The 56,684-nt window shown below is 37.8% G+C and overlaps 5 protein-coding genes and 1 long non-coding RNA gene across 9 annotated transcripts; 3 read left to right on the forward strand and 3 right to left on the reverse strand.

Annotated features, from left to right (window-relative positions):
• Positions 1 to 286: 286 nt before the first annotated feature.
• Positions 287 to 2,178, reverse strand: LOC118751690. The gene is made up of 3 exons (XM_036486503.1): positions 1,925 to 2,178; positions 1,677 to 1,863; positions 287 to 1,616 (listed from the first exon to the last, which is right to left on the reverse strand). The coding sequence occupies exons 1-3, from the start codon at positions 1,944 to 1,946 to the stop codon at positions 1,433 to 1,435; spliced, it is 393 nt and encodes a 130-aa protein (XP_036342396.1). The 5' UTR covers positions 1,947 to 2,178; the 3' UTR covers positions 287 to 1,432.
• Positions 2,179 to 4,518: 2,340 nt separating this feature from the next.
• On the reverse strand, positions 4,519 to 9,559 carry LOC118751694. 3 transcript variants are annotated; one of them, XM_036486508.1, is made up of 7 exons: positions 8,974 to 9,559; positions 7,847 to 7,987; positions 7,652 to 7,749; positions 7,473 to 7,598; positions 7,242 to 7,404; positions 5,328 to 5,393; positions 4,519 to 5,273 (listed from the first exon to the last, which is right to left on the reverse strand). In XM_036486508.1, exons 3-7 carry the CDS (start codon positions 7,741 to 7,743, stop codon positions 5,010 to 5,012), a joined length of 711 nt encoding a protein of 236 aa, XP_036342401.1. In that variant the 5' UTR covers positions 7,744 to 7,749; positions 7,847 to 7,987; positions 8,974 to 9,559; the 3' UTR covers positions 4,519 to 5,009. The 3 variants fall into 3 exon arrangements, with proteins under 3 accessions (XP_036342401.1, XP_036342399.1, XP_036342400.1); XM_036486506.1 differs by having other exon boundaries at positions 7,815 to 7,987; XM_036486507.1 differs by lacking the exon at positions 8,974 to 9,559 and having other exon boundaries at positions 7,815 to 8,598.
• Positions 9,560 to 18,566: 9,007 nt separating this feature from the next.
• LOC118751691 lies at positions 18,567 to 19,151 on the forward strand. The gene is made up of 4 exons (XR_004994579.1): positions 18,567 to 18,610; positions 18,671 to 18,732; positions 18,825 to 18,952; positions 19,009 to 19,151. It is a non-coding gene; the product is annotated as an uncharacterized LOC118751691 (long non-coding RNA).
• Positions 19,152 to 34,715: 15,564 nt separating this feature from the next.
• Positions 34,716 to 35,878, forward strand: LOC118751696 (protein ALP1-like). The gene is made up of 2 exons (XM_036486511.1): positions 34,716 to 34,810; positions 34,865 to 35,878. The coding sequence occupies exons 1-2, from the start codon at positions 34,766 to 34,768 to the stop codon at positions 35,876 to 35,878; spliced, it is 1,059 nt and encodes a 352-aa protein (XP_036342404.1). The 5' UTR covers positions 34,716 to 34,765.
• Positions 35,879 to 37,101: 1,223 nt separating this feature from the next.
• LOC118751692 lies at positions 37,102 to 38,485 on the forward strand. 2 transcript variants are annotated; one of them, XM_036486504.1, is made up of 2 exons: positions 37,102 to 38,086; positions 38,163 to 38,485. In XM_036486504.1, the coding sequence occupies exons 1-2, from the start codon at positions 37,450 to 37,452 to the stop codon at positions 38,174 to 38,176; spliced, it is 651 nt and encodes a 216-aa protein (XP_036342397.1). In that variant the 5' UTR covers positions 37,102 to 37,449; the 3' UTR covers positions 38,177 to 38,485. The 2 variants fall into 2 exon arrangements, with proteins under 2 accessions (XP_036342397.1, XP_036342398.1); XM_036486505.1 differs by having other exon boundaries at positions 37,102 to 38,082.
• An 8,676-nt stretch (positions 38,486 to 47,161) lies between these two features.
• Positions 47,162 to 49,639, reverse strand: LOC118751695 (suppressor of fused homolog). Its single transcript, XM_036486510.1, has one exon. The coding sequence runs from the start codon at positions 49,572 to 49,574 to the stop codon at positions 48,183 to 48,185; it is 1,392 nt and encodes a 463-aa protein (XP_036342403.1). The 5' UTR covers positions 49,575 to 49,639; the 3' UTR covers positions 47,162 to 48,182.
• Between the last annotated feature and the right edge of the window lie 7,045 nt (positions 49,640 to 56,684).

Raw genomic sequence — 56,684 nt, forward strand, 5'->3', positions numbered from 1 at the left:
CCCTTTTTGATGACGCCGTATAGAAATCCATCAGATGTGGTACAAAGGCGATACAATGATAAACACTGTAAGGCTCGAAACATCATTGAGCGCTGCTTTGGAGTTTTGAAGAATAGATTCCGAAGTATAATTGGCTCAAGAGGGCTTCATTATTCCGCAGAGAAGACAACGCAAATTGTGAATGCATGTTGTGCAATTCACAACATCTGTATATTTTACAAAAATTATTTGTCCCTCACCCCATTCGAAGCTGAAGACGCTATTGAGCCAAATGATGAAGACCTAGTACTTGAGGATCTTTCTACAGTAGCAGCTAATATAAGAACACAAATAGCAAACAATTTATAATAAAATTTCTCCAAATACACTTTTATTCACAGAATTGATAACATTTTGTGTTCATTAATATTAATCTATACTACTATTATTATAAACATAAAAAAACTTTGGTTAAATTCAGTCAAATTAATTAATTCTATTCAGTTCAATACTATTGCTAAAAAATTATAAACAGCCAATTCATTTTAGGTACAGTGAGTGTTCTTGCCATTTGTTCAGCAAAGATAAATTTTTTTAATCAAGATGTCAAAAAAGAATAGACTCGAGAGTTTAACAAAACCGGTGCCCATTTGTTCAACCGTAATTTTTAATTCGCTAATTGATTATAAAAAATATGACTCACACTACAACAATAACTTCAGAAATCAGAGCTTCAAATTTTTTGCTAACTTTAGGAAAACTGCAAATTGCTATCAAAATTGTGCTCTTTTTAATCGAAGTTTTCCAATAAAAATGTGATTGAATAGTGGACAGTTTTGAGGAAAATTTTCGGAACGTTCCTAAATTTTGCAAAAAGTTTGAAGCTCTGATTTCTGAAATTATTGTTGTAGTATGAATCATATTTTTATACAAACTTAGCAAATTAAAAATTTTCGTTGAACAAATGGCCACAGTTTTTTTTTAACTCCGAGTCTATCCTTTTATGAATTACTGTACACTTTGATTTAACAAAATTATCCGCCGTCAAGTGGCTTAAATAAAAAAATATATATAAAAAGGGAACTAAACAAATTTGTCTTGCAAACTTTCAATGGCCTGTGCTTGCCTGATTGTGATCTCGAGCAACTCTTTAAGCGTTTCTGCTATGGATCTGGTGGATTCAGCCTGAATCATAGCCGCTTCTGCCATTTTTTGCGCAGCTTCAGCTTGAATTTTCGCTGCAGAGGCTTGCTCCTTCGCTGACTCGGCTATAAGCTCCTGGAAAGTTCTCTTCCGGCTGCTTTGTGGCGCTGATGCTGCGGCTATATGCCTTTTTGGTGTAGTGGACTGCTGTCTGGTAGGTGTCACAACCCCAATTAGTGCAGCTGTGCGGACCGGAGTAGTGACAACTATTGGGATCAGCTCCTCAGGTGATGGTGGTTGAGGTGATTGGTCAAGCTCTGGTTCTGAGCGTACAACCACTTGCCTTACACCGAGAACTGTACCACTTGGTGTGGCCGCTTTTGACACCAGCAAGATCCGGTCGAAAGCCGGAATGGTCCACCACCTGTGGCATGCATGCTGGACGCATTTTCCGCAATTTTCTTCTTTGTGCGGCTTTTAAGATCAGCCCAAATCTGGAAAAACATTACAAGCTCAATGTTTGATACAATTTACTATTTATAAAAAGGAGTTACCTTTTCCATTCGGTAGCTGTTCTTTGTGGAGGTCCATGTGCGTTTAATTTATTGGCTAATTCATTCCACTGCAGTTCTACCAGGCTCTTACTCGCACCAAACATTGGAGCGCCTTTTGCCAAGTCTGGATTTTTCTCCAGCTCTTTTACCAGCACATCGAACTGAGCACTGGAAGTTTTTTTAAACACTGTAAAGTATACCAAAAAATGAATTATAATAATACGAATCTTTTTTCGATTATTTCCTGCCTTTTTTGCTTGAATTATCCATTTTAGCGGCTCACACGATAGCAAAAACTCTTTCGTTTGAATTTGACTCTTTTTTTCTTTATTTGAAGTCGTATTCGTGTTAGAGAATTCACATTTGTTACGTTTTCGTCACATAACAATCAGCTGTTATCGACTAGTTATCGCCAGGGTAGCGAATTCGTGTTAGGTAGTACAAATACACGAACAAACGGCTGTTTGGATGAGACGAACGCTCGTTTCGAGATAGAGAATCAGGCTGTAAGTCTAGCGCCTTATATAACCAGCATCGAATAAATCCATGATTCAATAATAGAAAGGTTTTGTAATAAAACAGTCTTCTCGCTCCCACACATAAAATCGGCTCCTTTACTTGTGCAGAATGTTGCTTACTCTACAGTTTCTAGTGATATTAGTAGTAAAACCAAAAATTCGTCATACTAAATGTAATTTTCTAGAACAAGTGTAGAATAGTGACCGTTTAGCTATAAAATAACCAAAAATGCCGATAGATAGAACTTTTTACGCTGATTACAACGATACCTAATTTGGCGCAGGCAAAAAATAACGAAGAGGTTTATTTGCTTTGTTTATTTGTATTTTTTATTATCACTGAATTGTTTATTCTGCGCTGGGAATAAAAAGTTTGTAACCGGTAAATAAAGTTCCTGTCAATTTTAAAACCTTTTTCGCATTCTTTATACTCTTGTAACCGGTAAATTTTGTTACCATCTCATAAGCTGGTAACAAATTATTGCCCCGTGAAATATTCAATGCCAGGATTTGCACAATTCTTCATAGCTGAATTGCTGAATATTTTAATTGCATTACCAATGTACCTAGAATCGCGGTGACAAGAACTGGTAACATTTTTTGGTAATACAATTTTTCGGTTACAAAATCTTTGGTAACGTGCAGAATAGACCTCTTAGTGGTTTTGGTTTAAAAAACAAGAAGCTATAAATTATGTACACCAGCTGAAAGACAAATTAGTTATCTTTATGGTGGCGTCATTCGTTTTTTATCGGTTATACTTACAGTTCGTAAGATATTAATATTTAAAAAATTTAAAAACTGAACTTTAACCTTCTAGAACGTCTTAATTTTTTTTTTGCGCCAAATAATTTTGGCATGTTTGAAATGAGCATAAAAACTTCTATTGATCTGCAGTTTTCCTTTTTGCATAGCTGAACGGTCGGTTCCAGGAAATGATGAACATATTTATGTATTGTTTAGTATTTCCATTAAAACACCAAATATATTGCAAATTTGCATAGAATAAATAATACACATTTTACTTCTAATTGTATACTTTGCGTAATTTTTGTAGTACCTTTCTACGACCGTTTTCGCAAAAGCGATCACATTCTTCCCCTTTCTCCTACTTCCAAAGTACAAATCTGGATAAAGGAGTGTCAAATTTTAGCTGTCACAAATTACGCAACCTTGTATTATTGAATCATGGTATAAATCCACATTTCATACTTTGTACAAAAATTAAAAAAACCAAAGAGATTTACCAATTTCCCAAAATATTTAAAACTTTGCCTTGATGTTAAATATTTTTTTGTTGACGGTGCCAGGTATTTTCTTCCATATAATAGTCGTTTCGAACATACTTTACGTGGAAGAAATTACATAGCACCGTCAGCAAAAATAAAAATATTAAAAATTCTAGCGTTTTGAAACTTGCTATTTGTCCTACTAAATTCAATGGTCTAAAACAATTTAATTTGAATTCAATTTTTACAAATTTTGTACAAAGTGTGAAATGTGGGTTTATACTTTTATAAAAAAATAAACATTATAAACAATATAAAAACAGGCAAAACTGGTCAAAATGCAACTAACCTAATTAGCTGACCACTAGGGTACATCCTTTAATTTAAGCATTTATTACTATTATTATTTTTTAAATAATTCAATTAACGCTTACTCAAATTTAAAAAACAATTGCGTGTTCGTTTATTTTCTTTATATTAAGTATTTTCTATATATGCATATTTCAGTCCAAAATTCATTAAATTCAATAAAATTAAGACGCTGTTCTACAGCTTGAAATACATAACCTACAACTTAAATACCTAATTTATTTACATTAATAATAAATGAAAAATTAAAACGCTGTTCTACAACATGTACACTTACGCTACAGCTTAAATACCTAATTTATTACCATTAGCAATAAGTAAAACAATAAAACGCTGTTCTACAGCTTGAAAACTTAACCTACAGCTTAAATATCTAATTAATTTAAATTAATCATAAATAAAAACAATAAAATTCTGTTCCACAGCTTGAAAACTTAACCTAAAGCTTAAATACCAAATTTATTTACATAAGTAAAAAACAACGCGCTGTTCTACAGCTTGGAAAACTAAACCTATAGTATATGACCATTGAATTACAATGTACCGTTTGTTTACATTTTTACGTTTAACTGATTTTTTGAACTTTCATATTTTTTTTAATAAAAATATAGTAAATTCAATAACATAGACCACATATATCGTTGCTTCAAACTTTGTGGAAAATTCGCGAAAAATCGGCTAATTACGAAAAACTCATCAAAATTTAAAACTTATCAGAATTTTTAAAAAACTTTTTACTACGCATTTATATAGCCTTAAATTTTAGTACCATAAAATGCAAGTTTGAAGTCGGTAAAAATTCGCGGTTAATTTTTCGCGGTAAAGTATGTCGGCATTTTTTTATGTTGAAGAAAGTACATTACACCTTAAACCAAAGATATATTCGAAAAATCAAACGCGGATTTCGACCGACTTCAAACTTGCATTTTATGGAACTGAAATTGAAGGCTATATATCTGCGTACGTAAATATTTTCTAATAATTCTGATAAAAGCTTTTAAATTTTGATCACAGCCTTTCGTAATTTGTTGATTTTTCGCGACTTTCGCACAAAGTTTAAAGCAACGATAGATGTGGTATATTTTTATAAAAGAAATATGGAAGTTCAAAAAATCAGTTAAACGTCAAAATATAAACGTCTGAGTACCGTTCATAATTCATTGGCAACATACCGTAAAGCTCAAATATCTATATTTCTACGATCACTCCGAGAACAATCACCTTTGTAGAAGTAAATCCAATTTATTTAAGATATTGGACAATACGTCGGCCTTTCTCTTTTCTATAGAGTTTCTTTTCTCCAGCGCCGCAATTTTTCTTTCCGCCAAGACGACTCTGCGTTCTTCTAATTGTATCATTTTGGCGTTGCTCTCTTCTAAAGAGTAATTTTTGCGTTTGGGAGCCCGACGTTGTGGTGGAAGTGGATCCTGAGGAACCACATCCGGTGCCATTTGCGGTTCCTCATCGCCTCCTTCAAGAAACTGTAATAAAAAGTTAAATAAAAACAGAGACAATCATAAGGCGTATGTACATACCTCTATCTCAAAGTGGTCCACAGAGGCGTCAAATAATTCCACGCTAGTTACTGCGCCGGAACTTCTCTGTAATTAAAAATTACGAGTATCGCCCAGTTGTCGAAATTCGACATCTTTTTTCATACACTTTTGAATTTTACCTGTCACCAATACTAACTCCTTTATGCGAATTACTGAAGTCCACCAGTATAATTTATAGCAAATTTACAGGAAGACTTAAAATCAAATTATGAAAGCTAACACCGGATTGATTAATGCTAAGTCTACGGAGTCTCCTCCAAATTTCTTCAGCAGTTTTTGAAAATAGACCGAGAAAGAAACTTCGATTTTCATTTATAAAAGATATGCATATGTATTGTATGTATAGATGAGATGTTCATCACTGACTAATATGTCAAACATATACCAATTCAGACTGTATATAAGCTCTTTCCATTATATTTGTCTGAGAGCCTCTTGCAGGTTAAAAACTAAATTGCGCACATCTACATAAACTCTCTCTTTTTTCATCAGAATCGTTAACGGTAGAGAAAGTATCTTGAAGGTTTACAACAAAAGATAATATTTCCTTCTCTAACGGCGATTTCACACTGGTTTTCATCAAGACTGGGCCAGAGCCCAATATTTTTCATCACACGATTGGGCTACCGAGTTATGTTACTAATATGTGTTCTAAAAGTGAAACAAATCTGATCATATATATGATTTTTTTGGATAGCTCTCAATCCCTGCGCCACCTATCGGAAGACAAACACACAGATCCTTCTAAAAACTTTTGCACAAAACAGCAATCATTTAATGCGATTATAAAATCTGGGAGAAAATGGTTCCCAATTGAATGATTCTTGCGATTCTATATGTGTATAAATGTAGGTCTGTAAAATTCCATTACCTTATGATAAGTGGATCCAGAGATAACCAATATGAGAATTTCAGTTTGTATGGGCGGTGCCACGCCCCTTTTCCAAAACCTACCACTCTTCGCCATAAGTACGGCAATGGCAACATATGTTGCTGTGTCAATTTTCGGGACGTTAGCATAAGTGGTTTCAGAGATAAGCCATATTTCACTTTGTATTGGCGGTGCCACACCTCTTTCCCATTATCTACCACTTTTCGCCATAAGTATTTTATTGTTATCATAAATAGCTGTGTCAAATTTCAGGACGTTAGCATAAGCGGTTCCTGAGATAGGCGATATGAGAATTTCAGTTTGTATGGGCGGTGCCACTCCCCCTTTTCCAAAATCTACCACTTTTTGCCGTAAGTACGGTATTGACAACATATGTTGCTGTCTCCAATTTCAGGACGTAAGCATAAGTGGTCCCAGAGATAAGCGATATAAGAATTTGAGTTTGTATGAGCGGCGCCACGCCTCCTTTTCCAAAATCTACCACTTTTTGCCGTAAGTACGGTATTGACAACATATGTTGCTGTGTGAAATTTTAGGACGTTAGCATAGGCGGTTCCAGAGATAAGCGATATGAGAATTTCAGTTTGTATGGGAAGTGCCACACCCACATCCCCAATACCTACAATTTTTCACCGTAAGTAGGGTATTTACAATCTATGCGTCTGTGCTAAGTTTCAGTTCTCCAGCATAATTGGTTTTAGAGATATAGTGGTTTTCACATTTTAGTCTATATGTCAGATGCCACGCCCCCTATGTATCGCGACTAACATTTGTGGATTAGAGCAAGTTATATCCTTTAATTCGGTGTATGTTTCATTGAAATCGAGCGAACGGTGCCTTCAGAAAAGGGATTGCAAAATTTTCTTGTGGCGTATTTATATATAGATTATATAAATTATAGATATATACATATGTAGGTATGTTCAAACTACAAAAACATTTTGATCGAATTCGAATCTATGGATAGAAATAATTTATAAATGGAAATGTTCTTAACTCACCAGTGGCTCGCTAACTTCTCTTTGACCGACCACTGCCACTGTGGTCATCACGCCAATGATGTTCTCGTCGAGGTTACTGAGATGCTTTTCGGTAATTGATGAATTTACCCCGCTTCGCTCCATAGCATTTCTCAAATCTTGGGATTTTTGTTTGGCCTTGCTCCTATCATTAATCGAAAACAATTTTAAGAATCTTAGTGCTACTTATGTACATTTTCAAAACATATTTACCTCATATTTACCCGCGCTCTCTTCCATCCTTCACCATCTTTCATGGATCCTCCGTAAGCATTTAATTTTTCGGCGAGGTGGTTCCACTGCTCAGCTAAACTTTTGCTCCCGGTGCCATTGACGAATCTTAAAAAATAAAAACTTAAACAAAATCATTTACGGGAAAATGTTTTGCATACCGGTCGTGAGCAAATTCTCTATGATCCTCCAAATATTGAACGAGCATATATTTTTGATCCTTCGTCACTCTTTTGCTATTGCGGTTTTCCATATTTTGCTATTAATTAAACAATTTCTTTAATATAAAAGAGTATTTTTAACAAAAAACAATATAAGCATTACCTTTTTTGTCGCGTTATTTTTTTAGCACAAACTTTTTCTAGTCGCCAAATTCGCAGAATTTTAAGCCAACAATGGAGATTTGTAGCAATGGAAAAGACGCTGGAGTCGCCATTTTAGCTGATGAGCTGTCAAAATCTGTTCACTCACTTTATCCGGGTTCATTTTGTTCATCGCTAAAACCCACCAAAAAAATGAACCAAAAATTAAACTTTTTAGAGATGATTTTTTAAGCGCGAACCGCAAAAATCTCCCAAAATTGCAAAAATCCATTTAGTATTTTTTTGCGATGGAGTTTTAGCGATAGCGAAAGCTGGAATCCGGTTGCTGCTAGGATTATCATATGTGTATGTATTTATCAACACATGTTTACGTTTGTCTCGTTGTGTTTTTACTTAAGTAATAATGTTAGTTTTTAGTCTTAGAATTAGTTGTATTTTTCTTTTTCTTTTATTTTTTTTACTTATTGTTTTCCTTTTGTTGCTTTATGTTTGTGCTTTATAATTACTGTTGTACTATAAAAGAGCTTTAATATCTTATTTTACTAATGAATTTGTTTAATAAATGAAATTAAATGAAATGGAAACAGTGCCGGCATTCATATGGCTAGCTTACAGCCCTATTCGCGTGCAATGACAAAACTCGCCGCTATAACTATTGGCATGTTTACAAACAATTGTCACGTTTAGGTATGCAGAGGGCAATTTGAAAGCTCCAGCGGTGACAATTGCTATTATTTTTGTGATGACCTATTGAGTACGTGACAACGCTAAAACATATGTTAATATTGTCAATTTTATTAATTTTGCAGAAAAAAATTGCAAAAATTTTACTAAATGAAAACTGTGAAACCACTTTATTTGCCTAAATAGGTGTGTTAAACAGTTATTATTTGCGTATGCATATCATAATATTATTCATGGAGGAAATAATTATTATGTACGCGGCTATTGTGGAGCAGGCAAAAATTACACAGAGAAGAAGACTTCTGATGGAACTCCGAGACAACAGTTTTTTTGGACAGTTTTTACATGTTTGCTGTTAGGGGTGGTCTTCGCAAAACTGCAGCTGCTCTTGTGTGGTGCATTCATATTTTCCACGCGTGTTACTACACGAATTCATAACAAAATTTAATAAATTTTCCTATTATAAAATTACTCACTTTTCCGGTGTTCCGTAATCCACTGCTGTGGTGTATTTTATTTAAAAGAAATCCCTTTTGTTGCAGTGGCGGTCAAAAAGAACAAATTAAAATATAAACAAAGAACAGCTGTTTCACCATAGAGAAACTTTCGCCGGAATTGGCAAATAAAATGAGCTTTTCGCTTGTCATTATTGACTGTGTATACCTATGACAACAGCTGATGACACGATAATGACAATTGAACTGTGACAATAGACGACTGTGACAACACGTGGATATGGCTGTTAGAGTGAAAAGTTGCTAAATCCATTTATAAAAATTTTCCGTTCCGTTGCAAATTAAAATATTTAGATTTTTTGTGAGCTTATCGAATTTTATGTGTTTCTTTTGGACTTAGTAGATTTGCCTTAAATTGAATACAAACGGAAAGAAATAAAACAAGCACGTTAGGTAATCCTTTTGGAGAAGTTGCGTTTAAAATGGACTTAGATTAGATGGAAGTGGGTCTTTCTTTGGAGGACCTTCTTTTCGTTGGCAACTCAACTGCCAAAAATTTTTAACTATTCATGAGTTTGTTGAATTAAAAAATAATAGTCCGGGAATAAAATTGTCACTGAATCGAGTTTCGATACAAGTACTTTCTTCCGATACCTACTCAGTATTTGGTTCAAAAGTATCGATACGAAAATTGCTTGGTATCGGACGAAAAGTATCGAGTATGTACTTGTATTTACTAGTATCGTTTTGACCCTGTTGGGAATAACAATCCACAAATGATTTTTCTTACAACGCAAAGAATACTTTTTATTATTTGTTTACACACTTAGAATTAGTCGCAATTAGTTTTTGCGGATCAGATATAAGTGGCACGTAAAAAAGTCTAGAAAATTCTAACCACCACCGTGGGAAATTTATAAGTTTAAAACTTGCAACCGAAAAGAGGAAAAACTTATGAATAAGTGCATAAAGAGAATAGTAAAAGTCCCATCCAAAAGGTAAGTGTTGCCAGATGCTTCGACTGTGTTCCCACAACCCTAACTGGGCAGCAGTGTTGCCATGTCACAGAAGTGAGAAATCGTCAGATTGGTTATAATAAATCGTCATTTGCATGTAAAAATCGTCAACATATAAAAAATTCAAATAAACAGAACAGGAAGCTCTTTTGAGCTTTTTCCGATTTTTGATATACTGAGCCCTGACGGCCAACATAACGTAAGCGACATTTTTTTCAAATTTTCTTTTTGATGCAGAAATGCATCTCTAGGAATATTTCTGCATCAAAAAGGAAATTTAAAAAAAATATCGCTTACGTTATTTTGGCGGTTAGGGCTCGATACGTAAAAAATAAAAAGTTAAACGTTTTTACGAATTCTTAAAATTCACATTACTTTTAAAAAAAAATTTTCAATTGCAATAAAATCGCATTTTCTTCTTCATTTTTAGATCATTAATGCCCAGCTGCACCAATCAATTTTAAATTTATCAGCCAATTTCGTTCGGAAAATTAAACATTTTAAATTTTAAGTCTGATAAATTTAGAATTGATTAGTGAAACTTTGGATAAGACGTATAACATTTTTTTTCACAAAGTTTTTCTCTAGTATATATTATGTTTAACAGCTTTCTAGAAAAATCACAAGAATTTGTTTCATTCTTTTTGTTGCTTGAAAAAGAACTTTGCCGTTGGTGTAAATTTTCTTGAAGAACTAAATATGCGAAAGTTTTTTTCTGGAGATCTTCAGACTGATTTAAAAAAGTTGTATAGAAGAAAATTCCTTTTTATTTCTTGAGTGTGATTTTAGGTACAATATTTAATGCTACATTTCATTTTTGAAACTTTTAAGTATATCGGTGTTTGGATAAAACTCAAAACAATAACAACCATTACCTCTTTTAATAAGTCCCGCGTGAACAAAATTCCCTGAAGAGTTGAGTTTTCTTGCAAAGAGCATCTTCTGACTCGACAGCTGAGGTAAAGAGAACATCAAATATTTGCAGACTGCAACTTTACCATGTGCATTATAAACTGTTCATACCTACAAGTCTTACTTAATAATTTATTCATAATTTCCTTCGCTCAATAAATAGAAACAGATATCCCATTGAAAATTATGTCAAAAAGCTGCAACTAACTTTAAAGTCGACTTTATTTTGACTATGACTACGGGCCAATGTCTATGGACTAGTGATGTGCTGAGTCAATACTTTAAAGTATTGATCGATATTCGGTACCGATTTAAAAAGTATCCAATACTCTCGATACTCGGTACCGAAACATTTAGGTTTCGAATAAAAGCGCACATAGGCCAAAAATATGGAAAAAACGGTTCAGGGGAGACTCGCCTATAAAAACCCGAATGTAGGAGCCAATAGAGCTTTTAATACGGATTCAAATGAAAGATGTTTGAAACATTTTTGTTCCAGCTGAATCGGACGATATCATTTTTGTAGGCCTGGGCGCAGATTCTGTAACCAGTTAGCGACAATTTTCGAATCGGCATCGGTTTTGTTGACGTATGATATGAAATATTTTTACGTCAACAAGTGCGATATCGATCCGAAACTTGTCGCTAACTGGTTACAGAATCTCCCCCCTGAAAGGCTTCTTCATCCGTAAAAGCAGTAAAAGCATTTTTCTTGAACCTTAGATCAACTAAGATTAAAACTGATAAAATAATATTTCTCTGTTCCGATAAGTTCAAGTGTTTTAGCCGATATCATATAAATTAGTAATTAAAGTTTTTTCTAAACTTGAAATGCATATAATGGCGAAGGTTTAATGTAAAGAATCGGTATCGGGTACCGAAAAGGAAGTATTGGGTACCGAAATCTTTTTTAAGTATTGGGTACCGAGTATTGGGTACCGAAAATTCGGTACATCACTACTATGGACACGTGTCAGTCACCATCAATCCGCGATTTTCACGGACTGAAAAGAACGAGGTCATGGATAACTAGATATGAAACTCTTTTTCTCGTGAGAGCGCTGTCAAAGTGTATTTTTTATAACATTATCCAGTAGAGCCACTGTGACGAAAACATGTATGAGCATTTGTAGAGAAATTTATGGAGAAACTTTTGATTAAACACAACGAACAAAAGTTACAATATTCTTCAAACCTATTTTATATTTCACTGTTTATATTGCCAGGAAAATTGCGTTTAGTTACAAATACTGTTTTATAGTAATATTAAAAAATGCGGGAAGAAGAAATCCACTGAATTCAATGTGATGCATTTTCCACACATTTAGTGGTAGCTCGCCACTTCGCGTGCCAGCTGTTTATCTGCCCAGGGATTGGCAGTGCTGCCAAGTACGAAAACGAGTTCCTGGGCGCGCTCTCAGAAAAAATGAGAGAGTTTCATATCTAGTTATCCATGACCACGATTGAGAGAATACAAAGGTTGCGCCGATCTCGGACCGCTATTCCTCTCTTAACTAATTTGACAGAATCGTTGTTTGCATGACGTCACACTTGTGCAACTTATTTACGTTTTCCTTGCAACATTTTTTCTTCTTCTTCCATTCTTGCTCACGTTTTGGCATTTCTCTCTCGCAATTGCACCAGTGTGACGTCACACAAAAGTTATTCTCTAAAATCCTCTCTGATCGGCGCAATCTTGTATTCTATCATTCTTGTCCATGACGAGGTAAACTCCAACTCTCTTCCCCTCTTATACACACAAAATCAGTTTTAGGCGGATTGAGCAGTCCAGTGTGTAGAAGCCCAATGTGAAATTAGCAATTTCATTTGTGGAAATAACTGATCTCGTCTTATAATAGCTTTTAATTCATTTTTAAGGGAAAACTTCGCGAGAGCGTTATTATCTAGGTGGGCTTTCAACCCCCAAAATTGGTCAAAATTTTGGAGGGTACCATTAGACGCCTCTGGACTCCAATAACAAGGATCCGAAAGCGGAAATTAACTTTTTTCACCCGATCAAAAGTTATTAACAAAAAACTTTTCCACAATAGCACCTTTTTTATTCACTTAATACACACACACAAGCGCACAAATCGCCCATATTTCACCATACATACAACAACAGTACTTCATTTTAGCCACATATATCAAAATAGCGGTAAATATATCACTAAAAACTTATATATTTTATTTATTATAATGCAAACAATTTTGGCGTGCTTAATGCAAAATCCACCTGCTGATGTGCGGTATTGCCACTCAATCTGAATGGAATAAATATTGAATATGTTTACATGGAGTTCAGACTGTTATGTGGGATAATTAATTGTGGAAATAACTAAACAGTTAAAAATTGTCATTATATATGGAAGTATCGATAGGATATCGCGCGATTTTTTATTACAAATTTTTATTATATATGGAAGTATTGATTTTTATAGGAAAAAGCGCCGCAGGCGAAAATTTGTAACGGTATAATCTTTTTCGGGGGGAAATACTATTTACTGGTGTTATTGTAGTTCAAAAAATTAGTAGTTCCATAAAAATTAATACTTTGATAAATAATGAAAATTTTTAATAAAAAATCGTGCGAACCCATTGACAATATGCTTATTTGAAAATTAATACACGAAATATTGTGCATGTATAGGATTATTTTGTCATTAACCCATAGGCAATGACTGGTGCAAAAGTACCCCCAAATGTTTGTTGATATATTTGAAATGTAAATTTTAACAGCGAAATTCGTAAAAAAATAATAAAACCAAAATATTGTTGATTACTACATGGGAGGTGGTCATGGATTTCACCAAAATGTAATACTAACCTAAATTATACCAAAGGCAACTTCGACACCGACTTTCGTTAAAATATCTAAATTTTGTTCGAGTTAGCGTGTTTACAAGCAGACACGACTGAACCAATTCATTTCGTCATTCTGAATATTTTGATAAATATGTATGTAAGAATATGTGTATATACATTTTATACCGTTAAAAAACGTCCTTGCTTATCTGCATAAACCTTTCCTGCATTTGTTCGAGCGTCGATATACAACTTTGGGTACATATTTCATAAAAACTTTGTAGGTCTCCACTATTAGAGTGGTATATTTGATATGACTTATGTAGGAACTGCATCCAGAATTTTGTTTTTCTCATTGTTTTATTTTATGTGACTTGAAAACATTTTCCATTATAAGAAAATATTGAAATTGGATTTCATTTGGGTTAAAGAAAACGACAACTCTGAAAAAATATTAACCAATACATTGAAATAAATTGTCAAATAAGCATATTTTTAATTTTTTGTTTTGCCTATCTGGATTACTGAATACCAGACATGGACACTTTTTTGCCCGCGCAGTAGCGAAAGTGCGAACGCGGGCTGGGGAAAGGGAAAAACAGTTTACGGGAGGAAGGGTATGAAAAGTTGCGAAAAAATTATTTGTATCCCACCGACATCATGTTCATCGCAGTACATCTGCGGTAATACTGACTTTGTGTACCAAACAAAGAGCATACATTTTCCTCATATACACAATAAGCCATCGTTCGGACTTCGCTCCGATAGGAGTAGATTTGTTCCGTTTTGTCGAAAAAATTTGAAACCTAGTCCTCTACTTCGCTCAGCTGAAAATCTGCTCCGTTTTGTTGCATCAACAAATTTACTCTTCAAATAGAAAGGAGGTGTGGTTTTTAATAGTAAACTAAAAGTTATATTTTACCTTTATATCGACACGATTGTTACATTGGTGAGCTACAGCAACTTTGCAAATACACTTGAATTCGTGAATAGGCCCTCACAATCGGCCTATCTGAACCCGATCGAAAAAGATTGCTCTGTCTAAAGTTCTGTAATTGCGTCGTTGCCCACCGATGAAACAATTGTCGCGGTAAAGAATGAAATAACTTCTTATTAATTTTAACCAAGGCATTTTAACTTTAATGAATGGATTAAGGCGCCTTTATACGGGTCGATTTTCTATTAGATTTTTGTCGTTCAACCAAAATCGAGCCGTGCAAATGACATCTCATCCACTAGCTGGTCGATTTTCCAGTCTACGGATATCGACCCTTATAAGGCCGCTTTAGCTCCTTATTTGTACAAGGATACGAAGAGAAATTAATTGTTTTTTGTAAAGATAAGAAATGCACATCTACTACGAATACTTGATATTTACTTCCATTTTTGTCGTCCGAACCCAGCAAAGAGCGCTCGGCGAAGGTCAGCTAGTGATCAAATTTGCCAACAGGGCTGCCAAACATACATAGCTATGAAGTGCCATATTGAGGATAAAAAAGTGCTAAAACGTGCCAAATAGAAAATTAAAAGTGCCAAAAAAGGTGTCATTCTCTTTAGTTCTTCCCATTAGCATTAAAGTTAGACAAATTAAAACAAAAGCCCAATGTCAAAGTAAGATAAACCTGTTGTATACACTATAGAAATTAGAAAATTTTAGTTGAGAAAAGAAGTACACGCAAAGGATTTCACAAAAATGTATTTAAATTTGGCTTTTTTTTCAAAAGTGCCATTTTGGCACTTTGTGCAAAATTTAAAAATTCAGTGCCATTTCAAGTAAAATAGTGCCAAAAATGGCACGGTTGATCCAAGTTGGCAGCCCTGATCGCCAAGTTTTTTTTATTTAAAAAAGCACCAAAATACTGAAAATAGCGCAAAGTAAAAAAATAAACAATATTTACATGTGTAAATAAATACACATTCATGCTTACGAAGTAATACCGAACTGGTAAAACTGGTACATCTGGAGAAAGAACAATCGAATCGCAACGAACGAAATGGAATTTTGAAGGGGAAGAGTAATACTTATTGATACCCTAAGTAGAAATGAGTGAAAAAATTTGTTGTTTTATAATAAACCGTGTTTTTACACTTAGAGGTTAGGATATCTCAAAATTCTGACGTGGTAGAGAAATTCTACAGCCAGATTTGAATTCAGCACCGAAAAATCTAAAAACCAATGAACTCAGGTGGCAAAAAAAGTTAAAATTTTTCGGACTGTGTAATCAATCAATAATCAAGAAAATAAAAAGTAAACACTTCACTTATCTGCGTGCTAGCATTTTCAACGCGAATACAATTTAACAAGAACGCAAGAACGAGGGTTTGCAACTTCATCTTTTTATCAATCATGGTTTGCATTTTGGTGCATTTAAATTTGTAGATTCTTGTAAATTCAGAAATTTTAGTTCAGAAAAAAGCACTAAAAAGGGCACTAGGCACTAAACCATTTTTTTGGCGTTTTAATTTTCAAAAAGCACTAAATCTAGTGCTTAAAGCACCAAGTTGGCAACTATGTATACAAGCATGGACAGAAAGTGAGCGCCTGTTTAAAGAGCGTAAGCATCACATGCAAATACATGCGAGAGCGTAGCAAAGCGAACGCAAATTCATTCAAACGTAATTGGCACACTAACCCAATCACGCTTTCAGCTCGCGTTTACTTGTGGTAGTGATCACATCTGCTCATATACACTCCTCGTCATTTGAATTGCACACCCTTTCAATGCTTAGTATTTACAGTTTTCCGTTTGTTTATTTAATACAAATTTTTTGTAAAAATATCGTCACTATATACGAATAAAGGCGCGCTGGTGTTTTGACGGTGAAAAAAAGCGTTTAAAAACATTTTGCGAAAAAAGATGCTTATAAAAAACTTTGGCGAAGTATGTTAAGAGTATTTGACGCTGAAATTTTTTTATGCGTCTTTTTTCGCCGTCAACTTTTGAGCTCGCGCCTTTATTCGTGTCTAGTGACGATATAGCATATTCTACGGGTAAATGCAATTTATAATTTTTTACAAACTAAAACTTAAAAGAAAGTTTATTTTCCATTTCTTGGGCAGCATTTGATATGATTTTTTCGTTTTTCTCGAGAGCTGGAAACAGTTCTTAAAAAAGGTCAACATAGGAGTGAACAAGTTAATAATATTTTTAGAAAAATTTCTGATATGCAGTTTTGTAGCCCATTCAATTATAGTGTAATTAAGTGCAAGTTTGAAGCGACTCTAAAACAGCCCCGATTTTTCAAATTCATTTATTTTTTATTGACAGTGCTGCGCATTTTATTCCATATAAAAGTTTTGTCGAGCATACTTTGTATGAGAGAAAATGCGCAGCACTATCTCCAAAAAAATTGTCAAAAATTACCGCTATTTTACAGACACTTGAAACTTGCACTTTATTGTACCCCTTTGTTGACATTTTTTTAACTCTGTGTAAAGTTTTAAAATCGGATGTAATGAATATTAAATAAACAAAATTAAGTGTAAATACTAAAGATTAAAAAGTTGAGCTATTCAAATGACGAGGAGTGTATGTGGCGTACGTTTGGGAGAGTGAGCCTTTTTACTTGAGAATGCGTGTGCAGTGGCTCTCATTGCTACACGTGAGATTTGTTGCCCCCTTCCCGTTTGCCCAAGATTTTCCCCTGATCAAGCCCGCGAAATGGGTTCGCTTGCCCGTACGGGCAAAAAAGCCCATACGGGCAAAAGTGCCCATGTCTGCTGTATACAAGAATGATAGAATACAAGGTTGCGCCGATCAGAGAGGATTTTTGAGAATAACTTTTGTGTGACGTCACACTGGTGCAATTGCGAGAGAGAAATGCCAAAACGTGAGCAAGAATGGAAGAAGAAGAAAAAATGTTGCAAGGAAAACGTAAACAAGTTTCACAAGTGTGACGTCATGCAAACAACGATTCTGTCAAATTCGTTAAGAGAGGAATAGCGGTCCGAGATCGGCGCAACCTTTGTATTCTCTCAATCGTGTGCTGTATACTGTGATTTGAATGTATTGGTTGATATTTTTTCAGAGTTGTCGTTTTCTTTAACCCAAATGAAATCCAATTTCAATATTTTCTTATAGTGGAAAATGTTTTCAAGTCACATAAAATAAAACAACGAGAAAAACAAAATTCCTAGCAAATCAGGCTTGCAGCGTAAGCGATTATAACTGGAAGCAGTTCCTACATAAGTCATATCTGGTTCCAAACACAACTTTGAGTGAATAATGCTGGGCTGATTTTGGAAAATGGACCCATAAATTAGGGGGTCAAACCAGTATTACTTAGCTTAAAGGTAGAACTCTCTAATTTTCAAATATACCACTCTTATAGTGGAGACCTACAAAGTTTTTATGAAATATGTACCCAAAGTTGTATATCGACGCTCGAACAAATGCAGGAAAGGTTTATGCAGATAAGCAAGGACGTTTTTTAACGGTATAAAATGTATATACACATATTATTACATACATATTTATCAAAATATTCAGAATGACGAAATGAATTGGTTCAGTCGTGTCTGTTTGTAAACACGCTAACTCGAACAAAATTTAGATATTTTAACGAAAGTCGGTGCCGAAGTTGCCTTTGGTATAATTTAGGTTAGTATTACATTTTGGTGAAATCTGTCTATAACCACGACCACCTCCCATGTTGCCCACCAGTCATTGCCTATGGGTTAATGACAAAATAATCCTATACATGCACCATGATGCAATAATGAAAGGTGTTATACGTTGGCAACTTCTCGCTCTAATCCGCCATCTTGAACTACCTTAGGAGAAACTGTGTTGTTTCTTTGCTATTTTCACTGAACATTTCCCAAAATATTAGAAAAAAATTCTGAACAAGCTACATTGATTCAATTTTCGTTGTTCGTTTTGTTCTTATTCGCTGACATTTGTTTTCCAATTGCGTGAAATTTGGTAAGTATTGTAATAAAACCGAATTATTTTACATATAAATTATAATTTTGCATTTATTAGGTCATTTCCTTAGTGTTTCGCTGACCGACCTGTGCTGGTATTGTGATTAAGAGCTAATACACGTAAGTTACAACATATTATTTTGACTTTATTGATGAACCATTCCATTTGAGCTCTTTGTTATTTCAAAACCTAATGAACCATTTATTCGCAGATTTTTCGGACGATTCTGCTGTGCTGCGTTCCTGCTCCGCCTGTATATTGCTCCGCCCGTATTTTATAGTGTTGCGTTCCTGTTGCGCCTTTGCATTAGTTTGTGCGTTGTGATTTAGACACGTTGAAGTAAGTTGAAACCAGGTTCTCGTTTGTTAAAAACCTAAAAAACCATTTATTTGCAGATTTTTTGTATGCTTCTGCTGTGCTGCGTTCCTGCTCCACCCGTGTATTAGATTGCTGCGTTCCTGTTAACATACATATCGTCGCTTAAAGTACAAAACCGCGTAACTGACATTTGCTGCTAAAAATTGGATTCGCTCACACACGTTTTTGGATCAATCCTTATCCATTCTTCCTGAAATATACTAGCCCAAAATGCGATTGCTTTTTACAAAATGATAACCATTTTGAAATATGAGTGTTTTTACTCTCTAGAAATTAATTTATGCAACCTCGCATACGTGGGTTTGCATTATCTCTATACGCGGTTTTGCAATTTATTGATACATGGTTTTGTACTTTAAACGACGATATGTATGTAGATGTATGTACATGTATATCACATATATTGACTTAGATATGTATACACAATTAATGGTGTACATACATTTTTTTATATTGAAACTAGATATGTATATAGTACATATTTTATTATTATTATTAGTCGGTTCAAAAAAGTCCTATCTCAAATAAAAATACTTCGAAAATGTGCTGAGATAGGGTGTTTTTGAACCGAGTTCCGAGATAGGGCATTTTTCAATTAAATTCTAAAATAGGGCGTTTTTCAGTCAAATTTTGAAATAGGGCGTTGAAAAGCTTTCTGATATCGGGCGTTTTCGACCTGGCTGCCGAGATAGGTCGATCTACTACTCAGCCATCGATATATGGTCGAAGTTTTCGTTATATGGAAGACGATTGAACACGATTTGTTTTTAATCGATTCTAAAAAAAACTAAGGTAATTTTTAGCCACTTCAAACTTGCATATAATTAGACTAAAATTGAAGGGGCTATAAAACTGAGTGCTCAAAAAAATTCTAACACTTCTGAGAAAAAAGTTTGAATTTTGGTTGAAAATTTGTTGTATTTTTTGTAGTTTTCTACGATGTTTTAAAATTCGGTTTATATGGGTTTTGTTAGATATTCAACTTTACTTTTGTTGCAAATTCTAAGCAATAAATAAATTAACATGAGAGGGAAATAATATCACTTTGAAATGGGGTTGCTATTGATATGACCGATACTGTATGTATATAATAAATTTTGTACAATTAAAAAAGTGGATTTACTAAAATGAACACAACGTATTAATTACAAATTCCGAAATATGTTGTTAATTTCAAAAACAAATAAATAAAACTTTAAAAAGTAGTCAATGCTTGCTGTATGACACGAACTTGGATATACGTGGACTTGGGTAATGTATAATTCCTTATATGATTCCTCAAAGTATCCCTTGTATAACACTGTGGAACACAAAAAAACCTTAGTGCGACTATATCAGGTTTGATAGCTGTTGGCCATACCAATAATGCCTCATACTAAGATTTACTAGGTCAATTCGTGTTCTCCGAGAAAAAAAATTTTCACGATCCAAAAATCTTAAAAATTGTTTTTCTCCAAAGTTTGAACATTTATCGTTTTTGGCCTATATTTTGTTGAAAATACCATACAAAGCAAATATAGGGCAAAAAACAAAGAATTTTCAAAATTTTGAGAAAAGAATTTGGCAGCTATACTCAGATTTTTGAATCGTGAAATTTTTTTTTCTCGAGAACACGAATTGATCAAGTAAAACTGAGCATGAGGCATTATTGGTATGGTCAACAGCTATGAAACCTGATATATGCGCACAAGAAGCCTATATGAAAGAGGGGGACAAAAGATCACACGTAAGTGAATTCCTCTTTTTGGCCTGTACAATATAAGGGACACATTTCAAATTCATAAGGGATAATTTTCTTAGTGATACGGCTCATAAAAGGAATTATATAAGCCATACTGTTCTAGCTGGGTATTCATCAGCTCGAAAATTTTAAGCATATTATCATATTCCTGTGAATAAAAACACGCCTAATTTTATTATTTTAATTATCTACAATTTTATGAGACTACCAAGCCATATACCTATTCTGATAATCGGAACGCTGTTGAGAAGGCATACAATTTAGTACTTTTTCAACTAAAAGGCTGTTTTTTATTCCCGTTTATCTTGTACTTCCAAAATACAATATTGACCTAAGGTAGTTCGATTTCGAGCTGTCACAACGTACAACACCTTTCATTATTGCATCATGTACATGCACAATATTTCATGTATTAATTTTCAAATAAGCATATTGTCAATGGCAATCGCACGATTTTTCATTAAAAATGTTCATTATTTATCGAAGTATTAATTTTTATGGAACTAAACTTGAAGCAAAGCAGCAAAGAGAAAACAACAAAGATAATGCGATAAAAATTGCTTTGAAGACTTGACGTGTCTGAAAGGGGACAAAGGTGCTATTGTGGAAAAGTTATTTGTTAATACCTTTTGATCGGGTGAAAAAAGTTAATTTCCGCTTTCGGACCCGTGTTATTGGAGTCCAGAGGCGTCTAATGGTATCCCCCTCCAAATTTTGACCAATTTTGGCGGTTTAAAGCCTACCTAGATAATTACCGTTTTTTGTTTATAACTTTCAAATGGTTAATAATATTAGCCCTCCCCCTCCGGATTGTTAATAGAGGGACCGAAACACGTCGTTTGGTACCCCTCCCGACTTTTCCGGACCTTTTTTAGGGGTTGTGACCCTATACTAGAGATTTAACTCATTTATTTATATTTCACTTTTATGTATGCACATACATATACATATAGTAATTTAGCCTCAGTGGCTTGGCTGCACTTATCCGGCGATGTGCACACTGCAAGCATGAACACAAAATATACTGTGGTTTACTGGTTATATTGTGACACAAAAGGAGTGTGCTCGTACGCCCAACTATCTGAAGTTTTAGAAAACTTTTACTGGTTTTGCGTTCTCGTACCCAAAAAACTTGCAAAGTAGGGGAAATTGAGAGAGCAAAATGCGAAAGAGGGCTGCAAATTTCTGCTGGAAAAATTTTTCCCAGCTAAAACTTGCAAGTGAAAAAATCAGCTGATCACAGACACATGTTTGTAAATAAACAAAAGAAAATATGGTCTTTTTGAGTTATTTATTGCAAATTTTATTATTAATGCTAGTATACAACTAAAAAGTGCGTAAATTTAATAAGCACAACGTTTGTTGAGTTTATTTTTCGTTAATTTGCTATTAATCTCCAGTTTGTTTACTTTAGAGTGTGCTGACTATAGGTGTGTACTCGTATTGAGCAAAAGTTCTGAGAATTTAGCAGCATTCGCTCTCAAAGAGACGAAATATCAACAGAAGTACGAGAACGCGACATTTGCAAAAACTTACAACCTTCGAAACAGCTGATCACTTGCCACTGCTGATTAATTTGGCAATTTATTTTCTGTTTGGTAAAATTTCCCCCGATTTATACAATTGAATAATTTTCGATAAGAAAAAACTTTTTGAAACACAAATCAATTATATGGGAATGAACAAGTTATTTTTCTCATAATTATTTGTGATATCACATGGTGACGCATTCAAAAACAAGAGTTTCTCCTCCAAACAGCCGTCTTTCATCCAAAAACAATGTAATATATATATCTACAGATGTAGCTTTAAAATTATAAAATTTTCATTTCAACAATCAACCTACGAAAACCGAAAACTTCAGCAAAACAACATTTCAGCATGCTGCATTTAAATCTATTTTGGTATATTTAAAGGTAAATTATGGTACAAACGAAAAATGTCATACCGCAACCGTAGTCAGCACACACTAAAGTAAACAAACTGGAGATTAATAGCAAATTAGCGAAAAATAAACACAACAAACGTTGTGCATATTAAATTTACTCACTTTTTCGTTGTATACTAGCATTAATAATAAAATTCGCAATAAATAACTCAAAAAGGCCATATTTTCTTTTTTTTTATTTACAAACAAGTGTTTGCAATCAGCTGACTTTCTTACTTGCAAGTTTTAGCTAGGAAACATTTTTTCAGCAGAAATTTGAAGCTCTCTTTCACATTTTGCTCTCTCAATTTTCCCTACTTCGCAAGTTTTTTGGGTGCGAGAACGTAAAACCAGTAAAAGTTTTCTAAAACTTTAGATAGTTGGGCGTACGAGTACACTCCTTATGGTTGCCGTATGACATTTTTCGTTTGTACCATAATTTTCCGTTAAATATACTAAAATAGATTTAAATGAACCATGCTGAAATGTTTTTTGCTAAAGTTTTCGGTTTTGGTAGGTTGTGTGTTGAAATGAAAATTTTATTATTTTAAACCTACTCTATTACATTTTTTCGGATCAATGAAGGGTGTTTGGAGGAGATACTCTTGTTTTAAATGCGTCACCATGTGATATCACAAATAATTGTGAGTAAAATAACTTATTCATTCCGATATAATTAATTCGTATTTTAAAAAGGTTTTTCTTATCCAAAACTATTCAATTGTATAAAATGCCAAATCGGGGGAAAATGCACCAAGCATAAAATAAATTGCCAAAATAATCACCAGTGGCAACTGTGCAAGTGATCAGCTGTTTAGAAGGTTGCAAGTTTTTGCAAATTTTGCGTTCTCGTACTTCTGTTGATATTTCGTCTCTTTGAGAGCGAATGCTGCTAAATTCTCAGAACTTTTGCTGCTGGAGAATTTTGTCCTCTCAATACGAGTACACACCTAAAATGAGGTTGTTGTTTTTGTTTCCAATGCGATGCTCACAAACCAGAGTACAAACGACGAGCATGCTCGCTGAAAATCAAAATTTTGTGCGCGCACATGTTCGTCGTGTGTAGTCACTGTGAGCAGATAGACTATTAGACATTCGGCACAATACACGACGACACACCCACCAGGATTATGGGTCGTAACAACTGCAAGCGCTGATCGAATAAATGGCGACATATGCTGAGGCTAGCATCGGACCACCTGCCGATAGTCGTTTCGATCGATAAATTTTGCTGACTTTGCTTCTGCAGAAAACCGAACCTACATCAACTTTAATATACCCGATTGGAACGGCTTTGCGGAAGTTACTGAAATCGTGTTGTTGTTGTTTTTGTTGTTGTAGCGGGTACAACAATCATGCCCAGATCGGTTGATATCTCAGTCGTTGTCGTCGAGTTCCACTAACGGCAGCCCCAAGAAGCGTGCAGACTCTGTGGGGTTTTCCGGGCATGCGAAGAGATGTTTCGAGTCGTGAGGGGTCTCTCCGCATGCCGGACATTCAACCGGAACCTCCGTATTTAGCCTACTCAGGTAGTTGTTGTTGTTGTTGTTGTTGTTGTTGTAGCGGCTACAACAACCCCGCCCAGATCGGCTGATATCTCAGTCGTTGTCGTCGAGTTCCACTAACGGCAGCCCCAAGAAGCGTGCTGCTTCTATGGGGTCGGTCCACAGGGACGTCGCCGTTAGGGTTGTGGGGTTTTCCGGACATGCGAAGAGATGTTTCGAGTCGTGAGGGATCTCTCCGCTTGCCGGACATTCGTTCGGCACATCCGCATTTAGCCTACTCAGGTAGGAGTTTAGCCTGCTGCAGTAGCCAGAGCGAAGTTGGGCTATTGTTGTCCTGCTCTCCTGAGGCAGATGGAGCTCCGTCGCGTCAATGTCCGGTGTTTGTGTGCCTAGAACGGCATTCAAAGGCAGAGTTGGGCAAAATTTATTCGAATGACGAATAACAAATGAATAAATTGTTTTTCTTGTTATTCGTAAATAATAAATAATTTTGTTTATTCAAAAAAAAATTATTCGAATGACGGATAAATTAATATTCGTTATTCGAATAATTATTATCTTCATTAGTTATTCGAATAACGAATAAAATAATAATAAAACAAGTAATTTATGTATATAGATATGTACATATATTTATGTGTAAAATGATAACCGTTTTCGTTGTTGTTATTTAACTCAAACCCCTAGATTGATTTAAATCAAATTTTCGGAGGTTATTCCATGCGCATAAAGTCCTATTAAAGGCTACTAGAAAACTCCTTTGTGGCGATGGAGCCGAGTTATTTATAAAAGCCGTATTTATGAACTGATTTCGTTCAAATTCAAAATGTGTTCTTCCTGCATGATGAAAAAGACTTATGCGAAAAATGGGCCCGCTAGGTGGCGCTACAGTTGAGTTATTTAGAAAATCCCTACTTATTGTACAATCAGGTTGCAATTCATAATGGTGCTGCAGTCGAAATCTCTAGAAACCCCATATGTCTGGACTCCTTTGTTTTTTATATTTATATTATACGAATTTACGATGTCCCACGTCGTGCAACCTTGCATCTACCTCCGCTTTATGAAATTGCTCGGGCGGCCATTGCTGTAGCAGTAAGACTCAAGGAAACCAGCTCTTGGATATTTTAAAAGTGGCGAATCAGCAAGGAAAGTTTCGACCACATCCTTCCAATTCCTATATCAATGGCCAAATTTTACATCGAGGATTTTTGGCTCTCCTATAACAGAATACGCACATCTGTGCTCTTCACCATCCTTATAAGGACTTTTGTTGGCCTACATGACATAAGACTAGAGGTTGACGCATCGGACCAATGTTGTAGTTGCAAGATCATAGAAGAAGATTACGCACGCTTAGAAAAGATCTCACAAGTGGAAATAAGACCATTGGTAAAGCTCATGACATTGAAAGGAATTTTTTCTTGCATATAGCATCAGAGCGCTATTTTTTTGGCAGAAATATGTGTGAGAATTTTTACTTTACCCATATTTGGTTTTCAACGCTATTCTTGCATTGGCCAACGCAAAAAATCTTATCAGGGGCCGCGAAACCAGAGTGAATGGGCTAGTATTCTTGATAAAATAGTAAACAAAATTCAGCTAACTTACAATCCTTGACAATAGAAATAAAAGTAAAAGGTGGCTCAATGTGTTAAAAATGAGTTTTTATTCATTATTTAAAATAACGAATAAAATAACGAATAAATTATTCGCAAGCAATTTATTCACGAATAATTTATTCGTGAATAAGTTATCTGCGAATAATTATATTACGGATAAAATTTTATTCGAATAATTATCTAAATAACAATTTATTCGAATAATGCCCAACTCTGTTCACAGGTCTTGAGTCTACATAACTCGAGACTGCGTCCCTGTGAATGCCGTTCAGGGACTGTCTGTGAGCCGATGGGTCCAGAGGCTGCTTAATGAACCTCTGGACTTCGTCCGTCAGTTCATATAGATGCCTCCTGACGTGCCTCGGCGAGGGCTCCTCTGCAAGCAGCTGTCTATTTGGGTGGCCACATCTGTGGCGCGCTTCCACTCCGCAACGCCTGGGTTCAAGCCCTGGTCAAAGCAACATCGCAAAAAATTTAGAAAAAAGGTTTTTTCTCAACAGCGGTCGCCCCTCGGCAGGCAATGGCAAACCTCCGAGAGTGTATTTGTGCCATGAAAAAACAGCTTCTCAGAAAAAAACAATCGCCGTTCGGAGTCGGCGTAAAACTGTAGGTCCCTCCGCTTTGTGTGACAACATCAAGGCGCACGCCACAAATCGGAGGAGAAGCTCGGCCAAACACTAACATATATGTGTAAGCGCCAATCTATTGTTATTATTATATTATTGTATCTGTGGCTTCCAACCAGAAACTGCTTGCAGAGCATCGTGTTGTGCTCCCTAATTGGGAGCATTTTCGCCTCATCGTGGAGGTGGTGTTCTGGTGACATCAGGAGGCATCCTGTGCTGTCCTAAGTGCTGTTTTTTGTACCGTCTGTAGCTTCGTCCACTGCGTCCTACTAGTCCCCGGCGACCACACTGGTGCTGCGTAGTTTAAAACCGGCCGGCCTATTGCCTTGCATGTTGCCAGCAACGTTTCTTTGTCTTTGCCCGAAGTACTGCCGGTTAGCGACTTGAGGACCTTGTTGCGGCTCTGTACTTTATTGAAAATAGCGGTTGCGTGCGCAGAGAAGGAGAGCAGGCTGTCGAATTTTACTCCCGAGTATTTTAGGACTATTCACCGTCGGAATTGGTGTGCCATCGACGTGAATTCCTAGCGGTAGCCTGACCTCCTTCGTCCAGGTTGTGAACAGGGTCGCAGAGGATTTCGTAGGGGAGAGGGCTAGACACTTTGCAGTGTAGAAGCGAGAAAGTTCAGAGAGATATCCGTTTACTTTCGAACACAGGTCATCAATTTCATTCCCAGTCGCCATGATCGAGCAATCGTCGGCGTAAGAGACAATCGAGACTCCCTCTGGTGGTTGAGGGAGCTTTGAAATGTAAAAGTTAAACAGTAGTGGGGAAAGGACACTACCCTGTGGAACCCCCTGTTTTATTTTTCTAAGTTTGCTCGATTTGTCTCTAAACATTACCGACGAGTGTCGACCACTTAGATAATTTGCCGACCACCGTTTGAGCCTCTGTGGGGGAGAGGAAGCCTCTATATCTTCTAGTAGCGTGGAATGGCTGACAGTGTCAAAAGCCTTTGACAAGTTCATCGCTACTGGAATCGTTCTCTCACAGGGACGTTTACGGTTAAGGCCCCGAGTTATCTGAGTGTTTATGGCGTTAAGTGCTGTTGTTGTACTGTGCACTTTACGGAAACCATGCTGATGCTTCGCTGGGGTCAAGTGGTTTGTGAAATACGGGAGTAGCAAGGCCTTGAGTGTCTTCGCTACCGGGGAAAGGAGTGTTATCGGACGATAAGAATCTCCTATGTTGGCAGGTTTCCCCGGTTTGAGCAGTGGGACCACTCTCCCCACCTTCCAGATGTCTGGGATGATGAGAGTGGCCATGGACAAATTGAGGACCTCCGTTAGGTACGCTACCCCCGCAGGACCCAAATTTTTCAGCATCAGCATGCATATTCCGTCGGGACCAATGGCTTTGGAGGCTTTCGCCTTCCCGATGGCCACCTGAACTTCACCGCAAGTGAAAGCAAGGGGGCACAGGTTGTTGGCAGTTTGTGCAGCTTTCTGGTTACTCGACGTTTGGATTTGTCCACCGGAGGATGCAGTATGAACTGCCGGCTAAAATAGCTCGCGCATCGCTCCGGGTCCGACGAAGCATGGTCGCAGAAGGAAATTTCGACTCTGTCGTCGTACTTCGTCGGATTGGGCAGTGACCTCACGGTTGACCAAAGCTTACTCACACCAGAGGTGAAGTTGCAGGTCTTCAGATGCTCTTCCCACTTCTTCCGCTTATGTACGTTTACTAGTTGCCGAATCTCCGCGTTGAGATCCCTGATACGGGGATCTCCAGGATCGGCCTGACGAAGGTTGTCACGCTCATCGGCTAGAACAGCCGCTTCAGCAGGGAAATTTGGGCGTGGGTCGGTGATACATCCTGCCGGTACGAAGCGAGCTGCAGCAGCGGTGATAGCCCTGCGGAACTTACGTTCACCAAGGTGGACGTCGGTTGGTGTGGGGAGAGCAGCGAAGGTGTTTTCGGTAAATTCCGCGAAGCCTTTCCAATCAGCTTTAGAAAAGTTGATATATGTTCGGGGCTCCGCGGAAGCAAAGTCGGTTGGTTTATCGATCGAGATGACTATGGGCAGGTGGTCTGATGCCAAAGTCAGCATAGGTCGCCATGATACGCTGTTTATCAGACCAGCGCTGACTATTGTTATGTCTGGCGAGCTGAAGCAGCTGCCCATAATCCTGGTGGGTGCGCCGTCGTTCATTGTGCAGAATGTCGAATCGTCTATCTGCTCAGCCAAGTCAGTTCCCCTACGACCGTTTGACGGGCTTGAGTGCCAAAGATCGTGGTGTGCTTTAAAGTCGCCTACTACCATACGGTTTTCACCTCTGAGGAGCGCACCTATGTCAGGGTGATATCCTGCCGGGCAGCAGGTGACAGGGGGTATATAAATGTTAAATATTTCGAGGTCAATATCGCCTGACCGGATAGCAATGCCCTGACATTCTAGGGTGGTATCCCTACGGTCGATGTCTGCTTCGATAAGACGATACTGCACTGTGGTGCGTAATGAACGCGAAGCCACCAACATTATCCCGCTCGCGATCTTGACGGTGCACGTTGTACCCGGCACAATTCAACAGTGTTGAATTGCTGTGCAACTTCGTCGCTTGGACCGCAGCTATCAATATGCGATGCCTTCCCATGAAGACGGTTATCTCCTCGATCTGGCTCTGAAGCCCGTTACAGTAAATTGAATGAGCTTAATGGGGTTCGGGAGATGTGTGGTGATGCGGGGTGTGAGGGATGTGTGTGGTCGTGCCGCAGTTGGCTGTGTGCGCTGCTGAGGTGGTTGCCGCCCTGTGGTGGTGGCGGGAGGCGTCGCAGTTGAGGTCTGCGACAGAGCAGCGCAGCACGGGCCCTCGAAGTTCCTCGTCCAATCTCGCGTGGTGCGCAGACCTGAGCATGCCCTAAAGTGGCACCAGCCAAGGCAGGTGTTGCACTTGACTGATGTCACATTACGGAATATCCTGGTCTGACATACCGCGCAGATTGTAGGAGGAACCAGGAGTTGGCGGCGGCGTGTGGGTGGTGGTGCGGTTGTGTGTGTTCTGAGGTCTCTAGCCGTTGTGGTGTGGTCTATTGTGTTATGTTGTTGTGCTGTGGTGTTTGTGTGGAACTGATCAGGTGGACTGGGGTTAGCCGTGGAGGCTGCTCTGTTGGAGCAACAGGGGCCCACAAAAGACGTGGTCCACTGCCGATGTGTCCATAGTCCTGAGCAGACTCCACCCCTCGCAAGCATTGCACTTGACAGAGGTGGAGTTGTGGTGTAGTCGTCTCTGGCATACACAGCAGGTGTAGGTTTCTGGCGCTGGGTTTGACTCGATGCCAGCCCTGCGTGGGAGAAAACGTAGCGAATGTAGCCCTATGGACGAACAACTTCTGAGATACTTCGCCGACCTAAACGGGGTTAGATCGCCGAAACAACAGCCCTTGGTCGGGTGAAACCCGAGTCATTCCGGTACGTAAAACCGGCTGTCGTGGGAATGTAGTAGTTTAGCCTGCTTCAGTAGCCAGAGCATCTTATCTGCCACCTCGCGGCTCGTTAAGCCGTTTAAGAGTGAAACCATCCTTTTCTTATACGTTTCATGAGCATGAAATGGTATTATAACTTTGGTCCGATGTTAGTAAGTACCAGAAAAACAAGAGATAGACACTTAAAAATGTATACTTAAATGATCAGAGCGTCGAGCTGAGTCGCCATCTGCCCGGCTGTCTGTCTGTCCGTCTGTTTGTATGCAATCTAGTCTCTCAATTTTCGAGATATCCGCATGAAATTTGGTAGGTTGGTGTATTTTTATAATATATTAATCATTTGTCGGAACCGAAAGAATCGGACCACTATAACATAAAGCTCCCTTATAACCGCCATAATTATCAAAAAAATACTTACAGTGAAAATGGCGAAGGTCGGATCGCTATAACCTATAGCCGCCATACAACTGATTGTTCAGATATGAAATTTGTTGTTATAACTTCTCCATATACGCTGCTAGAAACATAAAATTGCGCACTATTTTCACTCATTATTAACAGAATACTTACAGTGAAATTTACAAATATCGGGTCACTATGGCCGTCTGATATCATTGTGCGGCCCTTTCGATTTTTTCAACCAGACGCTAACCAAGGAAGTTCCAAATAGTGTTATACAGTCTAATGCCGAATATACATGCAAAAATCTGAATATATACTTCCAGAATATGGGTAGAATACGCACAAAAGCTAAAGAAGTGGTTCTTTGTTCTTCACGTATGGATTATGACATATATATCTTTGTGGAAACTTGGCTTAATAGTAATTTCTTCAGTGAAGAATACTTTGATCCCAACATTTTCCAGACTTATAGGAAAGACCGTGATGCTGAGAAAACTGGCCACTGCAAAGCGGGTGGTGAACTAATTGCTTTAAGGCGTAGTTTAAGGTCGTCATTTTTTGAATTGCTCAACCACGGTACTTTAATTGACCAATTATGTGTGCGCGTTGTTGGCTCGTTCGGCTCTTTGTTTATCTGTGTATCATGTCCCACCTAACAGTTCAGATGAGTTATATAACTATCACATAGAGAGTATCACACACATCTATGAAAGTAATGGAAATTGTAATCTTTGTATTCTTGGCGACTTCAATCTACCTGGCATTAACTGGACATGCTTTCAAAACTCGGGGCGCCTTACCCCAACCAACGTTACTCGTTCGCATGAAATAAACTTTATTGATAGTCTTTTTAGCCTTAATCTTACGCAAATTAATTGCATATTCAATAAGTTATCTAAGTTATTAGATCTAGTGTTTGTAGACGAAAATTTGATATCTAATCTCTCTGAATGTAAGACTCCGATCTGTTATTCTGATATGCATCATAATCCCCTTATTGTTTCTTTAGAGTTTTTTGATAGCTCCCCTTAATACAAAATAATAGGATTTCCTACAATTTTCGGGATGCAAATTATGACGTCATAAACCTGGCTATAAATAATGTAAATTGGTGTGATATCTTCAATACAAAAGATGTTAATGCCTCTTATGAAACCTTTCTTTGCATTATGTCTGAAGTCTTCTCCGAGCAACTGGCTGCTTTACCCTCCAAGCCTCATAAATTACCCTGGTACTCTGTCACTCTAAAAAATCTTAAAAATAAGAGAAATAAATGCTACAAGCGCCATATGGCAAATATTCACAATACTTATCTCAAAGAGCAATACCTTAACTATGCGAAACAGTTTAATGTTCTTGATAAATTTCTTTATAACCAGTACATTAGGAGACTTGAGTCTGAACTTAAAGACAACCCAAAAGCTTTTTGAAATTTCGTACGCTCTAAGCGGGCTAGTTCTAATATTCCGACTTGCATGTACTTTAACGGTCAATCCTCGAAATCTCTACCAGATACTGTGGAACTCTTTGCAAAATTTTTCAGCTCGAGTTTCGCATGTGAGAGTGATTCTATAAATCTACCACAAAAATACTGGCCGACCCAACGCCTAGATCTTACGCCATGTCTACCCTAACTCCGACATTGAAATGTGATTCTGATGGTTTTTGTGCCCACTTCGTTAAACGATGTAGTCTGTCATTATGTTTTCCTTTATGTCATATTTTCAACCTATCTCTTTCGACTGGATTATTTATTAACAGATGGAAAATTGCGTCTATAACCCCAGTCTTTAAATCTGGAAATAGAAACGATATCACAAATTATAGTCCTATTTCGAAACTGTCTGTCTGCTCAAAGCTATTCGAAAAAGTGATACATTTTAAACTCTCTTTTCTTGCCAAAAGAATGATTGAGCCCCACCAACATGGTTTTGTAGCTGGTCGTTCAACGGTCACTAAGTTAGCTTCTTTTTCAGAATTTTGTGGTTCATGCTTCAAAGATGGCTGCCAGGTAGACACCATTTATACGGACTTTTCTAAAGCCTTCGATAAGGTACCACACCTATTATTGCTACACAAGTTGGAGTGCATTGGTGTTCACTCTAATTTCCTAGCTTGGCTAAAGTCTTACCTTACAAATAGGACTCTGTCTGTTCACATCGATGATTGTAAATCTAATCCCTTTGTTGTAACATCAGGTGTACTCCAGGGTAGCATTCTTGGCCCCCTACTGTTTGTCCTGTTTATAAACGATATTAGCTCCTGTGTCAAACACGCCAGTTTTTTATTGTATGCCGATGATTTAAAACTCTTTCGTAGAATAACCTCCTCATCTGATGTTCTCTTTCTTCAGGAAGATTTAGATCGTCTTTTAAATTGGTGTGAATATAATAAACTGTCTTTGAATGTAAAAAAGTGCTTTAAGATGACCTTATCTAAATCTCAAAACACTCTTACTTCAAATTACAACCTCGTAAACCATCAGCTTACTTCTGTTAGTGAATTTGTTGATCTTGGTGTCGTGTTTGACTCGAATTTTTTCATTTATAAATCATGTTTGTCATTTACTCCCAAAAGTTTATAGTAATTTAGCATTTATTCGTAGATATGCCAAGGATTTTAGAGACCCTTACACTCGGAAAGCATTGTTTAATTCCTTAGTACGATCTAAACTTGAGTATGCCTCTATTATATGGAGCCCTATTTATAATTGTCACGCCTCTAGGATTGAGCGAGTTCAAAAGGTGTTTATTCGATTTGCCCTCGCTTCTCTTAACTTCTCAGATCCGATTCCCTCATATTACTCCCGGTGTAAGCTAATAAATTTGCTATCATTGGAAAATAGAGGGCGTACCCAATTACTCTTATTCGTCTTCGATCTTATCTCTGGCTCCATTGACTGCCCATCGCTTCTTGAGCAGGTTACCTTTAATGTGCCTCTCAGAACTCTTCGCTCTCACATCCCCTTTTACGCTCCTGCCGTTAAAACTAACTACTCATCTTTTGCGCCTATTTTTCGAGGCCTTGTGGAATTTAACAATATCTCAAAGAGCTTAGATATCGACTTTTCGTTTCCAAGAAATCTTTTTAAATCATCTCTTGAAACCTATTTTCGTAATTGTACATATACTAGTCACCGTTAACACTTTTAAGCCTACTTCTAGTCTGTAAGATTGTAAACCATAGACTGAATAAAGATGAAATATGAAATATTACTTATAGCTCCCATACAACTGATTGTTCAGATATGCGATTTTTTGTTATAACTCCTGCAATTATGAAGGTGGGAACATGAAATTTCGCAATATTTTCACCCGTTATGAAAAGAATATTTACAGTGAAAATGAACAAAGATCGCGTCAATATAACCCATTTATTGCCTCCATACAACTGATTGTTCGGATATGGGGTTTTACTGTAAAACTCCTATATTTGGACAGCTAAAGCCGATAAATTTTGTAAGCTATTTTATAAATAATAATACAAAGTCTACTGAGAAAATTGTCAAAATCTATGCTTTATCTCCTATACCACTGATTGTTAAGATACCAGTTTTTGCGATATATGCGCTGTTCTTACTTGTTAATACCATGTTCTGACCGACATCGAAAACACTTTGAAAACGTGTTTTGGGAGTGTGGGCTGAAGGCTGTTCACCACAGTATATACAGCAATAAACCTTTTCGCAGTTTTTCACCATTTGGTCCTCGAGGAGTACTTTTGGGTTGTGTGGCGCTTTCGATTTGCGCGCACGGCAACACTTACTGTGGGGAATTTCGTCTCATGATTAGAAAAAGTTCTTTTCGAGGATAAAATATGCATAATTATGTGTTATTTATGAACAAAATGTAGGTTAAGTATAATATCCATCTTTAATGTATGCTGACACTCATGCTTAATGAAGAATAATATCAATAGTTAAATACATAATTAATGCTTGTGTTTTATAAACTGGAAAACTCAAATCGTAGTTATAGCACTGAATGCAGTTTTCTTAAATGTAAGTTTAAAATTAAAAAAAGGGTCTATTGTAAGATTATATTTATATGAAAAACGTAAATTTTGTGAATTTATCAAGCAAAATTCTAAATTTCCGAATATATTTAAGTCTTTATTAAAAAACAAAAAAAAATCAAGGTTTGTATAGCTGTGTAGACTCCAATGCCTGCTAGCGCATTCGCCCAGACAGTCCATTAAGCACACCCAAGTTTGAGTGATCTACAAGTTACTAGCGTTTTCAGCATTTAACAGTTCATTATCATGTACGATGTAATATTACAAGTTAGAGCGTGTGTGAATCGGTAGCAAAGTGCTATGGGGAAAGCTGGTGAATTGTATTTTTACTATGGTGAGACAATTTTACCAATCTGCTGTGTGAAATGAAATCTTTTTTGACAGCAGTAAAATTTTGAAACCGCTGAAAATTGGCGTCGAATAAACAATTATAAATCAAAGGAAAATGAATATTTTAAGAAAATATTTACCATTATTGATTACAATTCTTTTTGAAATCAGGTCACTGCAATTAATGGACGTTTTAATTTTGGCATTAAAAAAGAAAAGACAACGCCAGGTAAAAGTGCTTGCATTGGTGCCTTTTTCTATGTCCTCACTTTTTATTTTTAAGGCTATTTTATATATGCAACCTGCAGTTTATTCCAAAACCATGAATGCCATAATGAATGGGGATAACAAAATAACAAAAATGCATCTCAGGTTGTCGGCTAGTTCGTTCAGAAAAATTGTGGTGCATATTCCTAAAAAACATCACGGATGGTCTGTGGATTACGAAGTGATGTGCTTTTTATATTGGATGGCATGCGGATGCAGCTATAGGGTGGTAGCCGAGTTTTTGGGTTTGAGTCGCTACACAGCTTGCAGCATTATTAAAAAAATGTTGGATAAAGTAATTTCAATGCGCCACTTAATAAACCATGGCACTTCGGAAGACCACGAGAGAATCGCTGCTAAATTTTGCCAAAAAACTAAGTCTACTGCTTTTACAAATTTTATTGGCGCTATTGACGGAACGCATATTCGGATAAAATGTCCCATAAACAAACATGATGAATATATAAATCACAAAAAATTTTATTCTATTCAGGCTCAAGCAGTTGTGGATAGTGAATATAGATTTACAGACGTGTTCATTGGTTATCCAGGCTCCGTTCATGATACAAGGGTATTTGTCAACAGTCCTTTGTACGCTAAGAAGGACTATCCGCCTCAAGGTTGGCTTTTATTTGGTGATAAAGGCTACCCGTGTCAACTATATCCGGTGGCAGTAATCACACCATTTAAAGAGCCCTTAACAACAAATCAGGCTAGATTTAACACTGCTCATAGTAAAGGACGTATAATTGTAGAATCTGCATTTGGAATTTTAAAAAATCGGTGGAGAAATATTTTTAATAGAGCGCTGGAGCTAAAAATTGAAAACTGTATAAAAACTGCATTTGCTGCATTTATACTGCATAATATTTGCATACTCCAGGACGATTTTGAGCCATCTTTGGGAGAAGAAAATCACCTTTCAGATTTAGAACCGCCAGAATCTGAAGGTCTATTAATAGACTCTGCAGAGGGTACAAGAATGAGAATTTTTTACGATTTTTTGCAAAACCAAGAACCAGATGTTTAATAAAACCCAGCTTCCAATAAATCACTTGCTATAACACAATAGGGAAATTCATGGAAACGCGTAAATGCCTCGTAACCATGTAAACCTCGTAAACTTACTTCATTTTGTATGGAAAATCGGTTTATTTACGAGGTTTACGCGGTTACGAGGCATTTACGCGTTTCCATGAATTGTTCTATATTTACATATACTCTGACAAATTTTAATTAACTAAAATGCGCTTTTTCATATTTTAATAATATATATAATCGTTTGTACTTCCCTAACAATGTAAAATAAATATGATAATAACAGTAAAAAAACACTCTTCGATTTCAACAATTCACTTTAATTATGTATATTCATTTAGACAATTAACTTTGAAAAGCACTTGCACACTCAACATCATACAGTGACCTTTTTACAATGTTCGCAATGGTTTCTCATTCAGAAAACAGTTTTCGTTAATATTTTATAAATGTATACCTCGTTTGTGCAAAAATTATAAAACATAATTTAATAGGCTACAGATCAGCATTCCAAAATTTTTTTCTGGAAGTTCTTATATAAAAGTATGCTTTTTCAATGAAAGTTTCTTATTTTTTTTTTAATTTACGAAAACTATTTTCTAAAAGAGAAACCATTGCGAACATTATAAAAAGGTCACTTTATGATTTTTTGATTTAGGGCCGGTTGTTCAATGTCTGGTTATCACTACCACTACACTATCGACGATTTCGACATCATGCATGTAACATGTGATCGATAAAGCAGTAGTTGTGCTTAACCGGAGCTTCTACCTCCGATTTGTGCTAATCAGACATTGAACAACCGGCCCTTACTGTGTATAAACTTATGATTATTTGTACTTATGCCAGGCACATTAAGGGTTTTTTTTAAGACTAAAAATAATTCAAAATTCATGGGAACAAAAGCAAATTTGTGTTCGTAAAAAATTATATAGATAACTAAAACGAATTCAAAATTCTTAGGAACAAAAAAATTTATATTAACAATAGGATATTTACCAAGCTAATTTGTTCTTTAACTCCGTACTCAGATTTTTTTTTTGATTATGCTCTACAATTAATTATGAAAGCAAAACAAAACTCAATGCTACTTTCCTTTGGGAACTATCGGCGATTTTTGAATGTTTTTCAATATTCAGTTTTATTTCAAATCAATCAGTACTCTAAAAAAAGTTGTTAAGCAGTATTTAACTTTTCGTTCAAGAGTTTTTCGCCGTCAAAAATGAATTGTTTTGAAATGAAACTAATTATTAATATTGAGTTTTGTTTTGACTTCGTAATTAATTGGGTGCAAGTCCACCCAACTATCTTTCTGAAGAAGCAGATAGGCTGAAACAGCAGTTCAGAATCCTACGGCTTCGCCGTGAGTTAAACGAATTGCAGAATCAATGCTACAACGCGCCTGAAAGAAGCCAAATAAATTTCGAGGAACTCGAAGCAGCTGTCCCGAAGTTTAGTGGTGACGATCACTACGATATAACAAAGTGGCTAACCCAATTCGAGGACTACACTGAAGCAAAAAATTTAACTGACGGGCAGAAGTGTCTGGCTCTGCGACGTTGCATGAGCGGCACGGCCAAGGAATGTGTATTCAACCACGGTGCGTCCAACTACGCCAGTCTAAGAATGTTGGTGCGAACAATGTTCCAACGCACAGTCAGCAGATATGAAATTTATCGCCAACTACGAGCACGTAAGCTAAAGTCCTCGGAGTCATGCATAAGCTACGTGGTTGCCATGCAGTCTATCGCCTCAAAGATGGATATCGAGGAAGAAGAATTGGTCGATTTGATAATCGACGGGATACCAGACATCAGCAACAACCTCAGTATATTATATGGCGCCAACACAATGTGTGAACTCATTCGGCGAATGGACCGGTATGAACAACGCAGGTCTATGTCTTCCACAGCTAAGTCCTACGCTACGACGGTCACCCGCAACCCTCGACCGAAGGCACCTTCCGCTGCTGGTTCTGGTGACCTAACTTCAGTACGATGCTATAACTGCTCCCAATTTGGACACTACCAAAGCAGTTGCCCGAAGCCGTATAGACCTCCAGGTGCTTGCTTTACCTGTCATCAAATGGGACACAGACACAATGATTGTCCGAAGAAGCGGAATCGAGTCACTAGTGTAGCCCTAGTCTCTGAAGGATCAGCAAACGAGGATGATGCTATAAACGTAAAACAATGGGTAAGTGTGGCCTTCTGTAAACCAAACCTAATCAGAAACACAGGTTTTATAAATATTTATTCTCTTATTGGCTCCGGTAGTCCAATTAGTCTGATGCAAAAGTCAAAAGTACCACGATGTATTAATTTATCGCTCACCACCTTACCAACAAAATTTATCGGCATCGGCAAATGCAAAATCCACTCATTTGGCACAGCTTTGTGTGCGGTGAAATTTCGTAATCAAACCAGATATGTTCCGACAATGATAGTCCCAGATGATACCATAACAGTGCCCCTAATACCCGGCCGGGACTTTATGAAGTTATTTAACATACATAAATTAATAAAGACGCTGCATATGAATTAAAAAGCAGCACTAATAAGACTAAAGCACAAAATGAACTAAAACATTTTCCTTTTTGTTCAACAACTGAATTCAATAAAAATATTTCTTCTAAAATAAAGCACAGTATTTCTGATTTGGTGGTGGGTAAAATAACTGATGGTGACGGTAAGAAAGATTTGCATAACTATGCAAGCGGTCGAGTCGAGGTCCGAGGAAGAGGTATTAACATGTCGCAAGCACCAGATGCTAAGATAAAACACTTAAGCCACGAAAGTAATAAGGACTATATTGAATATACCGGTATATTAAATGAATTATATGCTGTTGACGTTTCGGCCCATGAGCCAGATATAGACTTAGGACCTGGCCTTGATAAATTTAAACGAGAAGCAATAATGTTAGTTCTAAATAATTCGTATATATCACACATAGGTTTAGAAAGAACGCCTTATGATTATAAAATGAAGATTCGTTTAACTGATGACACACCCTTCTACTGTTTACCGAGGCAATTATCGTTTCAAGACAAGGAACGGGTATAGAAAATTATTGAGGATTTGTTGAATAGACAGGTTATACAACCTAGTAACTCCCCTTATGCATCTGCTATAGTGCTGGTGAAGAAAAGGAGTGGTGAAACTAGAATGTGTATAGACTATAGGACCTTAAATAAGAAAACCATTCGGGATAATTTTCCTTTACCTCTAATAGAGGATTGTGTCGAGTATATGTCGGGGAAGAAGTGGTTCACATTATTAGATTTGAAAGATGGTTTTAACCAACTGACCATGGATAAGGAATCGGTTCCATTAACCTCATTTGTAACCCCACATGTGCAATTTGAATACCTTCGAATGCCGTTTGGACTTAAGAATGCACCGGCAAATTTTCAGAGATTCGTCTACAACATTTTTCGCGATTTGATAGATTCAAAGACCATTATAGTATACATATATCGATGATATCTTAATTGCATCTACTGACTTCGAATGTCACCTTCGTACCGTGGGAAAAGTGTTAGAGAGGATATACAGTAGAGGGCTTGAACTCAAATTAAATAAGTGCAAGTTTGGTTATAATAAAATTGAATACCTAGGATACATGGTGGGTCCTATGGGCATACAGCCCTCCGATGCTCACGTCCGCGCAATTACTAACTATCCCATACCAAGGAACAATAAGGAACTTCGCTCGTGTCTTGGCCTGTTTTCGTACTTTCGAAAGTTTATACCATCGTTTTCGCGTACTGCTAAACCGCTTTTAGACTTGTTACGCAAAGAGGCAGTATTCGATTTTTCCAACAGCTGCTTAGAAGCTTTCAAGGAATTGAAAGAACAGTTAGCTAGGTCACCTGTTTTAGCAATATATGATCATACTCGTGAAACGGAACTTCATTGCGATACCAGTAATCAAGGGTTTGGGGCAGTCCTATTGCAAAAGCAGGACGACAGAAAGTTTCATCCGGTTGCATATTTTTCAAAGACCACGACGGCCGCCGAATCCAGGTATCATAGCTTTGAATTAGAAACGCTGTCCATTATTTATGCTCTAAGAAGGTTTCGGATTTATTTGGAAGGAATACCATTCAAAGTTGTTACCGATTGCAACTCACTCACCATGACCCTAAATAAGAAGCAGGTAAACCCGAGAATAGCGCGATGGGCCTTAGAGTTGGAAAATTTCAAATACTCGATTCAGCACAGGAGAGGCGTAAACCTGAATCATGCTGACGCACTAAGGCGCTATCCCACACATGGTGCCAAATCCGTTGTCGATGGGATCATCGTCCACAAGAAAGAGTCAAACTCTTGTCCAACCCCAATAGGTAATTTCGAAGGCCACCAAGAACCGTGTAAGGCTCAGTCGGGAGACGAAATTATGTGCTTAGGAAAAGGGAAATTACTTGCCGCGATAGATCATGAAAACTTGGATTTTCAGATTCAAGTTCTACAAAATAGGGATCCAAGGTTACAAGAACTAGCCGAAGAATTGGAAAAGGGCGAGGTAGTGGGCTATGAACTGCTGGATGGCCTTGTTTTCCGCAAGCTCGGCAATCGGACTTTACTATGTTTACCTACGGAGATGCAAGAAAACATCATTCGCATGGTACACGAGAAAGTCTGTCATCTGGGAGTAGACAAATGCTACGATCAGATGCGTATACACTACTGGTTTGATCACATGAGGGACAAAATTGGCAGGTTCATTAGGAACTGCATCAAGTGCATCATATACTCCGCTCCAGCGCGATATAACGAGCACAATATGTTCCGTATCCCAAAAAAACCAATACCTTTCGATACTCTCCACTTGGACCACTTTGGTCCCTTGCCGGCTCTTAGATCAAAACGTAAGCATATACTAGTCGCTATAGATGCCTTTACAAAGTTTGTTAAACTGTACCCGGTCAATTCTACGAGTACCAAGGAAGTTTGTTGTTCTTTGGAAAAGTACTTCGGTTACTACAGTCGCCCAAGGCGTATAATTACGGATAGAGGTACGTGCTTTACTTCCCTCGACTTTAGTAATTTCCTCTTAAAAAGGAATATAAACCACGTAAAGGTCGCAGTGGCTTCGCCACAAACAAATGGCCAAGTCGAGAGAGTAAATCGCGTCTTAAAAGCGATGCTAAGTAAGTTAACCGAATCAATAGAACATTCGGATTGGACAGCGAAACTTTCACAAGTAGAATTTGCCATAAACAATACGGTCTATAGTACAACCAAAAGCACTCCTAGCGAATTGCTTTTTGGCATATGTCAGCGTGGCTGCATAGTAGACGAACTAACTGAATTTCTGGAAGATAAGCTATTGGATGACACACCTAGGGTCTTAGTTGGAATGCGGGACAGTGCCTCGAAGAAGATAGATAAGTCACAAGAATATAGTGTACAATACTTCCTTAAGAACAGTGTACCTGCCAGGAAGTACTCGGTAGGTGAATTTGTGGTGATTAGACATGTTGATACCTCGGTTGGAACAAATAAGAAAATCATACAAAAATATCGCGGCCCATATGTAATCCATAAAATCCTGCCAAACGACCGCTACGTCATTAGAGACATAGATAATTGTCAGTTGACACATTTACCTTACAATGGCGTTGTCGAAGCTATGAAAATTCGAAAATGGTGTTCGCCCATTGCCGAAACCAATCACTCCATCCAGTCACCCGCACCAGCAGGCCACACTGCTCAGTAGATTTATAAGTCGTAAATTATTGATTGAGGCCAATCAATCTAGTCAGGTTGGTCGAGATGTAAACATTACTTTTAGTACCAAGTCATCTGGGTCACCCGATGCCCAATAAGTATTCTGAATATATATATTAAAACATACAGTGTACACTGTAATAAAATGGTCGGCCATTCCATTTTCGGATGGACAACAAAGAAGACGTCTTTTAAAAAAGAGAAATAAAAAATCAGAGTTTAGTGGAACAATCCTACAAGGGAAAATCCAAGTAAAATAAGCGTTTAACAAATAGAAAATAATTTGCAATGTTTTTACACGTTTGCAATTAGTTTCGGTCAATATTACACAGTCATGACTTGAGCCACTCTGTCATAGTACGGTTGTTGCTCCCTTTTTATACCACAGTAATTTTGTATACAACTCTGAGTCAACAAAATTCATGCTCCTTCTCATTATCAACCCTGATCAGATTTTACCCCCGAGGAGTACTCAAAAAGGTTTATTACTGTATATACTGTGCTGTTCACACCGGCTGTTAGTGTTTTCGTTGACATTTCTTACATCTTCTGATGACAGTTTTGCTACACAAAAACAAAACCAAAATGCTTTTCCCTCATTTTCTTTTCATTAGCAACCTCTTACTTCCATTCTTATTTTACTTTTGCCAGCCAATTAACAATAAATCCGAAATAGCGTATTAAAGATGATCAAATATGACTTCCACTTCGATAAATAATCGCAAAAACTAGTGCAGACACCGATTGGAATGAGTGGAACGTGAGCATTCCCACGACAGCCGGTTCTACGCACCGGAATGACTCGGGTTTTACCCGACCAAGGGCTGTTGGTTCGGCGATCTAACCCCGTTTAGGTCGGCGAAGTATCTCAGAAGTTGTCCGTCCATAGGGCTACATTCACTACGTATTCTCCTACTCAGGGCTGGCATCGAGTCAAACCCAGGGCCAGAAACCTACACACCTCAGTCAAGTGTAATGAATGCGAGGGGTGGAGTCACCTCAGAGTCTGCTCGGGACTACGGACACATAGACAGTGGACCACGTCGTACGTGGCCCCCTGTTGCTCTAACAGAGCAGCCTCCACGGCTAACCACAGTCCGCCCGAGCAGCTTCACACACTCACACAGCAGCCTCACACAGTCACCACGACACAACAACATAATAACACCACAGACCGTACCACAGCCACTACAGACCACATAACACACACAACCGCACCACCACCCACACGCCGCCGCCAACAACTCCTGGTTCCCCCTACAATCTGCACGGTTTGTCAGACCAGGATATTCCGTAATGTGACATCAGCCAAGTGTAACACCTGCCTTGGCTGGTGCCACTTTAGGGCATGCTCAGGTCTGCGTACCACGCGAGATTGGACTGGGAACTTCGAGGGCCCGTGTTGCGCTGCTCGGTCGCAGACGCCAATTGCGACGCCCCCCACCACCACCACAGGGGGGCAATCACCACAGCAGCACACACAGCCAACAGCGGCAAGAACATACACTTCACTCACACCCCACATCACGACACGTCTCCCGAACCACATGAAGCTCCTTCAATTTAACTGCAACGGGCTACAGAGCAAGATTGAGGAGATAACCGTCTTCATGTGTCGGCATGGTATATTGAATGGTATTGAATTGCGCCGGGTACAACGTGCACCGTCGAGATCGCGAGCGAGATAATGGTGGTGGCTTAGCGTTCATCACGCACCACACCGTGCAGTATCGTCTTATCGAAGCAGACATCGACCGCAGGGATACCACCCTAGAATGTCAGGGCATCGCTATCCGGTCAGGCGATGTCGAGCTCGAAATATTTAACATATACATACCCCCTGTCACCTGCTGCCCGGTAGGATATCACCCTGATATAGGTGCGCTCCTCAGAGGTGAAAACCGTAGGGTAGTAGGCGACTTTAATGCGCACCACGATCTTTGGCACTCAAGCCTGTCAAACGATCGTAGGGGAACAGACTTGGCTGAGCAGATAGACGATTGGACATTCTGCACAATGAACGACGACGCACCCACCAGGATTATGGGTAACTGCAGTAGCTCGCCAGACATCACAATTATCAGCGCTGGTCTGATAAACAGCATAACGTGGTGACCTATGCTGACTCTAGCATCAGACCACCTACCCATAGCCATCTCGATAGATAAACCAACCGACTTTGCCTCCGCCAAACACCGGACCTATATCAACTTTTCTAAAGCTGATTGGAAAGGTTACGCGGAGTTTACCGAAAACACCTTCACAGCGCTCCCCACACCAACCGACGTCCATCTCGGTGAACGTAAGTTCCGCAGGGCTGTCACTGCTGCTGCAGCTCGCTTCATACCGGCAGGATGCATATCGGACCTACGTCCAAACTTCCCTCCCGAAGTGGCTGATAGCCTTCGTCAGGCCGATCCCGGAGATCCCCGTATCAGGGATCTCAACGCGGAGATTCGGCAACTAGTAAACGTACATAAGCGGAAGAAGTGGGAGGAGCATCTGAAGACCAGTAATTTCACCTCTGGTGTGAGCAAGCTTTGGTCAACCGTGAGGTCATTGTCTAATCCGACGAAGCACGACGACAGAGTCGAAATTTCCTTCGGCGACCATGCCTCGTCGGACCCGGAGCGATGCGCGAGCTATTTTAGCCGGCAGTTCATACTGCATCCTCCGGTGGACAAAGCCAAGCGTCGAGTGACCAGAAGGCTGCACAAACTGCCAACAACCTGTGTCCCCCTTGCTTTCACTTGCGGTGAAGTTCAGGTGGCCATCGGGAAGGCGAAAGCCTCCAAAGCCATGGGTCCCGACGGAATATGCATGCTGATGCTGAAAAATTTGGGTCCTGCGGGGGTAGCGTACCTAACGGAGGTCCTCAACTTGTCAATGGCCACTCTCATCATCCCAGACATCTGGAAGGTGGGGAGAGTGGTCCCACTGCTCAAACCGGGGAAACCTGCCAACAAAGGAGATTCCTATAGTCCGATAACACTCCTTTCCCCGGTAGCGAAGACACTCGAGGCCTTGCTACTCCCGTACTTCACAAACCACCTGACCCCAGCGAAGCATCAGCATGGTTTCCGTAAAGTGCACAGTACGACAACAGCACTTAACGCCATAAACACTCAGATAACTCGTGGCCTTAACCGAAACCGTCCCTGTGAGAGAACGATTCTAGTAGCGTTGGACTTGTCAAATGCGTTTGACACCGTCTGCCATTCCACGCTACTAGAAGATATAGAGGCCTCCTCTCTCCCACAGAGGCTCAAACGGTGGTCGGCAAATTATCTGAGTGGTCGACATTCGTCGGTAATGTTTAGAGACAAAACGAGTAAGCAGCGAAAAATAAAACAGGGGGTTCCTCAGGGTGGTGTCCTTTCCCCACTACTGTTTAACTTTTACATTTCAAAGCTCCCTCAACCACCAGAGGGAGTCTCGATTGTCTCTTATGCCGACGATTGCTCGATCATGGCGACTGGGAATGGAATTGATGACCTGTGTTCGAAAGTAAACGGGTATCTCTCCGAACTTTCTCGCTTCTTCACTGCAAAGTGTCTAGCCCTCTCCCCTACGAAATTCTCCGCGACCCTGTTCACAACCTGGACGAAGGAGGTCAGGCTACCGCTGGGGATTCACGTCGATGACACACCAATTCCGACGGTGAATAACCCCAAAATACTCGGAGTAACATTCGACAGCATGCTCTCCTTTCTGCGCACTCAACCGCTATTGTCAATAAAGTACAGAGCCGCAACAAGGTCCTCAGTACTTGGGGCAAAGACAAAGAAACGTTGCTGGCAACATACAAGGCAATAGGCCGGCAGGTTGTGAACTACGCAGCGCCAGTGTGGTCGCCAGGGACTAGTAGGACGCAGTGGACGAAGCTACAGACTGTACAGAACACCGCACTCAGGACAGCGACACCCAAGCAGACAGCTGCTTGCAGAGGAGCCCTCGCCTAGGCACGTCAGGAGGCATCTATATGAACTGACGGACGAAGTCCAGAGGTTCATTAAGCAACCTCTGGACCCGACAGCTTACCGACAGGCCCTGAACGGCATTCACAGGGACTCAGTCTCGAGTTATGTAGACTACAGACCTGTGAATGCCGTTCTAGGCATACCACCCCCGGACATAGACGAGACGGAGCTTCATCTGCCTCGGGAGACACGCACAACACTTGCACAACTTCGCTCCGGCTACTGCAGCAGGTTGAACTCCTACCTGAGTAGGTTGAATGAGGATGTGCCGAATGGGTGTCCGGCATGCGGAGAGACCCCACATGACTCGAAACATCTCTTCGCATGCCCGGAAAACCCGACAACCCTAACGGCCTTGTCCCTGTGGACAAACCCCACAGAAGCTGCACGCTTCTTAGGGTTGCCGTTAGTGGAACTTGACGACAACGACTGAGATACCAACCGTCCTGGGCGGGGTTGTTGTAGCCGCTACAACAACAACAACAACAACAACAACAGTGGAACGTGAGTTTTCAAGTAGTTTTCAGCGAAAACTGGTTTTCGTTTGACAGATTTTACATGGACGAAAACACAAGTTTTAGGATGAAAACCAGTTTTAGCAACGAAAACATGTTTCCCATGTCGGTCAGAACATGGTATAATATTGCATTCTAACCATTTTTCTGAATCTTGAACGCAATTTTGTGCAGAGGATGAGATAATAGGTGCGTTCGACAAGTCAAAAATTTGTAATAGTTTTTTCCAAATTTTTACTGGACGGCGTTCGATACCGACAAAACATTATCCAACACACAAAAATTGAGAGAGCAAACGTTCATTTTGTACTGGCAAAATTTTAGTCAGCAAAAATTATCCAACACGAAAACATATGATCACAAAACATGTGGTTGCAATTTCTGTAAACAAACAAAATTGCATTTTCCGAGTTTTGGTATTTATATGCTTTTTGGCTGCCTGCTATGTGACTTTATGATAGGGCCAACTAGTTTTTACTTCTAGAAATGTTCCTGACGAACATTGAACGTTCACTTTCCTTTTTTCTTCTATGGAGGCCACATGAATTTCAGTTTGTTTACAAATAAAACATAAATAAAGTCAGCTGGTGTGTCTTCTTCTTCCGGTTTTTGCAAGTAATGGCTAATTTCCTGTTCGTTTACCTTTTTGCTTTTTCATCTCTTTGGGAGAGAATTTTCGGTTAAGGCTCTGTTATGCATACTTGGCATTGCATGCACTGCTATACCATTTTTACGTAGAAATCAAAAACCAACAGACTTCTACGTATGTAGTGCTGTGCGTTCGATAACCGATTACACGCGAGGCTCATTTAACAGATTTCTTATGTGACAGCTCTCAAGCCATGCCAAGTATGCATAACGGAGCCTTTACTCTCTTGATTTTGATTGTTGGATGGTGTTGGCTAATTTTGTTATCGAACGCAACTAATTAAAAATTGGTTGGTGTCAGCTGTGGCCTAATGTAAATAACGAAAAGGTGCTTTGCATGTTTGTTTCCCGGATAATGCTCTACATACTCCACTCAAATTAAAAAAAAGGCTACATATATTTCTTTTTTTAAATATTATTGGAGATTGATTTAAAAAAGTATATCAATACATCATTTTAACTTGACGACTTCTAACTAAATACAATATATTTGTGATCTTAGAAGCTAGTTATGAGTATTTAATTATTATAAGTTATGTTCGTCGGGCAAAATATTTGTGCGAATTATGATGATTTTTGTTGAAATCGCGTTCGCCCAGAACAAAAGATTATCCATCACAGTTCTCCTTGAGAAAAGTTGCAAACTCCTGCTGTACAAATTTTTAACGTAAAGAATTTGCAATCGCGTAAAACATGATTGTGTCACAAGCTTGCATTTTTGTCGACGATAATTTGAATAAAAATGTTCGTTAAATTTAAAAATATGTAAACTTGAGCGATTTTTTAACGAAAAATGTACTAAAAAATCTATTCATATTCGGAATGACATTTCTGAATGATATTTCTGCATCAAAAATAAAATTTTGAAAAAAATGTCGCTTACGTTACTTTGCCGATTAAGGATATCAGATAGTAATTGTCATCGTTCCATAAGTAACGTAACTTTTTCTTACCGTGGTGTTTTAGGTTCAGTGTTTTACTGTACTTTTAATAAATTATAATAAAAATGGAAGAAATTGTATTAGAAAACAAAAGAAATTGTAAAAGATAAGACCAAATGCTGTGGGAATTTTTTGGCAATCAGCTGATAGTGTTTCTTACTTAGGAAATTGTACGATGGTTATTATACGACAAATAAATTAAAACGCATGTTAAAGAAATTCAGAATAACAAGACATGTACAGCTAGATCTTGTTAGTCCACCTGAGATAGATTTTAAAATTCTATAAAATTTGTTATATTTGAAATGCAACGTGGACACAGGCTGGCAGGGAAACTTTGCATATTCCGGCAAATTTGCTTTCGTGCTGAAATTTGGGAGTTTCTCTACTTGAGAGAGAATTTTTCTTACTCTCTGATATTTCGAGTGATGGATAATTCATGCTAGATTTTCGACGATCAAACCTATAATAAAACAATTATACGCTTGTCGGTGGTTTAAGTATTAGGGCAGGATAATCAATGGTTAGTTTTAATTTCCACTCTGGCCAGTAAAGCTCATATTTTTCCTTACTTTCCGCTACCATGTCGAGTTGCAAATTTTGGAAAGCCTCCATCATACGCGGAACTAATTCTTTGGGAATTAAAACTTGGATCCAATACCCAATTATGCCATAAGGAGAAGATTTGCTCACAATTGCCCCAGTCACAGTTTCTGCCACAAGAGTTAAAGCTAGGTGCTGAGCTTTGAAGGTGAAATGACGACCATGGCGAATACGGTCCTTAATTGCCAACATGAGGTATTTTGCTGCGTATGGAGCTAAAGTAATTTCTATTCCATCAAACGAAACAGAATTTGCGGAATGCGGTTGATAATTTAGAGGGCACGATTTATGTAGAGAACTGTTGCTCATTGACATTGATTGTGGAAATCCGACATTTTCGCGTTTGATTTGCAATTTATTTAACACTTTGTTTTCTTCGAAAACATATTGTTCATTTAATCTATTTGAATCCATTTCTTTCTCAAAACACTGCTGTTTTTGTATTTCCCGGAATGTAAAGTCCGCGTTTACACCAGCCAAATCTGAACCTTGTTTTTCCAAGTCATCTTGCAAGTTTAGTAATAATTCAGGGCAAAGCTGGAACACACTAACCGACCGACTCATATCTGTAACTAGCCATTTACCCCCAGTATGTACATCTTGTTGCAAGTAATGCAGAACACCACGACCATTCCAACGAGAAGCCTGATCGAATTCTTCGTCTGTAACACCAACTATCTGACAGAAGTCAACCGTGCCAAATAATGTCTCTATACTGCTAAGCTGTGGGTCTTGAGCAATAAGAATATTTTTCAAAAGCGAGGTAGCGCTTCCATCCAGACTTTTACGCCAAGGAATATTATCACCGAAAAACAATAAATTACCAGTCTGAAAGCAATAACGTGCTATTGCTTGCAACAAATTTGCTGGCCAAGTAGGTGGGTGCTGACTTTTTTCAGCATTTTTAACGCTTTTTGATTCTGTTTTGATTAGCCGGAATGATAATTCGAAACCCATCCCAGACCGAGTATTAATATCGTTCGTATCTCTCACGTGGACACGTTCATCTCCATGTAAGTCACTTAAACCGAAGCTCACATAATGCCAATGAGGCGGTATGCCTCTTTCTGGATCTCCATGATTGTTATACATACTAATGTAATCTAATGGATCTTGCCCACCGAGCCAATACTTTAAAACAGTTGTTACTTGCAATGGATTGACTTGATCTGGATAAATACTTTGAAAATGATCGATAAGTGCTTTAAGACCAGGAGGTGGAAGCATCCTACTACTTTGTCCAAGCAATTTTGGTGTTTCAGTCATAATTATTTATCTTACAAAAAACGACACAAAAATATTGACACAAATAAACAAACGACCTCAGTATATCCCTCAGTATATCTAGTAAAAAAACTGTGGTGAAGTCCTTTTTGGGGATAAAGTTGCCAGAGGTGAAATTTTAGGTAGCACACAATTTCTTACACGCATGGTTGCTTTTCAGCACTCATGAAAGAAACTTAAGAAATATTTGAAAAAAGAAGTTCATATAGTACATTAATTTTGAAAGCAATACCATATAATGTATGTACTCTGGTTAATAATATCAAAAAATGTATTAGAACCACCGTCTAATGTTATATTTGATACAAATTAATATTGCTGCCCCGAACGCACTGCGCCTTGCCACTGAATAATAGGTTTACTTAAAATTGCATCCCTGGTCCTTGTTCTTTCTGTATCGCATCGTGGTGAATTCACATTTCTCAGAAATTTGACAACAAAAAACAAAGCCAGTATTTTATTTGCTAATTTTTGCGATTTCTATTGTTTAATGTAAATTTGTCTTTTTAGGATATGTCGAGCCAACAAAGAAAGCGCAGTTGGAAAATTGAGTAATTAGTAATGAAGTAGCAGGTATATTTGGAAAATTATGCCGATAAGCAGAATGGAATTTGGGAAAGTAAGTGCATGGTTGCGCATATCTATGTATAAAAAGTATTTAAATTGTTTATAGAGATGTTATAAATCGAGTGGCTCATTTACGATGCGCTCCAAACATTTGGCGAACTTTTTTTCGCCTTTTCAACGTGCTAAGTAACAAGTTAAGATGACTGCCATCACGGCCGGTAAGAAACCGCAAGCAAAGGGCAGACAACCTTCCAGGAAGCTGCCTCCTGTCCCCGAGCCGAAGCTGCCGTTCAGCAAGAGCAGGTCAGCAAATTGCTACCCTGATCAAACGTAAACTAAAGCGCTCTGCTGTGATTGCACTCCGTAAATGTGAAAACTTGGTGCATGCTGAGAAATATCAAACAAGAAAACTCGGTGATGGACGCCGTGAGATGGAGTAGCGCTGTGTGGCAAAGAAATGCGGCCAATTCGACGGGCCTTAAAAATCCAAATTGGCTTTTGTGATCCGCATCCGCGGTATCAACAAAGTTGCACAAAAAGTGCGTAGTTTTACAGTTCTGTCTTCGCCACATTAAAACGGTGTGTTCATCAAATTGAGCAAGGCAACCATTAATATGCTACGTATGCCGAACCCCCTATATGGGGTTATCCTAATCTTAAATCAGTTTGTGAATTGATGTACAAACGTGGAATGGTCAAACGTGTCCCAATCTCTGCTTTGTGATCGAACGCAAATTTCGCGAAGCGCACGAAATTCAGTGCGTTGATTCACTTCACTTCAAGAAAGCCCCCAACTTCCTGTTGCTATTCAAGCTCAACACATCAACCCGAGGCTGGCGCAAGAAGGCTAATCACTACGTTGAGGTTGGTGATTTCGGTAGCCGTGAGGATAAGATCAACAAATTGCTGCACAAGATGGCTTAAAGAAATTGTTGTTTTGTATTTAAGTCGACAATATAATTTGGCACATCTTCAAAAGACGCCCAATCAAAAAAAATAAATAAATAATAAAAAATTCCTGAAGTTGCCTTTTCACGGGTCGATTTCTGTCGACTGGAAAATTTACTTAAGATATCGACTAGCCAAAACGCTTACATTTTACGGTTGAATTGCAATTTACACGGGTAGATATTGGTTAAACGACAAAAATCGACCGTGTAAAGGCAGCTTAAATAACGTTCAAATTAATCATCCCCTTTGAGATGGAAAATACCAATAACCATTTCATAATTTCGAAAATTATTCCATTTATATTTGTTCTTGCATTTTCCACACCACTTGTGAGGTATGCTTTTACGCGCGTTACCGATTTTTTTTTAATGTGCTCGGTTGCCCAGGAGGCCTATTTTCACCTTTACAACTTAACTTAAACAGAATTAAAACTAAAGCATGCAATATATAAAGAAAATTAAAAGTTGTCTTACATCTAGTAAACTTGAAAAATTGCACATTAAATTCATTTTTCATTATAAAATAAAATTAAATATCACAATTCAGTTTACAAAATGTGGTCTGTTTGCACCCACAGTAAGTTCCCATGAAGCCTAGCCTAAATTCAGAATTGAAAAAAAACGAGCAAATGGGGTCGGAAACTACTAGCCCTAAAAGCATAATGTGGAAAATGTTTGAAGAGCTGCGAAATTTGGTTGCAATAATAAAAATAACAGTGCATAAATTGGAAAAAATGGTTTTTGTTTTGCTTTAAAATTTTTGGGAATATTGGTTCAGATGGAATTTTTTTATTTGTTTGGTTTTTCAGCTCGTTAATGATGCACCCAGGGTTGCATTTACTGTCTATGAAAATATTTCATGAAGCGTTCCAAAATTAGCTCCGAGCAACTAAACGTTGGTTAAGCTTAAATGAAATAGTTTTTTATTAAATATTTATTCCTGGTATTTAGTAAAAAACATCAATACTAATGTATGAAAAACAAAACATCAATGCTAATGTATGAAATGAAGTAAATAAAAATCTACGAATACATTCCATGAATATTTTGTCATAGAGCCATTATTAAATTTAGACATAACTTTGTCAGGCGTTGGTACTGACCAGCAGACATCTGCAGCGGGTGCATGATTTTCGTGTATACTCGATCATCTAACAAAACCCGTTTTGCATCGTTCTCTGTATACGAGCAGAAGTATTGTTCGTTATCGACTGAGCTCAAGACGAACATGTTGGCCACAACACCCGATTGCTTTTCATACATACTTGATTGGGTTCGGGTGCTTTGCAGCTCAATATACCCGGGTGTTCGAGTTTCAACCCGAGTGTGCACAAAATTTTCTTGATTGGCTTATGACGTTTTTGTTTCTACAAAAAATGTTGCCTTCTCATCGCGGTGTTCTTAGTTTTTGTGCGTAGAGGGCAAAGAGAACGTTGAATTTTTCGGTAGTTTGTTTAAGTGTACATTTAACCATTTCTTATATATTTGCTCATACAAAATGCGACATCACGACGCCTACATCCATTTAGGTATAATTGTGTGTAGATCGGCATTGCCCAAGCCCTATACACTCGGTGCACATTTATTTTTTGTAAAAGTACTTATGTACTATGTAGATGTACATAGTTTTAGGCTGTGTGTTCTAGTATATACTCACACAGCTTTCCACGCGAAACTATACGAAATAGATGCAAAAACATTTTTGTCTACTTCGCTTCTAATTTTTTCATTGCGTATGCACAAGCACAAAGCAACAACATTTTCGTATGCTTTGTGGGAACATATTGGCGCCAGTTACCTTCAGCGTAAATTTCTTTGTTGTCCTACATTTTATCGCAATGTTCGGGTGTCCGTTTCATTGTTACACAAATTTTCGGGTTAGCTGCGGGTGTCCGAGTGTGGTGTTCGCTTGTGCTCAATGTATAGCGAGGGTAATCGAACAGACTCGTTCGTAACCAAAGCAGCTGTCGGGTATGCATCTCGATCGAACACATAGTAGGCGAGTGTGGCGTTCGCTTGTGCTTGATTTTTAGTGAGTGTGATCAAAAAGGCTCGATCATACTCAAAGCTGTTCTCTGGTACTGACGTATATAGAATTAATGCGTTGGAGAGAGATAAATATAAAAGTTCAACGCGCTAATTTAGGTATCCTTGTATGTATATACCTGTTACTCGTCTGGCATATACTCCAACTGCGAAAATAATGACAACTATAATTTATGTAGATCCCTGGATAAAAGATTGTCACAAGTTACTTTCGGTAACTCACGATTGAAGTTTGAATGCAATTTCTCAGAAACACGACTACAGATTTTCTCCAAAGTGTGGGAGAATGCTATGTACTAGTTCATGAAATTCTTAAAATATCTTATTTTTTTAGTTTAGTGTCAACCATTTATGAGTTTAATAAAATTTTGTCGTATACGACATTTGTCAAAAAATTTGCAGTCAGTTTTAGTGATATACGCCAAAATGTGATAACAATTTTTATAAATTAACCATACTTTTTACTAATCAGCCTAATCGTGAGTTTCGCCCGAACAAAATTTCGCCAACAATTTTTTCATCCACCTGTGGTGAACACACGCAAACGAAAAGTGACCCGGTTCTAGAAAATTAAACTCATGATAAAGCTGAATATGTCGGAAACTAAAGAAGAACAGATAACTCTATTTGAAAGATCTTGATTAGTTTAGTACGACAGCAATACTAACGCAATTTGTACCAAATAACCGAAAAAATTTTAGTAAATTAGTCGGAAACTAAAGAAGATATCCAAAAACCACAAATTGTCAAAATGACGCTTCCGGTAATTTTCCATCCAGGCGACGATATTTGAATAGGTTTGTATGGTTACCAATAGTCAGTACTAATTTGTACTGGAACCTGCAAACTTTTACTGGAAAACTGTATGATAACCCAAAAAAATTTGCAAGAGCACTGATTCGAGAGCGTAACAACACGAGAGAGCTGCAAATTCTTGCTAGTGAAATTTTTACTAGCAGAAATTAGCTAGCAGAAGAAGAAGAAGAATAAATGTCAAAAGAATATATAAAAAGTGGTGTTACTAGCTCAGTTGATTTTGTGTATGTGTTTCGCCGCACGGCTTCTGATATCAAATTGAAAAATTTTGTTTGAATTTCTACACACACTTACAGATTTTGACAGTTTATTTTTTGGGTTATCATACAGTTTTCCAGTAAAAGTTTGCAGGTTCCAGTACAAATTAGTACTGACTATTGGTAACCATACAAACCTATTCAAATATCGTCGCCTGGATGGAAAATTACCGGAAGCGTCATTTTGACAATTTGTGGTTTTTGGATATCTTCTTTATTGGCTAAAATTTTTTCGGTTATTTGGTACAAATTGCGTTAGTATTGCTGTCTTATGCAGCGTTTTTGCTGCATTTAAAATGCAACATTTAGCACTTTCGAACATATGTTTTCGAAGGGCGTTCATGCTATCGCATTTAGCAAATGTACATTTACGCGAGTTCGAAATCGTATGCTTTTGACAAACAGCCGTGTTCCAGTCGCTTATTCAGATCCGTTCCATTACGATAAATTCTCACGGAAAAGATAATGTGCAAAAACCCCTACTGAAAAGGAAAAATAAATTCTAAACCGAAAATTCAATACAAAAACCTGAATTGTTTTAACCATAACCGAACATTTGTTTGTGTATATATTCATTTGTCGGTGCTGCCAATTATATTTTCCACACTTAATTAGGAAACAAAACAAACAGAGTTGATCACAAATTAATCCAGGTTTCTATCAGCATCATATCGATGTTGAATTTGCGTAACTTTTCTTTATCCAAATAATGTAAAATAATAAATGAAATCTCGATCGGCGATCACTGAAACGCAGCTAGCGGTTGTATACTCGAAAAAGCAATGTTGCCACTTTTTCTCATTAAACCATGTTCGAATCGTGGAAATTTTGGAAGATCACAGGGTTGCTTTTAGCATTTAGATTCTAAATGCAAAGATTGAGTTGCATTTAGTTGACGAATTTTGTATGGATAAATGTACATTTAGAGTAGCATTTAGAGCTAAATGCGCTAAATGTACATTTACGCGCAAGCAAAAACAGCCCATTACTAAACTAATCAAGATCTTTCAAATATAGTTATCTGTTCTTTATGCAGCGTTTTTGCTGCATTAAAAATGCAACATTTAGCACTTTCGAACATATGTTTTCGAAGAGCGTTCATGCTATAGCATTTAGCAAATGTACATTTACGCGAGTTCGAAATCGTATGCTTTTGACAAACAGCCGTGTTCAAGTCTCTTATTTAGATGCGTATATATTACGATTAATTCTCACGCAGGAGATAATGTGCAAAAACCCTACTGAAAAGGAAAAAATAAATTTTAAACCAAAAATTCAATACAAAAACTTGAATTGTTTTAACCATAACCGAATATTTGTTTGTGTATATATTCATTTGTCGGTGCTGTCAATTAAAATTTTCTCACTTAATTAGGAAACAAAACGAACCGAGTTGATCACAAATTGATCCAGATTTCTATCAACATCAAATCGATGTTGAATTTGCTTAACTTTTCTTTATCCAAATATGTAATGCAAAATAAAAGAAATCTCGATCGGCGATCACCTAAACGTAGCTAGCAACTGTATACTCGAAAAAGCAATGTTGCCACTTTTTCCTTTAAACCATGTTCGAATCGTGGAAATTTTGGAAGATCACAGGGTTGCTTTTAGCATTTAGATTCTTAATGCAAAAATGGAGTTGCATTTAGTTGCATTTAGGTGACGAATTTTGTATGGATAAATGTACATTTAGAGTAGCATTTAGAGCTAAATGCGCTAAATGTGCTTTTACGCGTAAGCAAAAACAGCCTATTAGTTTCCGACATATTCAGCTTTATCATGAGTTTAATTTTCTAGAACCGGGTCACTTCTCGTTTGCGTGTGTTCACTACTGGTGGATGAAAAAATTGTTGGCGTAATTTTGTTCGGGCGAAACTCACGATTAGGCTGATTAGTAAAAAGTATGGTTAATTTATAAAAATTGTTATCACATTTTGGCGTATATTACTAAAACTGACTGCAAATTTTTTGACAAATGTCGTATACGACAAAATTTTATTAAACTCATAAATGGTTGACACTAAACTAAAAAAATAAGATAATTTAAGAATTTCATGAACTAGTACATAGCATTCTCCGACACTTTGGAGAAAATCTGTAGTCGTGTTTCTGAGAAATTGCATTCCAAACTTCAATCGTGAGTTACCGAAAGTAACTTGTGACAATCCTTTATCCAGGGATCTACATAAATTATAATTGTCATTATTTTTGCAGTTGGAGTATATGCCAGACGAGTAACAGGTATATACATGCAAGTATACCTAAATTAGCGCGTTGAGCTTGTATATTTATCTCTCTCTAACGCATTAATTCTATATACGTCAGGCGTTGGTACTGACTAAATTATGTCTAAATTTAATAATGGCTCTATGACAAAATATTCATGGAATTTATTCGTAGATTTTCATTTACTTCATTTCATACATTAGTATTGATCTGAATGTTTTTTTACT

The sequence above is a fragment of the Rhagoletis pomonella genome, unplaced genomic scaffold (assembly GCF_013731165.1).
Source record: "Rhagoletis pomonella isolate Grant_MI unplaced genomic scaffold, Rhpom_1.0 Rhpom_scaffold_00921, whole genome shotgun sequence".
In the NCBI taxonomy this organism is placed as follows: Eukaryota; Metazoa; Arthropoda; class Insecta; order Diptera; family Tephritidae; genus Rhagoletis; species Rhagoletis pomonella.

Coding starts and splice junctions, on each gene's coding strand:
- LOC118751695 (XM_036486510.1), bottom strand. CDS start 49,574: ATGACTGAAACACCAAAATTGCTTGGACAAAGTAGTAGGATGCTTCCA.
- LOC118751690 (XM_036486503.1), bottom strand. CDS start 1,946: ATGGATAATTCAAGCAAAAAAG. Junction 1,864..1,924: donor GGATAATTCAAGCAAAAAAG/GCAGGAAATAAT, acceptor TATACTTTACAG/TGTTTAAAAAAACTTCCAGT. Junction 1,617..1,676: donor ACAGCTACCGAATGGAAAAG/GTAACTCCTTTT, acceptor ATGTTTTTCCAG/ATTTGGGCTGATCTTAAAAG.
- LOC118751692 (XM_036486504.1), top strand. CDS start 37,450: ATGAGCGGCACGGCCAAGGAATGTGTATTCAACCACGGTGCGTCCAAC.
- LOC118751696 (XM_036486511.1), top strand. CDS start 34,766: ATGGACGTTTTAATTTTGGCATTAAAAAAGAAAAGACAACGCCAG. Junction 34,811..34,864: donor AAAAGAAAAGACAACGCCAG/GTAAAAGTGCTT, acceptor TTTATTTTTAAG/GCTATTTTATATATGCAACC.
- LOC118751694 (XM_036486508.1), bottom strand. CDS start 7,743: ATGGAAAACCGCAATAGCAAAAGAGTGACGAAGGATCAAAAATATATG. Junction 7,599..7,651: donor AGAGAATTTGCTCACGACCG/GTATGCAAAACA, acceptor TTATTTTTTAAG/ATTCGTCAATGGCACCGGGA. Junction 5,274..5,327: donor TGGACCACTTTGAGATAGAG/GTATGTACATAC, acceptor TTTTTATTACAG/TTTCTTGAAGGAGGCGATGA.